Here is a 72089-nt window from a genome sequence, read left to right as displayed (position 1 = left end):
GATGATCTTTTGATTTTTATTTCGAATCTTGAGGAATCAATTCCTAATCTTTTGGAAACACTTAAAGATTTTGGAAAATTTTCAGGATATAAACTTGATTTAAATAAAAGTGAATTGTTTCCATTAAATGCTCATGTTAGTACATATAATCATATAACAATCACAGCACGGAAACAGGCCATCTCGGCCCTCCTAGTCTGTACCGAACTCTTAATCTCACCTAGTCCCAACTACCCGCACTCAGCCCATAACCCTCCACTCCTTTCCTGTCCATATACCTCTCCAATTTTACCTTAAATGACACAACTGAACTGGCCTCTACTACTTCTACAGGAAGCTCATTCCACACAGCTATCACTCTCTGAGTAAAGAAATACCCCCTCGTGTTTCCCTTAAACTTCTTCCTCTAACTCTCAAATCATGTCCTCTTGTTTGAATCTCCCCTACTCTCAATGGAAACAGCCTATTCACGTCAACTCTGTCTATCCCTCTCAAAATTTTAAATACCTCAATCAAATCCCCCCTCAACCTTCTACGCTCCAATGAATAGAGACCTAACTTGTTCAACCTTTCTCTGTAACTTAAGTGCTGAAACCCAGGTAACATCCTAGTAAATTGTCTCTGCACTCTCTCTAATTTATTGATATCTTTCCTATAATTCGGTGACCAGAACTGTACACAATATTCCAAATTTGGCCTTACCAATGCCTTGTACAATTTTAACATTACATCCCAACTTCTGTACTCAATGCTTTGATTTATAAAGGCCAGCATTCCAAAAGCCTTCTTCACCACCCTATCTACATGAGACTCCACCTTCAGGGAACTATGCACTGTCATTCCTAGATCTCTCTGTTCCTCTGCATTCCTCAATGCCCTGCCATTTACCCTGTATGTTCTATTTGGATTATTCCTGCCAAAATGTAGAACCTCACACTTCTCAGCATTAAACTCCATCTGCCAACGTTCAGCCATTAAGCTCTTTATTATTTAATCTTGTATTGTATTAATATCATATAATGATATTCCTTTTAGAATTGTTAATACATTTAGATATTTAGGTATTATAATTACTAAAAATATAAAGATCTTTATAAAGCTATTATAGTTCATCTAGTAGACTTCATGAAATTATTATTTTCTAGATGGAATCCACTTACTCTTTCTTTAATAGGTTGTATCCATGTTGTGAAAATGATGACATTACCTAGATTTTTATATATTTTCCAAAACATACCTATCTTTTTAACTAAAATTTTTTTTAATCAAATTGACTCTCTTATTTCTTCCTTTACTTGGAACAATAAGAGACCAAGAATTAACAAGTACCAGCTGTGAATATTAGACAATTATGTTTTTGGTTATACCACTTTGGGTTGATTTGGAATTAAAAGCTGTTAAACAATTTCATTTAATTTCAATATTAGGAGCTCCATTACCTTTACAGCTCTCTAAAATTCCAAATTTAAATTTTTACCTGGTTATTAAACAATTTTTACAAATTTGGATTCAGTTTCGTAATTTTTAAAATTTTAAACAATTTAAGTTGTCTCGTTTTTTATATTGAAACTTTTCATTTAAACCTTCAATAACCGACCCCATTTTTCTCCTATGGAAAAATAAAAGGATCCGTTTTTTTACAGATTTATTTTATAATGGTCGATTGATGACTTTTGAAGAGTTAATTAATAAATACTCTCTTGCTCATACACATTTTTGCAATATTTTCAGGTTAGACATTTTTTACAACAATATTTACCCAAGTTTCCATACTTACAAGAATCTGATTTGTTGGATACCATTTTGAAATTGAATCCCTTAGTGAAAGGTTCCATTAGCAGAATTTATAATCAGTCAGATTTCTGTCTCTGCCAGTCAGCCAAAGCACTTTTCATGAATGTCTTTTATACAATTTCTGATCCATGTCTTCTTAACTGACTGGCATCACACCTCATCACATTCATCCATCATCTCTTAACCATTATTCATTTGGACCTAATAACAATTCCCTGCTTCCATTCTTGTCCACCAGACTGGAGCAAGGGATTTCCTCCAGTGGTATCTCTCATTATGCTGATAATGCAGCCTAAAATCTGTTGAGGATCTGTGCGTGCGTGTGCACCCTTAACTCCTGGTGGAGTCATTAGGGCACCGCCATGACAAGCTTTTCGGCGATTGCTCATCGTACAGTGTGTCTTGGGCATCTGAAACCTGGCAGAGCCCACCCCTCTCCAGGTTTTTTTAATGCTAGCTCGACACTCAACCCAGGCACAGATGGAGAGTGTGCAAGGGAGTCGGCTGGATTCGAACTCCCGCCCTGAAGTCCAGCGCTGATGCCACTGTGCCACCATCCGGTAATCTGTGCTTGGTACCCTCCCAATTTCTCATCAACACATTCCCCTTTACAACCTAAAAATGGATTGCCAGTTCCCTTGTCTGCTGACGATACCCATTTCTTTCTCACACAGCTCTTGACTCTTCCACTCTCAGCAGATTGTCAGAGCTCTACTCACCACTGCATACATTTACATGGAGTGCTGTCACAAGAAAGTAACTCCCATTATCAAGGACTCCCACCTCCCAGGCCATGCTCTCTTCTCACTGCTACCACTGGGCCTTAAGGTCTTGACTTCTGATTAAGAAGATGCTACATAAAACACTCATTCAGTTGACATCTTTTGGATAGATATTTAAACAATATATTTATGTCTTTTACATTTGTTTTTCATCTTGAATGTGATTCTGGAACTATTCGAGCCTGTGATTTGCAGTTTGGAGATCGTTTGGGTGTTCCAGCGCTCTGTAGTATCTGAGGGGTTTCGGGAAGATAGAGGCAGCGTGCAGAAACCTTGGGTGAGAAGGCTGTGAGCTGATGTTTGACTCCATTTTGCCAATTAAAGCTCACATTGTTTGCTGATGAAAGTGACAAGGGAGATTGAAACTTCAGTTGCCTGCCTTTTATTGCTGGTGAGATCACTCTGATACGGAGAGAGGAGACCGCCTTTTATTGCTGGTGAGATCACTCCATTATGGAGAGAGAAGACCGCCTTTTATTGCTGGTGAGATCACTCTGATACGGAGAGAGGAGACCTCCTTTTATTGCTGGTGAGATCACTCTGATACGGAGAGAGGAGACCGCCTTTTATTGCTGGTGAGATCATTCTGATATGGAGAGAGGAGACCGGACCGCCTTTTATTGCTGGTGAGATCACTCTGATACGGAGAGAGGAGACCGCCTTTTATTGCTGGTGAGATCACTCTGATACGGAGAGAGGAGACCGCCTTTTATTGCTGGTGAGATCACTCTGATACGGAGAGAGGAGACCGGACCGCCTTTTATTGCTGGTGAGATCACTCTGATACGGAGAGAGGAGACCGCCTTTTATTGCTGGTGAGATCACTCTGATATGGAGAGAGGAGACCGCCTTTTATTGCTGGTGAGATCACTCTGATACGGAGAGAGGAGACCGCCTTTTATTGCTGGTGAGATCACTCTGATATGGAGAGAGGAGACCGCCTTTTATTGCTGGTGAGATCACTCTGATACGGAGAGAGGAGTCCGCCTTTTATTGCTGGTGAGATCACTCCATTATGGAGAGAGGAGACCGCCTTTTATTGCTGGTGAGATCACTCTGATACGGAGAGAGGAGACCGCCTTTTATTGCTGGTGAGATCACTCTGATACGGAGAGAGGAGACCGCCTTTTATTGCTGGTGAGATCACTCTGATACGGAGAGAGGAGACCGCCTTTTATTGCTGGTGAGATCACTCTGATACGGAGAGAGGAGACCGCCTTTTATTGCTGGTGAGATCACTCTGATATGGAGAGAGGAGACCGCCTTTTATTGCTAGTGAGATCACTCCATTATGGAGAGAGGAGACCGCCTTTTATTGCTGGCGAAATCACTCCATTACGGAGAGAGGAGACCGCCTTTTCCTGGTGAGACATTCTGATACGGAGAGGGAGAATGTTGCCCAGGTTTTCTGCGCTTTGGATGTGGACTTGGACTGTGAACTTTTTTTCAGTCTTATGGTTTTCTTGTATTCTGTGTTTTTCACCCGATCGTTCTCATGTTTTTAGTGTGCAGGGAGGGGGAATTTGGGGGTTGATGCCATTTGTGTTTTTGATGTGTTTTTCACCCGATGGTTCTCGTTTTTTTAGTGTGCAGGGAGGGGGAATTTGGGGGTTGATGCCATTTTTGTTCATTTTATTTGTGCAGGGAGGAGGGATTCGGGGTTGATCAGGCTGTCTTTGTTTTCTTTCTTGGTTTTGTGGATATGGAGAGAAGAAGAATTTCAAAGCTGTTTACTTCAATAATAAATGAATCTTTGAACCTTTAGGTTCCACACAGCAGGTGGTTGGGAAACAATTATTACACTACAACTATCAGGCTCCTCAACCAGCGTGGATAATGTCGTTCACCACTGTGCTGAGCTGATTCTACCATCTACATGCTTTTTTCAAGGACTACAGCTCCTGTGTTTATAGTTGGGAGTTTTATGTTTTCATGGAAATTAGTTTCACAGCATTATTGTGTTGACCATGAAGGAACTAAAATATGGAAGAAAACATCAAATGAGTCAGGGACAATGGATGTAGGTAAACCAATTGTCCTTGTTCTGTAACCTCCATTTTGTGAGCTGCCTTGTGAACTTGTTCTGCTCAGGAGTAGCTCTATCAAAGTGGACACAAAGATACTCCTGATAATCTACTGAACTAGAGATCAGTTCCAAATAAGAAATTATTTCAGAGTTGTTTTTTTTCGGCCACCATTATAGAACTTGCAGGCTTATTGATCGTGTTCTGTGCCTGACCTGAGTAATTCGGAACAATAGAATTCATATTTTAAGTTTTTCATTCTTAAGTTTTTTTGTGCAGAGACAATAAAATACAAGCTTTGACGAATTAAGAATTGTGTATTGAGGTGCCTAACCTAGACCAGTTGATGGTAGTCAACAGATTTCAGCTTGAAAAGAAAAATTGAGGTCTGGGACCCTAGTTTTGAATTGAATCATTCATGAGGTGAGGATATTAAAATAGGTAAAAGAAAGAAGGACAAGATTAACCCAGGGGGTTTGAAAGATGAGAGAGTTTACCTTCACAGTTATATATGAAGAAAATGCCCCAGTGATGAAGAGTTGCTAGCAAAGGTTGAGAGTGGAGGGTCAGAGACCCTGGGGGATGCATTGTCGAAAGAGGTTAGTGAAACTAAATCAAAGAAATTACAAGGATTTTTAAAAAGCTGTTGTAATGCGATGTGGACTGGAAGGTCTGATTGAAGAGATTGTGGAGGCAGATGTTGGAAAGACCTCAAAGTCAGAAATCAAAAGATTGAGCGTGGTGTGACTAGTGTCCTGAGCTGTGTACATTTCAATGCAAGAAATCTCATAGGAAAGGTGGATAATAGTGCTGAAGATGAGGTAGGCAGGTTTACAGCGGCAATGTGTAGTGAAGAGAAGCTGTGATAGGGAAAATTGCAGTCAACAGGATGAGTTACAACATAAAAGGTGGACATAATCAAAAAGGATGAATACAGGACTGAAGGTGTTGGTAGTTGAATGCACACAGTATACGGAATAAGGTCGATGAACTTGCAGCACAGTTACAGATCAGCAGGTATGATGTAGTCATCACGGAGTCACGGCTGAGAGAAGATATTAGCTGGGAGCTTAATGTCCAAGGGTACACATTGTATTGAAAGGATAGGCAGGATAGGCATTGTTCTGTTGGTAAAAAATGAAATTATATCAGTAGAAAGAGGTGACATAGAAGATGTTGACTCATTGTAGGAAGGTAGAGGGTAAGAAGACCTTGATGGGAGTTGTACTGCAGACTGCCAAACAGTCATAAGAGTGTGATCTACAAATTTCAACAGGACACAGAAAGACATGATATCAGGCAATGTTACAATAGTCATGGGGGATTTCAATATGCAGGTAGATGGGTAAGTCAGATTTCCAGGAGGGGGGAATTTCTGGAGTGTCTTTGAGATGGCTTTTTAGAGCAGCTCGTGGTTGAGCCCACTACAGGATCAGCTATTCTGGATGGGGTGCTATGCAATCAACCAGAATTGATTAGGGAGCTTAAGGTAAAAGAACCCTTAGGGGCAGTGTTCATATGAGATCAAATTCGCCCTGAAATTTGAGAAGAAGCTAAAGTCAGCTGTATCAGTATTACAGTGGAGTAAAGGGAATTACAGAGACATGAGAGAGGAGCTGGCCAGAATTGATTGGAAAAGAACACTGGCAGGGATGACAGTAGAGCAGTATTGGCTAGAATTTCTGGAGGAGTTTGGAAGGCACAGGATATGTACATCCCAAAGAGGAAGAAGTATTCTCAATTTGCGTAACTTCTTATGTTCAATCTTTGAAAGGTAAGTCTTTTGCCAAAAAATTGTATCTTGCTTTTCTCTCTTCATTTTAGCTGTAGCCTTACTCCTTTTGATTGGGTTCTGCAGCCCATTCACATCAAGGGTGATTACTCTGTATTCTTGATACGGCATTCCACACCAATAAAAGAGATCCCTAGTTGACCTAAACAAATGAACTTCTGTCTGTACAACAAGCTAACATTTAACATGCAAACAACACATATAACATCTGTGACTTCCATAGACAATAGACAATAGGTGCAGAAGTAGACCATTCAGCCCTTCGAGCCTGCACTGCCATTCTGAGATCATGGCTGATCATCTACTATCAATATCCGGTTCCTGCCTTGTCCCCATATCCCTTGATTCCCCTATCCATAAGATACCTATCTAGCTCCTTCTTGAAAGCATCCAGAGAATTGGCCTCCACCGTCTTCCGAGGCAGTGCATTCCACACCTCCACAACTCTCTGGGAGAAGAAGTTTTTCCCTAACTCTGTCCTAAATGACCTACCCCTTATTCTTAAACTATGCCCTCTGGTACTGAACTCTCCCAGCATCTGGAACATATTTCCTGCCTCTATCCTGTCCAATCCCTTAATAATCTTATATGTTGCAATCAGATCCCCTCTCGATCTTCTTAATTCCAGCATGTACAAGCCCAGTCTCTCTAACCTCTCTGCGTAAGACAGTCCAGACATCCCAGGAATTAACCTTGTGAATCTACGCTGCACTTCCTCTACAGCCAGGATGTCCTTCCTTAACCCTGGAGACCAAAACTGTACACAATACTCCAGGTGTGGTCTCACCAGGGCTCTGTACAAATGCAAAAGGATTTCCTTGCTCTTGTACTCAATTCCCTTTGTAATAAAGACCAACATTCCATTAGCCTTCTTCACTGCCTGCTGCACTTGCTCATTCACCTTCAGTGACTGATGGTAAAGTAAACTAAACTTCTTAGTGGGGTTTGTGGTCCATTATAGTAATAACAGCTTACAGAGGAAAAATTGTTTATGTCCTATTTTTAAGTTCTTAATACAAAGTCAATTATAGTTTGGTGTTAGGGTACGTGTGATTTTCCTGACCTAGCTGAAGGATATTTTATCACTATACTTTTGAGAACTTCGTGCAGTATCTTTGATGCATCAAAATTCCTTTAGCTTGTCCTGGATGCATTTCAGACGTGTTTCTCCCAGGAAAGCCGCCTGGGTTTTGCCGTGGCTGTGCCTTCCACGGGGGCCACGATTCCGGGAAAACTCCCCGGTTCTTCAGGTCTTCCGTCACCTCCAATGCATTACTGTAGATGACTTGTCCAGTGTCAAAAAACACTTGAAGTTTGGCTGGATAAAGAGTCTGGAACTGGAGCTCCTTTTCTTTAGGTGTTTTTCTGATGGTGGAGTACGCTTTTCTTTTCATAAGTATTTCGGTTGGGTAGTCTTGATCCAAAAATACTCTTTTCCCATCATAATAAATCTCTCGTTTTTTCCAAGCCGAGCGAAGCACCAACTCTTTAATTTTATACTCCTGGAAGTAGATGACCTTGGGTTGGAAGCTTGTGGTGGTTTGGATTCAAGAGATCGATGGCAACGTTGTATGCTGAGGGTGACATCGGGAAGGGATAACTCTAATAAATTTTTCCAGAAATTCCTGTACATTGTCTCCTTCTGCCCCCTTGGAAATTCCATGGATATGTATGTATTCCTGTGTGAACATGCCTCCAGGTTTGTTAGTTGAGCTTGAGTAATCTCCTGAAGTTCCAGTGTGTGGGAAAGAACCTCCCCGGCCTCGGCCTTCCATTCCTCCACTTCTGTCACCCTTTGCTCTGTCTCTTCAACTCTGCCCATTATTTCTTTTAAATCACCAACAATAGCATTCAACTTCTGGTTAATTTATTCTCTGAAATCCACCAGTTCCTTCTTTAGAAAACCCACGGAATCAGTCAGTTCTTTTTTCATGTCCGATTGAAGCGCCTGTATTTCGGCCATGACGTCCACATGAACAGCCTCCATATCCTCGTGTTCAGCTCGGTTGCTAGCACCAACATCTGTGTGCTCACCGTCAGTTGGTATTTTATCGCTTGTCTTCAGGTTTTGTTGTGGTTTTCCTCGTCTTTCTTTTGTTTCCCCCTTTCATGCTACAAGACCCACTTTTCTATTTAAATAACTGTTTCTTATTTAGGGGGAAATAAGACCATCTGGGAGCCCTTACTGATTATGGTGCTCACTGTATCTGTGCCATACTGGAAGTCCTATCGAGGAAGAAGTATTCTAAAACTGTGGCTAACAAGAATTGAATTTATTTTAAAAATCAAGTTACTTATCTTGGTATTAAAGTTACTAAGAATTTTCCAGACCTATATGAATGTAATTTTCTCCCATTAATTGATTTTACCCAACAAACACTTTCTAAATGGTCTCCTATGATGCTATCGTTAATTGGTCGAATTAATGCTATTAAAATGATGGTTCTACCGAAATTCTTATATATATTTCAAGCAATTCCTTTATTTCTTCCTAAATGTTTTTTTGACAGAATAGACTCTAGAATTTTATCCTATATTTGGAACAATAAAAATTCTAGATAGAGTAAACCCTTACTGCAGAAATTAAAAAAGGACAGTGGAATGGGTTTGCCAAACCTTAAACTGTACTACTGGGCAATTACTATTCAATATATTATTACCTGTTGGATTCATTATTCAGATTGATTATTCATTATTACCTGTTGGATTCATTATTACCTGTTGGATTCATTATTCAGACTGTCCTTTATGGGTGGAATTGGAGAAAAACTCGGTGAAGGGGTATTTTTTGGCCTCTTTACTGGGAGCTCCTCTTCCTTTTCTGCTCTCTAACTTTGGTCGACAAGACCTTAATCCTATTATTAAACACATTAAGAATTTGGTTTCAGTTTCCCAGATTTTTTGAATTAAATAATTTTGTCCCTTCTGGTAAAATATAACTATATTTTTAAAACATCAATTTTAGATCAGGCTTTTTAAATTTGTAAAACCAAAGGTATAATAACTTCGGATTTATTATAGGTGATTGTTTAATGTCTTTTACTCAGCAAATGGATAAATTTGATTTATCCAATGTACATTTTAAAAAATATTTTCAAATTAGGAATTTTGATGTAGTTTGCTTCCAAATTACCCCTCCACTTATCTGTCTAATATATTAGATATCCTCTTCCAGGTTAAACCACTCCAAAAAGGATCAATAGCTACAATTTATAAATGGTTATTGAATTTACGAATGATCTAATGATAAAATTAAAGCTGCCTGGGAATTGGAATTTCAAGAGTTACTTTCAGATAATCAATGGAGTAAAGTTTTTCGCCTGGTAAATACTTCATCTATTTGTGCCCGTCATTCCTTGGTACAGTTCAGGGTAGTGCATCGGGCACACATGTCAAAGGATAAGCAATACATAGAGGTACCAACGAGAGAAGGGGCAGTGTTGGATCTTCATTTAGGGAATGAGATAGGTCAGGCGATGGAGGTATGTGTTGGAGAGCACTTCGGGTCCAGTGATCACAATACCATTAGTTTCAATATAATTATGGAGAAGGATAGGACTGAACCCAGGGTTGAGATTTTTGACTGGAGAAAGGCTAACTTTGAGGAGATGCTAAAGGATTTAGAAGGAGTGGATTGGGACAATTTGTTTTATGGGAAGGATGTAATAGAGAAATGGAGGTCACTTAAAGGTGAAATTTTGAGGGTACAGAATCTTTATGTTCCTGTTAGGTTGAAAGGAAAGGTTAAAATTTTGAGAGAGCCATGGTTTTCAAGGGATATTGGAAACTTGGTTAGGAAAGAGAGATATCTACAATAAATATGGGCAGCATGGAGTAAATGAGGTGCTCGAGGAATATAAAGAATGTAAAAAGAATCTTATGGAAGAAATTAGAAAAGCTAAAAGGAGATACGAGGTTGCTTTGGCAAGTAAGGTGAAAATAAATCCGAAGGGTTTCTACAGTTATATTAATAGCAAAAGGATAGTGAGGGATAAAATTGGTCCCTTAGAGAATCAGAGTGGAGCCAAAAGAGATGGGGGAGATTTTGAACAATTTCTTTTCTTCAGTATTCACTAGGGAGAAGGATATTGAATTGTGTAAGTTAAGGGAAACAAGTAGGGACGTTATGGAAACTATGACTATTAAAGAGGAGGAAGTGCTGGCGCTTTTAAGGAATATAAAAGTGGATAAATCTCTGGGTCCTGACAAGATATTCCCTAGGACCTTGAGGGAGGTTAGTGTAGAAGTAGCAGGGGCTCTGACAGAAATATTTCAAATGTCGTTAGAAACGGGGATGGCGCCGGAGGATTGGTGTATTGCTCATGTTGTTCCATTGTTTAAAAAGGGTTCTAAGAGAAAACCTAGCAATTATGGGCCTGTAAGTTTGATGTTAGTGGTGAGTAAATTAATGGAAAGTATTCTTAGAGATAGTATATATAATTATCTGGATAGACAGGCTCTGATTAGGAACAGTCAACATGGATTTTTGCGTGGAAGCACGAGGAAATCTGCAGATGCTGGAAATTCAAACAACACACACAAAATGTTGGTGGAACACAGCAGGCCAGGCAGCATCTATAGGGAGAAGCGCTGTTGATGTTTCGGGCCGAGACCCTTCATCAGGACTAACCGAAAGGAAAGATAGTAAGAGATTTGAAAGTAGTGGAAGGAGGGGGAAATGCGAAATGATAGGAGAAGACCGGAGGGGGTGGGGTGAAGCTAAGAGCTGGAAAGGTGATTGGCGGAAGTGATATAGAGCTGGAGAAGGGAAAGGATCATGGGACGGGAGGCCTCGGGAGAAAGAAAGGAGGAGGGGGGAGCACCAGAGGGAGATGGAGAACAGGCAAACAACTAAATATGTCAGGGATGGGGTAAGAAGGGGAGGAGGGGCATTAACGGAAGTTAGAGAAGTCAATGTTCATGCCATCAGGTTGGAGGCTACCCAGCCTATAATGTATAGCCTATAATATAAGGTGTTGTTCCTCCAACCTAAGTTTGGATTCATTTTGACAATAGAGGCCATGGATAGACATATCAGAATGGGAATGGGACGTGGAATTAAAATGTGTGGCCACTGGGAGATCCTGCTTTTTCTGGCGGACTGAGTGTAGGTGTTCAGCGAAACGGTCTCCCAGTCTGCGTCGTGTCTCACCAATATATAAAAGGCCACACCGGGAGTACCGGACGCAGTATACCACACCAGCCGACTCACAGGAGAAGTGTCGCCTCACCTGGAAGGACTGTCTGGGGCCCTGAATGGTGGTGAAGGAGGAAGTGTAAGGGCAGGTGTAGCACTTGTTCCGTTTACAAGGATAAGTGCCAGGAGGGAGATCGGTGGGATGGGGGGGGGGGGCGATTGGACAAGGGAGTTGTGTAGGGAGCGATCCCTGCGAAAAGCAGGAAGGGGGGGGGAGGGAAAGATGTGCTTGGTAGTGGGATCCCGTTGGAGGTGGCGGAAGTTACGGAGGATTATATGTTGGACCTGGAGGCTGGTGGGGTGGTAGGTAAGGACAAGGGGAACCCTATCCTGAGTTTAATGCTGATTAGTGTGAGGTGCTACATTTTGGTAGGAATAATCAAAATAAGACATACATGGTAAATGGTAGGGCATTGAAGAATGCAGTAGAACAGAGTGATCTAGGAATAATGGTGCATAGTTCCCTGAAGGTGGAACCTCATGTGGATAGGGTGGTGAAGAAAGCTTTTGGTATGCTGGCCTTTATAAATCAGAGCATTGAGTATAGGATTTGGGATGTAATTTTAAAATTGTACAAGGCATTGGTGAGGACAAATTTGGAGTATTGTGTACAGTTCTGGTCACCGAATTATAGGAAAGATGTCAACAAAATAGAGAGAGTACAGAGGAGATTTACTAGAATGTTACCTGGGTTTCAGCACCTTAGTTACAAAGAAAGGTTGAACAAGTTAGGTCTTTATTCTTTCAAGTGTAGAAGGTTGAGGGGGGACTTGATAGAGGTATTTAAAATTATGAGGGGGATGGATAGAGTTGACGTGGATAGGCTTTTTCCATTGAGAGTAGGGGAGATTCAAACAAGAGGACATGAGTTGAGAGTTAAGGGGCAAAAGTTTAGGGGTAACATGAGGGTGAACTTCTTTACTCAGAGAGTAGTAGCTGTGTGGAATGAGCTTCCAGTAGAAGTGGTAGAGGCAGGTTCGGTATTGTCATTTAAAGTAAAATTGGATAGGTATATGGACAGGAAAGGAATGGAGGGTTATGGGCTGAGTGCAGGTTGGTGGGACTAAGTGAGAGTAAGCGTACGGCATGGACTAGAAGGGCCGAGATGGCCTGTTTCCGTGCTGTAATTGTTATATGGTTAAACTAGCCCATATTTTTCTCAATATTAATCCTATTTGTGACATGTAATACTCAGGTGGCCACTTTAATTCTTATGTTTTGGTCTTGCGTAAAGTTGGAGAATTTCTAGAAAGATGTTTTTATCTAAGATGCTGGATCTGGATTTACAACCAAACTTAATGACAGCTATTTTTAGGGTTATTCCATCGGAAGCAGGATATGCTTAGTGGATGATAGTTAGCCTTTCCAACCTCCTTGGCTAGGAAAGCTATTTTAACTGGAAGGTCCCCAACTCTCCTATCGGCTTTCCTCTATCATGTCTAGAGAAAATAAGAAGTTGGACATTGGATACGTCCTTTAAATTTGAAGATATCTGGCGACCTTTTATTCAATCTTTTCATATGGTCAGATTTTTGTACTGATTCTCTTCCAGATATTTTTTCAGAACCTTGGATTTGATCAGAGTCTCTCTTCTCTTGGCTTCTCTCTCAGGACGGACTTGCCCAGTCCTCTTTTTTTCTTTAGAATAGTGGGGTTTTTTCTCTTTTCTATAAAAATTTCTAGTAGTCCTTCTTTTCTTCATAAATTGATAAGAGAATTATACATTCCATATCAAATTTATACTTTGTAGATCAACTGTGTGATTCTGATATTGTTTATTTTACCTTCTGTATGTACTGCTATTGACATATACACCAGCGATACTCTCCTCCTGTTTGCATACAAATGAATACAGATTGAAAAAAGAAAGAAAATAATTTATTTTATTACTTAAATCGCTCATATTGTCATGTGTGAAGCCAAGCAGAGCTGTAGAACGGATGCTGCTAATGAGAGATAAAAGAGAGCCATCCAAAATGCTAATGAGAGAGAGAACAAGCGAGACACGTATTTTGGCGTCTGCGCCGATACCGCCACGGACATTCGCTTTGAACCTGAACTGCTCGTTAACACTCCTGCTGAGACAACACGAAGTGGCGGTTTGATGGACAGGTGATACCCCATCGGTGGGATAAAATAGCGGGTTTGCTAAGACACAGGAGACACGCCACGAGACCCTGGAGAGAGCATCGTGCCCCCACAAACCGGTGGGAGTTTAAAGGACTGATTCACGGGAATTGACCAGAGGCTCACAGGGTGTAAAGATACGACCGGTGGGGTCCTGTTGTGTGTCCCCCCCCCACCCCAGCTGGGTGACAGGTTCACCACAGAAGAACGGTCGCAGTCAGTGACCACAACGGGACAAGAAAACAGCGGAAGGTTTGCCTGAAATTTCAGCTATATCTCACTCTTTCCAACGGTACCACAACAACTACCTCGAACTACTCCAAACTGAACTCTGCTTCACTTGAAGACTGATCATTTACCCCTAGACTTCAATAGAGCTTGGCGGATTCCTATTTCCATATCTGTGTATATTATCATTGCTAACCTGTTACATTTGTATCCTTGCATTTCGTGTACTGTATTACTTAATTTACTAATAAACTTTGAGTTTCTAGTAATTACAGACTCCAACGAGTGTTCCATTTCTGCTGGTTTGATAACCCAGTTACGGGGTACGTAACAATACACATGAGTAAAAATCTTTACATTCTGTCTCCATCTGTATGTGCAATTTATAATAAACAGTATGTACAACAGGACACCTAATATAACATTGAAATACAATTGCGTCAGTGTGAGTTCATCAGTCTGATGGCCTGGTGGAAGATGCTGTCCTGGAGCCTGTTGGTCCTGGCTTTTATACTGCAGTACTGTTTCCCAGACAGTAGCAGCTGGTACAGTTTGTGGTTGGGTGATTTGGGTCCCCAATGATTCTTCAGGCCCTTTTTCCACACCTATCTTTGTAAATGTCCTGAATAGTGGGAAGTTCACATCTACAGATGTGCTGGGCTGTCCGCACCACTCTCTGCAGAGTCCTGTGATTAAGGGAGGTATAGTTCCCATACCAGGCAGTGATGCAGCCTGTCAGGATGCTCTCAGTTGTGCCCCTGTAGAAGGTTCTTAGGATTTGGGGTTCCACACGCTGTTGTGCCTCTTCCACCACACAGCCGGTGTGTACAGACCACACAAGCTCCTTGGGTGGTGTGAATGCTGAGGAACTTAAAGCTCAAAGCCAACATAAAAGTCTAAGAGAGGGCATACAGTAGAACAAGTGTCATTTGGAAGTTAGAAGATTGGGAAGCTATTAAAAGCAAACAGAAGGCAACTGAAAAAGTCTTTAGTTGGTAAAGATGGAATATGAAAGTAAGCTAGCCAATAATATTAAAGAGCACACCAGAAGTATTTTCAGATAGATAAAGTGTAAAAGAGGCAAGAGTGGATGTTAGACCGCTGGAAAACATCATTGGACAGGTAGCAATGAGGACAAGTCAATTACGGACAAACTGAATAGGTATTTTGCATCAGTCTTCACTGTGGAAGACACTAACAGTATAGTAGTTCTGGGTGTCAGGGGTCATGAAGTATGTGAAGTTGCCATAACTAGAGAGAAGGTTCTTGTGGAAATAGAAAGGTCTGAAGGTAGATAAGTCACCTGGACCAGATGGTGTACAGCCCAGGGTTCTAAAGAGCTGGCTGAAGAGATCATGGAGGCATTAGTGATAATCTTTCAAGAATCACTAATTCTGGAATGGTTCGAGAAGACTGGAAAATTGCAAAAGTCACTCCAGTCTCCAAGAAGGGAGAGAGGCAGAAGAAAGGAAACTATAGGGGAGTTAGTTTGATGTCAGCGGTTGGGAAGATGTTGTAGCCAATTATTAAGGATGAAGTCTCAGAGTACTTGGAGGCAGTAGACAGCATGGTTTCCATAAGGAAAAATCTTGCCTAACAAATCAGTTGGAATTCTTTGAAGAAATAACAAGCAGAATAGAGAAAAGAGAATCAGTATATGTTGTGTACCTGGATTTTCAGAAGGCCTTTGATAAGGTGCCACACATGAGGCTGCTTAATAAGTTATGAGCCCATGGCATTACAGGAAAGATTCTTGCAGGTTTAAAGCAGTAGCTGATTGGCAGGAAGCAAAGAACTGGAATAAAGGAAGCCATTCGTGGTTGGCTGCTGGGTACTAGTGGTTTTCCACAGGGGTCTGTGTTGGGACCAATTCTTTTTACATTACGTGCCAATGATTTGGAAGATGGAATTGATGGCTTGTTGAAAAGTTTGCAGATGATACGAAGATAGGTGGTAGTTCAGGTAGTTTTGAAGTAGAGAGGCTACAGAAGGACTTAAACAAATTAGGAGGATGGGCAAAGAAATGGCAGATGGAATAGTGTTGGGTAGTGTAGTCTCCTGCACTTTGGTAAAACTATCACTGAAGTGAGGGGACTGAGGTCATTTCTTGGTTTGGTGGAGTACTGTGGAGACCATAGATGGAACTTTGCCATCAAAGTTTACCCACTTATGGAACTCTTGAAGAAAGGCGTTTCATGGGAATGGACAGTGAGAACTTAAATCCTTTGAGCTATTCTCTTTAGTGGTCACTACCACCATTATCAGCTGTGTTTCTCCAGGGGAAAGCATGGCTGACTGGAGTCAGGGCCCTATGCATCCAAAAACTTACTCTAGTATAACATGAACTACAACACCTGAATGCCATTTGTTGGCAATGTTTTGGGCACTTAAACATTTCACTTATATTGTGGTTTTTAATCCACTAACCACATTAGCAGGGTTGTAATGTCACCCTCAAGAATGCCCAGTGTCAGTAGTACAATGGATTATTCATTCTCATCTTCAAATCTGGAGAGGGAAACAATGTTATGTGACCAGAAAGTTCCTCTTTCAGGATCTTTGCTGACAGGCTGTCATCAGTTCATGATAGCGGCAGCCTTACAGGATGTGGAAAGAGTAGAGATTGAAAGTTAACTACAACAGTAAGTGTACAAGCCAGAGTTTGCTATGGCTTTTGTCAGCCCAGCAGACGGATGATCTTCAGGAGCGATACTCCACACAAGACAGTATGCAAGTTTGTAATAGTTTGATGGAATATTTACCATTGTGGGAAGTGAGAGATTGTTTTTGCAGATGGCAAACCTTTACTATCAGAACTCTTGTTAAATTATATATTTGAGAAGACAAGAGGAAGCACTTGTGGATAAAAAGGTAAACAAGAGATTCTGCAGGTGCTGGAAATCCAGAGCAACACACAGAAAATGCTGGACCAACTCAGCAGGTCAAGCTGCTTCTAACGAAATGAATAAACAGTCGATGTTTTGGACTGAGACCCTTCTTCAGGAAATACTGTGGATAAAAAAGGTGAAGGCTCACTTAAGAACATCCCCAGAATGAACAGGGAGAGCAGAAGAGTTAGCCAAATTAGGAACAAGGTGTGGGGTGCCATGGAATCCAGACAGAGGGGAAGTGTTGATGCAGAAACCAGCGAACAGTATACCTATAGACTTAGACAGCGAGAGGAACAGACGTTAGTAAAGGTTCAGAGGACAGAATTAGAAACATAGAAAACCTACAGCACAATACAGGCCCTTTGGCCCACAAAGCTGTGCCGAACATGTCCCTACCTTAGAAATTACCTAGGCTTACCCATAGCCCTCTATTTTTCCAAGCTCCAAGTATCTTGAAAGACCCTATCGTATTCACCTCCACCACTGTCGCCTGCAGCCCATTCCATGCACTCACCATTCTGTGTAAAAAAAAACTTACCCCTGACATCTCCTCTGTACCTACTTCCAAGCACCTTAAAACTATGCCCTCTCATGCTAGCCATTTCAGCCCTGGGAAAAATCCACAATCAATGCCTCTCATCCTCCAAGGAGAAAAGGCCAAGTTCACTCAACCTATTCTCATAAGGCATGCTCCCCAATCCAGGCAACATCCTTGTAAATCTCCTCTGCACCCTTTCTATAGTTTCCACATCCTTCCTGTAGTGAGGTGCCAGAACTGAGCACAGTACTCCAAGTGGGGCCTGACCAGGGTCCTGTATAGTTGCAATATTACCTCTCAGCTCCTAAATTCAATCCCACAATTGATGAATTCAGTACCATATGCCTTCTTAACCACAGTCAACCTGCACAACAGCTTTTGAGTATCCTATGGACTTAGACCTCAAGAACCCTCTGATCCTCGACAATGCCAAGAGTTTTACCATTCTACCATTACATTTGACCTATCAATATGCTTATCTGGGTTGAACTCCACCTGCCACTTCTTAGCCCAGTTTTGCATCCTCTCAACGTCCCACTGTAACCTCTGACAGCCCTCCACACTATTCACAACACTCCCAACCTCTGTGTCATCAGCAAATTTACTAACCCTGGGTCACGAAGAGAAGAGGTCCCAGAACAGATCCTTGAGGCGCACCACTGCAACCTCCATGCAGAATATGACCGGTCTACAACCACTCTTTGCCTTCTGTGTTCTGGATCCATAAAGCAACGTCCCCTTGGATCCCATGCCTCCTTACTTTCTCAGTAAGTCCTGCATGGGGTACCTTATCAAATGCCTTCCTGAAATCCATATACACTACATCTACTGCTCTATCTCTATCAATATGTTTAATCAAATCCCTAAACAATGTTCAGTCAGGCTCCTAGGGCATGACCTGCCTTTGACAAAGCCATGCTGACTATTCCTAATCATATTATGTCTCTCCAAATGTTCGTAAATCCTGCTTCTCAGGATCTTTTCCATCAACTTACCAACCATTGAAGTAAGACTCACTGGTCTATAATTTCCTATCTCTACTCCCTTTCTTGAATAAAGGAACAACATCCACAATCCTCCAATCCTCCGGAACGTCTCCTGTCCCCATTGATGATGCAAAGATCATCGCCAGAGGCCCAGCAATCTCCTCCCTTGCCTCCCACAGTAGCCTGGGTACATCTCGTCTGGTCCCGGTGACTTAACCAGATGCTTTCCAAAAGCTCCAGCACATCCTCTTTCTTAATATCTACATGCTCAAGCTTTTCAGTCCACTGCAAGTCATCCCTACATAGTGAATTTTGGAGAATATGGGAGATATCCAGGACTACAGGTATGTAATGGGATTGCACTTAATAAAGGTGTAAAAAAGATGAGAGAAAAGATGAAATAGGAAGGTAAGCTAGCCAGTGATATAAAAGAGGATACAAAATGCCTTTTCTGATTTAAAATAGAGATGAGAGTGGATATCGGGCCACTGGAAAATGATGCTGGAGAGGTAGTCATGAGGGAGAAAGAAATGTCGGACGAACTCACTAAGCGTTTTGTGTCAGCCTTCACTGTGGAAGACACTAGAAGAAAGCCAGAAATGCAAGAATGTCAGGGGGCAGAAGTGCATCATTACTAAGGAAAAGGAGGTTGGGAAGCTGAAAGGTCTGAAGGAAGTTCAGTCACCTCGACCAGAGTTCTGAAACAGTAGCTGAAGAGATTATGGAGGCATTAGCCAGTACCCAAGAACCAAAAAAATTGCAAATGCCATACTATTTTTAAGGGAGAGACAAAAGAAAGGAAATTATATGCCAGTTAACCTGACTTCAGTGGTTGGAAAATGTTGGGATTCTATTATTAAGGGTTTTTGGGTACATTATAAAACAGGCCAACCAAACTCAATGGTTTTCTTAGGTGGAAACTTGCCTGCCAAATCTGTAATTCTTTGCAGCAATAACAGGCAGGATAGAGAAAGGAGGCAGAGGATGTTGCTTATTTGGATTTTCAGATGCCACACAAGGCTGCATACCAAGAGCCCATGGTACTGTGGGAAAGGTACTAGAAAGAATGGAAACTTGTTGACTGGCAGGTGGCAAAGAGTGGGAATAAAGGGGGCATTTTCTGGCTCATTGGTAGTGATTAGTGGTTTTCTGTTAGGGACTGCTCCTTCATGATTTGAATAAATGAATTGGTTTTGTGGCCAAGTTTGTGGATGATACTAAGATAGGTGGAAGGGTAGGTAGTGCTGAGGGAATCAGGGTGTCTGCGGGAAGATTTAGGACAGATTAGGAGAATGGGCAAGGAATATAGTGTAGGGAAGTGTATGGTCATGTACTTTAGCAGAAAGAATAAAGGCATGGGCTATATTGTAAATGGAGAGAAAATTCAAAACTCAAGAGGTGCAGAGGGACTCCTTGTGCAAGATTCCCTAAAGGTTAACTTGCAGGTTGAGTTAGTGGTAAGGAAGGCAACTGCATTGTTTGCATTCATTTCAAGAGCACTAGAATAAAAAAAGCAAGAATGTGACACTAAGACTTCCATCACTTGCAGTACTGAGAGTAGTTTTGGAATGTGCTGGCATTAGAGAGGATCCAGAGAAGCTATACGACAATGACCCAGGAAGGAAAGGGTTAACATACGAGGAGTGTTTGAAACCTCATTGAAATCTGCCAAATATTGGAAGATCTGGATTGAGTGGATGTTCCCTGTAGTGGCAGAGTCTAGGACCAGAGGGCACAGCCTCAATATTGAGCATCATCAATTTAGATCAGAGATGAGGCAAATATTTTTAGCCAGAGGGTGGTGAACCTGAGGAATTCCTTGCCACAGCCAGCTGTGCAAGCTGTGTCTTTGAGTGTATTTAAGGCGGAAGTTTATAGGTTCTTGAATAATCAGGGGGTCGAAGGTTGTGAGGAGAAGGCAGGAGTACAGGATTGAGAGCAATAATAAATCAGCCGATGGAATAACAAAGCAGACTCGATGGGCCAAGAGGCCAAACTCTGCTCCTGGGTCTTATGGAATGGAGCTTGTTCTGACCCCATTATCATTTCCTCTGGATTCAAATTGTTTAATGTCCTGACTTGTACTGCAAAAGAATTAATCAGCAGCTATGGGTAGTCAGTTCAAACTAATTCAGCAGAATGCTAGACACACATAGTTTAATTGCTTTATTGAGCCTCTGAATACAGGTCTATAAGACTTTTTAAAAATCAGATTACCAGCTGACAGCAAGCTTACAACTTGCTTCCACAGCCTTGTACCATCTACATAGAGCAGCTCCGAATTACTTGTACTGTCAATAACAGCACTGCCCCTTGGCAAATCTGAGCCAAATACTTTTAAAAGCAACTCAGCCAAACGTAACACACAATTAACCATTCTACCATGACAGGAAGCTATTGGTAAGGGGCATTCCAAACAACTACCCACATAGCATGATTATAAGGATCGCTGGAACAATTACTGACCAGAAGAAATGTTCAATTCATTTTCTACAGGCATATCATGCCGACAAGTATGAAACTAAGCAATTACGCTTACGAACATACTGCTGACCCTGTACCTGCTTACAGTATATCTAATATTGAAAAAGCAATATTGAAAGCAGCTACCAGCAACGTGCAAAATATTTGTTAACAGTGCTAAAGCAGATCAAAAGGAAACAAACGGCTGAGTATTTCTCTGATGGCTGAAGCAAAAAAAGAGAGAAAATAAAAACAGGGCAGCAGTTTGAAAAATACCCAGAGCACAAGGGGCTGACTGTAGAAAAACAGCACAGGGAACAGGATGGTTTCTGCTGTTCAAACCCATGCTTTCAGACAAGGGTGAGGAGACAAAACCTCACTCAGTCTCCATTAGTTTACAAGGTAGACTTCAGGCGATTTACCACACCTCCCAACCCTGCTCTTTGTCAGCCAAGATGATTCAATAATTAATATCCACAAGATAACAATTCACAATATCATACTGTACAAACTGACTGTCTGGCTGTGGCTGAAAGATGAGTTTCTCCACCCCCTCCCACTTCATGTTTTCACTCTTTTTTGGACGCATTATTTGGAGACTTGATGGATGCCATGTGCTAGGTACCCTACATTGGAAGAGGTGACTCCAGCAATGGAGATCCGGCCATCCTTTGTCATGTAAATGGAGAATTCCTTTGTCAGACGCTCTACCTGCAGGTAAAATACCAGGTATGATTGAGTTCCAGTGTATGTCTGGCAGCAACAAATAACTACAATTATTTCATTTCTGATGACCAAGTGTATACTACACAAGCAAACTGGGAGCCCCAACAAATCATCCTTACTCTCCTAACAACTAATTTTTAATGTAAAATTTGGAAATACACTTTCCCATACTTCATCTTCAGCCTTCATAACCAGTTGACCATTAAAGTATTTTAAAAGCACAAGCGATTTAAATGATTCAACAATTAAAACGGTACAATGGATTTCTATTATATTTATTGACATTTAAAAATGACAAAATCCTGGCATATGGTGCAAGGACAGAAAGGGTGAAGCATGAACTGAATTCTTCTAAACTGAAACATTTAATACTCTTTTAAAGAATGCAATGTTAAGGTGTTGAATTTTTTTTTTAAATCTCAGCTCCACTCATTTACCTGCCCCAATCTCCAGCAGTTAGGTTTCTGGATACCTTTGCTATTCCATCAGATTTTTCAGTCCCTTTATTGGCTGGTCCAATTTGGTCTGTATGGACTGACTGCATTCCTGTTCAAATGGTCATTCCTCCACCTTAGCACATTTTGCAGTGACAGATTACTCCTCTGAATGAATCATTGTCCATAAGACCAAGATATTGGAGCAGAATTAGGTTATTAAGCCCATCAAGTCTGCTCTGCCATTTCAACGTGACTGATCCAATTTTCCTCTCAGCCCTAATCTCCTGCATTATCCCCATATCCCTTCACGCCCTAACCAATCTATTAACCTCTGCCTTAAATAGGCATAAATACTTGACCTCCACAGCTGCCTGTGGCAAAGAATTCCAGATTCACCATTCTCAGGCTAAAGAAATTCATCTCCACTCTAAAAGGATGCCCTTCTGTCCTGAGGCTGTGCCCACCATAAGAAATATCTTCTCCACATTCACTCTATCAAGGTCTTCCACCATTCACAAACAAGAGAAAACCTGCAGATGTTGGAAATCAAGCAACATGCACAAAATACTGGAGACCGGAGGAAAAAAGCTGAGGAGTAGATTTGAAAGGTGGGGGGGGGGGGGGAGGGAGAGAGAAGCAGCAGGCGATAGGTTAAACGGAGGGAGGGATGAAGCAAAGAGCTAGAAAGTAGATTGGTGAAAGAGATAGAAGGAAGGCCATGGAAGAAAGAAGAAGTGGGGAGAAGGGAGGCGATGGGCGGGCAAGCTGCTCCTCCCCCCCACTTCTTTCTTTTATGTTGGTTTTGACTTCTCTTGTTAGCCATGGTGAGAATACTTATCTTGGGGATGTATATATTGTGTCTTTTGAATTGCTTCCAGAAATTCCAGCCATTGCTGCTCTGCCATCATCCCTGCAGTGTTCTCTCTCTCTCGTGCCTCTGTAATTCCCTTTACTCCACTGTAATACTGATGCACCTGACTTCAGCTTCTCCTCAAATTCTAGGGTGAATCTGATCATATTATGACCACTTGCCCCTAAGGGTTCATTTACCTTAAGCTCTCCAATCAATTCTGGTTCATTGGACAACACCCAATCCAGAATGGCAGATCTTCTAGTGGGCTCAACCACAAGCTGCTCTAAAAAGCCGTAGGCACTCTAAAAATTCCACCTCCTGTAATCCAGCACCAACCCAATTTTACCAATCTACCTGCATATTGAATCCCTCCCCCATGACTATTGTAACATTGTCCTTCTGGCATACATTTTCTATGTTCATAGGTCACATGCCTATTACTGTTCAGGGATCTGAATACAACACCTTTTAATGAGGTGATTTCACTTTCACCAACAGAGCAAAGCCACCATCTCTGCCTTCCTGCCTGTCCTTTCGATACACTGTGTATCCTTGGACATTAAACTCCCAGCTATAATCTTTCAGCCATGATTCCGTGATGGCTACAACATCATACCTGCCGATCTGTAACTGTGCTGCAAGTTCATCGACCTTATTCTGTATACTGCACACATTCAGATACAACATTTTCAGTCCTGTATTCACCCTTTTTGATTGTTGCATCATGCTCAACCTTCTGATTCCTAACTTTGTCTGAACTCTTACAAACATCTGCCTCCACAGCCTCTCCACTTGGAATTACCTGTTCTGGTTTGAGTCCCGTGAAGCAAAACATTCCAATCTGGTTTGTAATGTGTTGCCAGTTGTGGATCGAGCCTTCCTTCTTCAGGTTTGATACCAGCTGCTCTCTCATGCTGATGATACGATTCGCCATTCCTTTCACCTCATCTAGCCTAGTCAGGGACAGAGTGAAACAGAAGGATTACTGTCAGAAGTCTTATCTCTACCACAGAGCAAGTACATTCATAACAACATGCTGGAGAATAAAGCACTTTCCATTTCAGGGAAAACATCAAAACCAAACAAAAGCATGGTTTTAATGTGCAGGGTCTTAACTCTGCACTAATGAAAGATCTCGGCCAAAATATTGGCTGTTTATTTCCCTTCATAGGTGCTGTCTGACATGCTGAGTTCCTCGAACACTGTGTCACTCTGTATTAACGCTGTGTCATAGCTCTCCCCCAGTCCCACAGCTACGACACTTACTGGGAGAAAATTCTTTTCCAAATAAATCGTACAGGACCATTCAACACCACAGCTTTGATACAAGCATAGAAAGTAGATGAAATCCAGAGGGGAGAGGAGAGCAGAGATACTCATCTTCTCATCAATGTGACATCTGTGTGCGCCACCAAAGCCCCAGTGAAACTGAAATTAGTGGGAATCAGGATAAACATACATATGGCTGGACTCATAAAACATTTATGGTAATGAACTCAGCAGGCTAGGCGTATCTATGAAAAACAGTCATCGTTTCTGGCTGAGACCCTTCATCAGGACTGGGAAAAAGTGATGAGAAGGTGGGGGTGGGAAGAGGTACAAGGTAGTAGGTTAAAGGTGAAACCAAGAGAGGGGGATGAAGTAAAAAACTGGGGTTGATTGGTGAAAGAGGTATAGGGCTGGAGAAGGGGGATTCTGATGGGAGATAACATAAGACTATGGAAGAGGGAGGAGCACCAGCAGGAGGTGATGGGCAGGTAAGGAGATAAGGTGAGAGAGGGAAATAGGAATGGGGAACAGTTGTGGGGGAGGCAATCATCAGGTTGGAATACGAGGTGTTGCTCCTTCAACCCAAGTGTGGCATCATTGCAGCAGTCGACGAGCCAAGGACTGACATGTTACAATGGGAACGTTAAGCAGAATTGAAATAAAATCCCACATTTATTGGTGAACTGGTCTGTCAATTTATGCCGGAATCTCACTGATATACAGGAAGCCAACTGGGAGCACCGGATGCAGTAGATGATCCCAACAGATTCACAGGTGAAGTGTCTCCACACCGGGAAGGACGGTTTGGGGCCCTGAATGGTAGTGAGTGAGGAGGAGTAGGGGCAGGTGTGGCACTTGTTCCGCCTGCAGGGGTCAGTACCTAGAGGGAGATCAGTGGGATGGAATGAATGGACAAGAGAGTCATGTAGGAAGCAATCCCTGTGGAAAGCGGGGCGGGAAAGGGGGAGAGAAAAGAGGGAAAGATGTACTGGGAGGTGGAACCCATTGGAGATGGCAGTGGAGAATTATGTGCTAGACACAGAGGCTAGTAGGGTGATAGGTAAGACAAGAGGAATCCTTTCCCTGGTGGGGTGATTCTAGCCATGACCAACCTCTCGAAGAACTTTATCACAGTAGACATGAGTGCCACTGGGTGATAGTTCACCTTGCTCTTCTTGGTCATGGTATGATTGCCGTCATTTTGTAGCAGGTGGGGACCTCCAACTGCAGCAGTGAGAGATTGAAGGTGTCCTTGAACACTCCCGTCAGTTGGTTGGCACAGGTTTTCAGAGCCCTACCAGGCACACCACCAGGCCCTGATGTCTTGGAAGGGTCCATCCTCTGGAAGGCGAGATGGAGATCGCAGGGTCCCCAGTTGCTGCAGGGATTGGCACAGCTGAAGTTTCATTCTTGTTTTCAAAGTGTTGAGCTCACTTGGAAGCATCACAGCTGTCCAGCTTTCTGGGAAGAAGTGGCTTGCAGACCCTGCCAGATCTGATATGCATCCAATTCTGTCAATTACCTCAATCAGAATTTTTTTTGCTCTTAAAATAGCCTTCCATATGTCATACCGAAACTGCTTGTATAGTTCTGGATCAGCGGTCTTAACTGCCACAGACCTGGTGTTCAGCAGCTACGAGTCTCCTTGATCGCTCATGGCTTCATCGAAGGCAAACACTCATCCACACTGGTCTTGAATTGAATTGAAAATACATGTGGACTAAGATGTTAACTGTCCTGTGCTATCATCAGTTGATCTGCCACCTTTCTTCAGGAGTTTCAGCCCGCTTATGATCAAGTCTCCCTCGAGGTGGTAGGCCAGCAGTGCTAAAGCACCACCTCCCACTGATGAGCTTAACAACTTGGCATCTGCCTCTGTCAGAGTTGCTGGTTGCTTCCATCCAACAGATAGTCTACTCTTCAGGTATCTATGCAACTACTGAAAAGATGGAGACACTGTCCGAATATCTGCCCCTCTGGACATACTTGGCCCACACCCATGATGATCTTGTCTCTGCTGCCTCAGTGACAGCCCTGCTGGTTGTCTTGATCTCTCTTCTAGTGAAGCCAAGGTCACGCAGCCACTTCTGGAAAGTGAATGCAATAAAGCCACGGCACCCTACTTCGAATGGATAGCTGAGACCTTCCACCCTCTGTCCCTGTACTCTGATCTTAATTCTGCATACTTGGTTAATTTGCGCTCGTGGGCTTTATAGATGTTGTCTTCCCAGGGGACTGTGCGTTCACTAACCAATTCTCTACTGGTGTCAGACCAGACGATTATACCTGGATGCAACGTGGTGAAAGCTATTTGCTCCAGGAAACTGCCTTTCCCGCCCAGGTCGGCCTTGACACACCAATCATTGGCTGAAGAAAGTATGCTTGATCGTGGGCCTGCGCTGTACACCCTTGACTTGGAGCCTTCTTTCACAAATGATATGCGATGTTCTGTGCAGCATGGGGCATGAGATAAGTTGTGCTGCAGTACTCTCCGCTCAAACGCTTCCATTACAACTTTGAGAATGTTGTTATGTCTCCAAGTGTACATGCTGCTGGAAAGATTGACTCTGCATGCACTCAAAATATCCACACTGGTCTTGATGAAGTTAGTAAGAACTGTGGCATACTCATTCAGATTCAAAGATGTATCTCAGAATATTGTCCAGACCATCAATTCAAAGCAGTCCTGTAAGTGCTCCTTGCCCAACTCGACCGTACCCTTTTGGTCCTCACTACTGGAGCTGCAGGCTTCAGTCTCTGTCTATATGCTGGAAGAAGAAGTACAGCCAAGAGCTCGGGCTTTCCAAAGTGTAGGTGTGGGACGGCACGGTAAGCGTTCTTCATGGTGGTGTTACAGTGGTCAAGCGTGTACCATAGTGACATGTTGGTGGTAGTTTTTCAGCGATTTCTTCAAGTTGGCCTGGTTGAAATTTCCTCCAATGATAGGGAAGGCATTGGGTTGCCTGTTGACTATGGAGCTCAGCTCTACACCTCTACCAGGATGGTGGAAAGCTCCCTCAGCAGACAAAAAGGAAGAGTTAATGATATAACATACTTCGCCTCCTACCTTTAAAAATCTGAGCGGACCTGTCTTTACGGAGAAAGCTGAAGCCATCTGGCTCTAGCGCTGTGTTCAAAATGGCAGGCGATAGCCATGTTTCCGTGAAGCAAAGTACACAGCAGTCCAGGTGTCCCTCTGGTACAGCATCTTGCTCTGAGCTCTTCAATTTTATTCCCAGAGACTACATCCGCCATCATAATTAGCATGGGCGGAGGCGGGGATAGTTGGTTGGTGTCCAAGGCCTTGGTATTTCATTCTTTCTTGTCAACCGATGGTCTTGTAAGGGGAATTGCACTTGTGATCAACGCCTTCCAAGGTTTATTGATCTTGAGTATCGACATATTTTTTTTAAACTTTAAAATTATGCTGCTGACTGAAGTACCTATGTCTGTGACTGTGGATTTCAGCTGTACTAGTCTCCAAAGTAGAATATTTAATCATTTCCATTGTAGCTGCAAGTAGAGTCGGCACTTATCAGTGCCAATTTACAGTCTGAAATAAGAAAGAACGCTAGAAGCACACAGCAAGTGGAGAGAGAAACTGAATTAACATTTCAGGTTTTCTGATCTTTTACGGCTGCTGCCTGATCTGCCAAGTGTTTGATTTCCAATTCTCCAGTGATCCTGGGTGGTGACATTGACCGAGTCGACAGCAGGAATCTTTCTTCCTCACAACACAGATCACCCTCTCCACGTCAGACAACCACTCCTGCACATCAGCTCCGAGTGCAAATTCCTCCACCTCCGTTAGTCTAAAGATAAGGAACTAAAACGGGTGTTTTATGCCATCAGAAGATGCAATCACTGTTTAAAGCCTTATCCAAATTACAATGATCCTTCAGCAGCAGGATTTCTGCCCTGAATTCTCGTGTCTTCTCTGACACTGCATTGTCAGGCTACAGATGTCGCTGGAACAGTGCTTGAACCCCACTTATCCAGCAACATGGACAGATGGCAAAGGACGCCCGCAGTCCAGGCCTCCACTCTGCACGGAGGCCAGTGACCAGGAGGCACAAAGAGGCACGTCCAGAGCTTGGGATCCCATCCCCGACTATCCGGGAGTTGATACCGAAGAGTCTGAAGGTCGGTCGGTAGATAGTCCTGAAGTTGAAGGCTGGAGGCCTAACTTGGAGTTGGAGGATTGTTGTGTGCGTGGGTGAGTGGAGAGGGAGGAACAGGGCTTGTTTAGCTGTTGTTCTGCTGAGCAATGTGGGCTGCCCAGCACATTCCAAGCTGTGTTGGCTATGAAGGCAAACGACACATTTCACTGTATGTTTCGATGTACTGTACACATGAGAACTGAATCCAAGTGAGGAAGAAGAGTACTACTCATTCTGCACATCTGAGTCTGTGTCCCAAACTCTGCATTTGTCAGACCTTCAGAGTGTCGGCCTTTAACTGCACTCACCATTCTTTCCTGAGTTCTGCTGTGTTCATGATGGTGGCAGCAATGCGAGCTCCATTTAAGGGTGGGTTGGAATACATGGGACGGATCAAGATCTTTAGCTGGGATTCCACACGCTTTGCCTCATCGGGATCACTGCAGATTACTGTGAATCCACCCACACGTTCGCCTGCAAGATTAAAGAAAGCCCATTAAGTTAAGTGGTTGAGCAGCAAGACCCAGAAGGCAACAGTGCAAATGAACTTCAAGGATTGCATTTAGCAGTTTAGGATTAAGATTAGAGCAGTTTAAGCATCTTGCCAGTTAATGATATTGACCAAATGCTTCAGAAACAATTTCTTGCTAGTTGAATTCCCAAGTGGCATAACTTTGGACAGTACAAGGAACATGGGAATGCTAGTGCAGGTTAGAGTCAGCAGTGAGGAAGGCAAATGCAATGTTAGCATTCATTTGAAGAGGGCTACAATATAACAGCAAGGATGTGATGCCAAGGCTTTATAAGGCACTGGTCAAACTGTATTTGGAGTATTTGGAGTCGTCATAGGCCCCACATCTAAGAAAGGATATGCTGGTATTGGAGAGGGTCCAGAAGGTTTACAACAAATAATGCTGGGAATGAAAGGGTTAATGTACGAGCATTTGACAACTCTGAGTCTGTACTCGCTGAAGTTTAACAGAATGGGGTGGGGTGGGGGAAATCTCATGCCAAATATTGAAAGGCTAGATAGAGGAAGATTTTGGTAGTGGCGAAGTCTAGGTCGGGGTACAGCCTCAGAATACAAGGATTTAAAAGAGGAGCAATTTCCTCAGCCAGAGGGTGGTGAATGTGCAGAATTCATTGCCACAGACAGCTGTGGACGCCCAGTCATTGGGTATATCTAAAGCAGAGGTTGATATAGTCAGGGCTTCAAAGGGTATGGGGAAGGCAGGAGAAGGAAAATAGATCAGCAATGACAGAAAGGTGATGGACTGAATGGGCTAGTTCTGCTATGTCATAGTCACATTAGAGGGTTTTTGAGACAGTAAGGGTTAAAGCTGTGCAGAAAGTAATCTTTCACACGGTGAGCAGTGGCTAATGATCCCAGGTAGGGATGATTAGCTGATATCTAGATGTTCAAACTTCTAATGCCGATATTCTCCACATAGATTTTCCTCTTTAGTTTCTCGAGTTACCATTCTCAGGAGCCGAGGAACAACACTAATCTTCTCCAGGCCACAGTTTTATCATCAGTGCCAACACAACTGCAAGCAAGGCTCCGCTGCCACACAACAGTAGTTTGATATTCAGGAAACAGAACAGTACACCTCCTTCAGCCCGCAATGTTCCCAGAACAATCTAATATTTTCCTCCTCATAGTTCTCCATTTTTCTATCACGCATGGGTCTATCTAAATGGCCTTAATGTATCTGTCTCTACACCATCCCGGCAGGGTGTTCAACTCATTTTTTTTTTAAAATTACCTCTGACAACCCCTTTATCCTTTTCTCTAATCACCTTAAAATTATGCCCCTCATATTTTCGAAAGAAAAGCCCCAGCTCAAAGCTGACTGGGAGTGGGAGCCCTGAGTAGTCTCACGATTCTCAAACCCAGACCACCTCAGTGGGTGTTGTGTTATTTAAATGCTGTTTTCTATCACAGTGATTACATTTAAAAAAAAACACACTGTGGGCTTTGACATGCCATGGAAAGGATGGGGAAAACACTGCACAATTGAGATCAGCTAATGTCTTCACTGCACAATTGAGATCAGCTAATGTCTTCACAAAACATCAATTCATCTTCTTTAGAAGATGACATGCAAGTTGAGATGACATGGAATTGGGATGAGGTGTAACCAAAGCAACAGGAACAGTTGACACTGTCAATGAAAGTTAACAGCCTATCAATCACAGATGGGACATGTGCAGGAAAGAACAGTTGAGGCAGAAATTTACCAGAATCATTCTGAATGATTAAACAGGCTAAATGGACTAGACTTTATTTCTTTGCATTCCTGATTTTAATTATGAAGTAAATAGCAGGCATAGTCACACAATGAAGCAGCTATTCCAGAATAACATTAACCAACCTCACTTGCACCTATACTTCTCAGTGTTCAGATTTTTAATGCTGCAAAGGTAGAGGAACAGGAACATGAGCTTTCAACTCAGACTCCTCATCTGGCAAACTTCGAAAATGAGATCCTGTAGGTGGCCCATTTTGGGGAGTGCACAAACCAGAGTTTTGACTACCAAAATAAACTGCTGAGTAACTGAAAAAGCATCCAGGTCATTTACTTACCGTACAGTCCCATGTTCTTTGCAAAGGACTGTGACAGAACCAAATTCATGCCCTGCTCAATGAAATAGCGCATTGCCCAGGCATCTCTGTCAGCATCTCCACTGGCAAAACCCTGATAAGCCATGTCAAAGAATGGGAAGAGATTTCTTTGCTGAAAAGAAAAAGAAATCTTAGCTTCATGCACAAAAGTCTAACTTAATTTAACAAAGTACAAGTTACACCTTTGTCTAAGAGAACTCAACCCAATTATATACCAGGTACAATGGACTGTGACAGGCTTAGGTTCAGATTTGTTACACATACAGTGACATGTATCTTCTCTGGAAGAACTCACTCACCTAGGGATGTGCAAGTTCCACCATAGATTCCGGTGCCAATATAGCATGCCCACAATCATCAGAACACAAGCAACAAACAGCAAAACAAGCCCATTTGCTCCCTCCCTCCCTCCCACTCACACACCCTCAAAGGCAATCCTCTAACTCCAGGATAGGCCTCCAGCCTCAACAATTGGACTTCCATGCACCAATATTCATTGGTGATTTTTGTTCACAATACACTATTAGACTCTGTACTGTAGACCTCTACATCACAGTAGAAAAGTGGGCTATGCTTCAAAATGTACCACTTGAAGACACCATAGATCCTGGTGCTCACCTTAACAACGGCAGCCAGCTCCTTCCATTGTTCTGGTTTTGGGTCTACCCCTGTGGGGTTGTGAGCACAGGCATGGAACACAATGATGGCCCTCTCTGGGAGTTTCTGCAGGGAAACAAAGGAAAATAAAAATCTAAATGTACCCTCCCATAACTGAAAAGATGTTAAATCTGTGATCATTTGATAAATTATCAATGTATGTATGTCACCATCCTCTACATCGACATTCATTTTTGCGACTTGACAAGCTGATTGCTCTCAGTATTCTGTTTTTATTTCCTGTTTCCAGCCACAAAAACAGGTGCTTCAGTGCTGAAGCTGTTTCACAGGGAATGCCTTTATAGGTACCCTTTCCTTGATGCTGTATTGGGAACAGTGATTCAAAATTTGCTAGAACTAGAAATCAATGCTTTAAATTTTCATTGCAGAATATTGAAAATGAATCAAATGGATGCTGAATTCCTCTGGTTACATTATAATTCGTCAATCTGCTCACCTGGCATTTTTGGAGTGGCTCAAGAAAAATTGCTGTGATTGTAAATATACTGTCACATCAAATCAGTGGGCAGCCTGCAAATGTCACCATGATTCCAACACCAGCATAGCATGCCCACAACACACTAAACTAACATCTTCGGAAACCAGAGCACTTAGGGGCCCACATGTTCATGCGGAGACCTTACAAACGTACTTTTTCTCCCCCAGACAGCGGTGGAAATTGAACCCCGATCTTTAATAGCTTTACGCTAACCACCCTGTCACCCCATCTCAACCAATTGCCCGCCATAGATAATTAACATCAAGTACACTCTTCATTCTGAGGGTGTTGCATTAAAAAGGTTACTGGGTTGTGGCTTACACCAATCTATAATCACAAGCCTTGTCCGATTTGTACTCATGAATGAGCTTCACTACACACTCACTGAAATATCTTCTAGGGCTCCAGCAAAATCGAAACCACAAGTCTTAGGGTCATAATAGCGGTAACTTTTGACCTCAAAGCCGGCATCCCTGAAGATAGGTGTGTGGTTGCCCCAGGATGGTTTAGGCAGATAGACCTCTTGACTGTTCTTGTAGAAACGATGCTGTAGGGTAGAAAAAATACCATTACTGAGGCTCCTTGGATCAGGCTGTTACTCTGCACTCTTGGCCTTTATTTATTCACCAGAGTCTTCTATTTTGTTGTGCCATACGCTTCACTATTATGCTGGCATAATCAATATTCTACCTGATGCATTTGGAGTCAGTCCTATTGCACAGAAACAGGCCCTCAGCCATCTCGTATGTGCAGAACTATTCTGCTTCATTCTGTTGACCCGCACCTAGACCATAGCCCTCAAATCTTTCTCGTGTGTGTACTTATCCAAATTTCTGTTGAATGTTGCAATCAAACCGCATTCACCACCTCCCGTGCACTAGCCTTCTCAGAACCCCCTCAGGTTCCCCTCAAATCTTCCACTTTTCACTTTTAAACTTTGACCTGGAAATAAAAGCACCTTACAGTTACACCATCTACACCCCTCAATACCACTGTCAAACCCCACTTAATTTTCCTATGCTCCAGGGAATAAAATCCTAACCTATTCAATCTTTCCCTATAAGCCAGCTCTTCAAGTTCCAGCAACAGCCTTGTAAAATTTCTGCATACTATTTCAATCTTATTGATTTCTTTCCTATTGGTACATGACTAGAAATGCATACAGTACTCCAAATTTGGATTCATCATCTTATACAACTTCAACACACCATCCCAATTCCCATACCCAGTACTTTGATTTATAAAGGCCAATGTCTACCTACCAGTCTATCAACCCTATCTTCCTGTGATGCCACATTCAAGGTAGTGCCCTGTTGTTCAACTTTTACCCTGGTTTGTCTTCTTAAGTGCAATGCCTTTCACTTGCCTGCATTAAATTCTATCTGCCACTTTGCATCTCATTTGTTCAGCTGGTCTGCATCCCGCTGCAAGCTCTGATAGCCTTTCTTGCTATCCATTACACCCCCAACCTTGGTGTCATCCACAAATTTGGTGATGCAGTTTACCATTTGTGGTTAACTTAGAAAGTTACAGCAAGAAAAGGGAAAGTAGAGTAAAAAGTCTTCACTGAAGAAAGCTGAAGTGATGTGCTGCATTCTGTAGATGCTTACCTTTTGACCAAGACCTTGCAGTTTTCACGTGATGCTGAAAGCACCCTACTAGCAAATGTGAGGTTTTCAAATACTCAAATCATTAATCCAGATAGAAAGAAAAATAATTTTCTTAAAAATAAGGCTTCACTGTGCTTTAATTTATAAACATTGTGTAGAATACCACAACAATTCTGCCAAAGAATTAATAAACCCAAAACAAAGTTAGGAAACTATCTTGAAGATGTGACTCTGAGGCTGTAGGAGGAGGAAAGCATTTTCACTGGTAAAGGCTGCCAGTTTTGAGATCCTGAGGAAACCTGTTGAAGAAACTATACAAGAAACCTTGATGTTTAATGATGATAAGCAAGACCACCGTGGTCTCGGAAGTGGGAGCCTATTTCCAAGAAGCAGAACATTGTGTCTGGAGTTTAGGTGGAGGGAATCAGACAAGTTCGGGCGATAAAACTGAGATTTACTCAAATAGTGTTGCTACTTACCAAAAAATTAGCACCAACTCTCAGAGATCCAGTTCCAGAAATAGTTTGCACGGTGATGTACTGAAATCAAAAGAAGCTCTAGTTAATGACTGTGCATTTGCAAAATATTCAATACTCATATAGAGGGAGGGAGAGAAAAGTGAATTAGACTGGAGTAATGAGACCACAGGTAGTAGAACTGGGTAACGCAGTTCAATCCATGTGAAATATAACGCAGACTGGCAAGTAAAGGGGCCAGGACTATAAATCCAGGGCACCTTGGCCTAAAACACATAACGCATAACAGTGTTGATTTAGGACAAATTGGGATATTTATTCTAAACGGCCATGGATTTTAATTTGGGAGACAATTCCATGGAGTTTGATGTTCACATTAATACAAACAACAAAAGGAGCTTTACTCTTCATCCTTTCACCTCCCAACTCATCTTTAAAACACTTTTTGTGGCTCTACCCCTCTTAATCAGTAGGCTGAACATTTGCTTATGAACGTAAAAGTTCTCCCTTCCTTGGACAGTAGCACCTTGCACTTCTTATGTTGTGCCAATGGCGATTGTAGTTTCAGCTGCCCTACCATTCCCCACCATAAACTCCATTCATTTCATCTACCACATTTTCCTTCCAGAACACTTAAAATCTACTGCCCTGACCAAATGTTTGAACAACATCTGCAGAACCTCCTGTGTTTCTAACTAACATTTCTTCCTTGGGCATAGTGTCACAGTTGTTTCCAACCGTTTCTGAATTGCTGTGTGATGGGTAACATTTTGATCGATGGTATACTGCTCCGAACACGGAGGACTCTTTCTGGATGCGATGGTCTTTATCAGAATCATGGGACCAACCATCCCATTGTGGAGAGGGCAGTTCTTCCCCAGGCTAGTGTTGCAAACCAAGCCAGACACACAGATGAGTACCAGTAACAGAAAGCGACAGCAGCCCTGTTAACTTGCTCTGTCATTCCAGTGAGATTGTGGCTCATCAGATCTTGGTCTCAACAACACTTTCTTGCTTAATCCCTGAAGCTACAAAAATACATGCAACTTGGCAATGAATACGTTTAGATTCATGACTCCACCACACTTCAGACAGGAAAATTTCAGAACTGGTTTACAATCAATTACCCCGACCTTTGTTCTGGTTTTAGATTCACCCACCGGGGAAACATCCCGTCATCGATCTTGACAATAACACAGAACAGTCCCTTCAGCCCACAATGTTATGCCAAACTACTTAAATTAGTAATCAAATAGTCAACTAAACGAATCCTCTCAGCCTACACGGTGTGCAAATCCTTCCATCTTCCTCACACTCATGTGCTTATCTGAATGTCGTTTAAAAGTCTCTAAAGCCTCTGCCGCCACCCCAGGCAATGCCATCTGGGCACCACCATTGTGTAAAAAAACTTGCTCCTTACATCCCCTCTGGTATTAGGACATTTCAACCCAGGAAAAAGATACTTCCTGTCTACTCTATGCTTCTCAAAATCTTATAAACCTCCATCACATCCTCCCTCTGTCTCAGCTGTTCCAGAGAAAACCACCCGTTTGTCCAGCCTCTCATGCCCTCTAATCCAGACAACATCCTTCTGCATCCTCTCCAGAGCCTTGCCTTGATATCCTTCCTATAAAGGGGCAACGTGTGGATAGTCAGAGGCTTTTCCCAGGGCTGAAATGGCTAGCACGAGGGGGCACAGTTCTAAGGTGCTTGGAAGTAGGTACAAAGGAGATGTCAGGGGTAAGTTGTTGTTGTTGTTTTTTTTTAATAAACGCAGAGAGTGGTGAGTGCATGGAATGGGCTGCCGGTGGTGGAGGCAGATACGATAGGGTCTTTTAAGAGACACCTGGATGGCTACATGGAGCTTAGAAAAATAGAGAGCTATGGGTAAGGTAAGGACATGTTCGGCAGATCTTTGTGGGCCAAAGGGCCTGCATTGTGCTGTAGGTTTTCTATGTTTCTAGAATGGTACACAACACTCCAGATGCGGCTAACTAGTTTTATGAAGCTGCAACTTCCTGACTTTTGAAATCAATGCCTCAACTAATAAAGGAAAGCATGCCGTACATCCTCATACGCGCCTGTGTAGTCACTTTTAGGGAGCTGTGAACTTGGACTGCAAGATCCCTCTACTCATCCACATTGTTCAAGGCCTTGCCCTGAACAGTGTACTGTCTCTTCATATTTGGCCTACCAAGGAGCAACCCTTGTCGTTTGGCCAAGTGACCCCGTCTGCCATTTCCACATCCATCTATGCAACTTATCTACATTCCACTGTAGTTTTAGCTATCTACTCATAATTTTGAAGTTTCAGCTCGACTCTAGCGCGTATCTAGTTATCTGAGTGGTTTTAGAAAGGGAAGGAATTCCATGGACTCAATGATAAGGTTAGAGACTGAAATAACAAAGGCCCAGGCGAATAAAGAGTCAGTAGTTGCAGTGTTTTTTGACATAGAAAAAGCCTATGACATGATGTGGAAGGAAGGATTGTTAATTAAACTGCACAAGATGGGGGTTGGTGGGTGAGTTTTTAATTGGATAAAAGATTTTTTGTTTGGTAGGAAAATTCAAGTTTGGATTAGGTCAGAGTTATCAAATCAGTACATAGTGGGAAATGGCACACCTCAGGGTAGTGTGATTAGCCCGTTACTTTTCATCATTATGATCAATGATGTCTTCACAAAGGTACCATAGTAGGTCACTGTTTACAGATGATGGGGCCTTGTGGAAAAGAGGCAGGAACATGGAGCATACAATCAGGAAGCTACAAGGAGCAATTGATGAAGTGGTGGAGTGGGATTTTGATTGGGGATGTAGATTTTCAGTAGAAACTCAAGACTGTATGTTTCACCAGGAAAAGAATTGAGGTAGGGAAGAAGTTAAGGATGTGTGGGATAGAATTAGAAAGGGTTGGATCATTTAAATTTCTGGGAGTTATATTTGATTCACGATTAACATGGGCAGACCATATCAGGAAAGTTGAGGAGAAATGTAAAAAAGTAATAAACGTGATGAGATGTTTGACTGGTGGGGAATGGGGAGCAAGTTGTTCAGCATTGAAGAGAATGTATGTGGCTTTAGTAAGATCTGTGTTGGATTATGGAAGTGTAGCATATGGATCAGCAGCCAGGTCTCTTATAAGGAAACTGGATGTGATTCAGGCTCAGGTTTTGAGAGTGTGCAGTGGGGCTTTTAAAACTTCACCAGTATCAGCCCTGCAGGTAGAAATTGGGAGTAATGCCTTTGGAACTAAGGAGGATGCAACTGATGGCAAACTACTGGGCTATTTGCAGGGGCACAATGATTTTCACCCCGCAAAAGGAGTGTTGCAGGAGTACTGGGAGAATGGGAGGTTTCAGAGGGATAACTTTAGTCGGGTAGGGAATGATATTGCTAGAGAATGTGGAGTGTTTGATCTAAGGATAAGTCCTTCAGTAGTTTATCCGGTTGTAGCTCCATGGAAGATTGGATGGCCTGACATGGACTGGCATTTGTTAGAGGTAAAGAGGAAAGAAAAATATAAAACTGATTTGGTAAATGCATTTAACTATCATGTGACAGAAAAGTATAGTGATTATACTTAAACTTATATGGATGGTGCTAAGGAACGAACCTGAAACAGGAGTGACAGGGTTTAGGATGGCTATACCAGCAAAAGAAATTGGAATCAGCAGAAGAACATCTAATAAGTTAGTGGTGTATACAGTGGAGATGTTGGCAGTGTTGGTTGCGTTGCGTTGGGTGGAGAAAGCTAGACTGGTCACAGTGTTGATATGCTCAGATTCATCCTCAATTCTAGCAAGTTTACGGTCTTCTCACTCAAACAGTCGGCAAGATGTACTTCATGAAGTCCTTCAGTCAGTCACAAGAGCTGCAAATCAGGTAAAATTTCTATGGGTTCCAGCTCATGTAGGGGTGAAGGGGAATGAGGGGGTACATGAGTTGGCAAAGAGGGTGTTAAAGATAGAAAATACAGAAATGCACATTAGTATCAGCAAAGGCTAAGTGTGTAATCTGGGAGAAAAAATCATCCAAATGTGGCAAGAGAGATGGGACAGAGAGGGGAAAGGGAGGCATTTATATCTAATACATAAAAGAGTGTTACAGGTACTAGGGTAGGCAGTGGATACAGAAGAGGGGAAACTATGTGGACTAGGTTAAGGCTGGGGCATTGTGCACTAAACATTGAAAATGATAGGGAAACACCAGACAGGACTGAGGAATGTCAGGAAGAGGAATCAGTAGAACATGCAATTCCGAGTTGCAGGAAGTATGGGTTAGAGAGAGAGAGATGAGAATTAATCTAAGGGAATTGGAGGTGCAGGAATTCACATTAAAAGGGTTACAGGGCATGGGTGAGAGAACACAGGTCAGGGTACTTTTAGCTTTAAGGGATACAGGGTTTTATTTTAATAGGAAATGATGGATAAGCAGGAATAGGGTACTAGGATGGCCAAAGGAGGAAGGATAAAGTGTAGATTAGGGGTGGGGGTGTGTGTGCGCGTGTGTGAGACAGAGAGAGAATGGGTGAAGGGATTTAGAATGCAAGTCTACTGTCCAATCCACACCCCGGTGCAGAAGGTGACAGTAATTCACCATTAAGCTGGGGGTGGGGAGAGACGAGGAGGAGGAGGAGGAGAAGATTATAAGCAATCTATTAAGTCATCAGCACATCTTCTCAAGGTAAGCATACCCTTTCTTCAATAAGACCAAAACTGTACCCAGCACACCAGGTACAATAATTTAGCGAAGCTCACCTACACTTACTTACTCAATCTCCCTTTCAACAAACACTAAAATCTCATTTACCTTTCTAATTACTTGCTGTATCTGCAAACTGACTTATTCATAAAAGAGACCCAAATCTCCTTGAACACAATTTTTAAATAGCCCCATACCATTTAGAGAACATAAAACACGCGGCACAAATAATACTCTACTTTTCTATACTTCTAAAGTGGACAGCTTATATTAATGCGCACAATGCTGTGTCGTGTTTTTGCCCACCCAGTTAACCTACCAATGTTACAAATTTTCATTCATCATATCCAGCAACTTCCTTTCCCACATGTAGAGTATCTTCAGCAACTTCCCCTAGTCCATTTGGCTGTCTATTAGGAAAGATTAGAAATAGCTGATGCCTTCACACTGATTCCTAATACATTACAGTAGGTACAGCCTGAATATCTTGAAAAATCACTCATTTGAACTGACTCTCATACTTTCTCTCAGTTAACCAATTCTCCATTTCTCACTATCAATATACCACAAGTACTAATTTCATGCAGCAATTTATTAACTGGCTCCTGGAAATCCAAATTCTAGCTGGTCTCCACGGTTCAGCCTACTAGTAAAACAACTTGCAGTTTGATGTGAAATTTTAAGAAAATGCTACAACGCTGTTCTGTCCGATTTTCCTCTTCCATAACCAACACACAGATTAAATTCGCTAGTGCTCTGATTGTGGGACATTGCCATGCACCCATGTGAATGCTGATGCTTTTAAAAGTAATTTTGTGATTTACCAGCTCTTGGTACACTAATAATACAATACTTGGCTATATCTTTTCTTCAGTTTTCTTGAATTCATAATATTTATTATGAGAGGGTGAATACACATAATACATAGAAGCTGCACAGTAGCTAGTGTATTACAGCAGGTTCAATTTCCAAGGAGTTGGTACATTCTCCCTGTGACTGCGTGGGCTTTCTCTGGGTGCTTCAGTTTCCTCTCTCATTTCAAGGGTATATGGGTTAGCAGCTTAAATGGCCACATGGGTATAACTGGGCAGCACAAGCTCATTGGTCCAGTTATAGTTCTGTATCTCTAAATAATGCTCAAGATCAATTAATATTAACAGCATGGAACCAGGCATTTATAATAATCCTATTAAATTCTCCCCACATTCCCGACAACCCACACCCGATTATAGCACTCATCAACAGTGCTAAAGGGTTAATGAGAAAGCTCTCTGCTTACTTGCTATTCCATAGGAAAAATATCAGGTTTACCACCAAGTAACTTTGAACGGTTTATTAGCCCTCGCAACTCTTCAGATTATCAGCTTCTATGTTGCTTTTGGCCTTCTTTAAAACCTAGATCATGTTACCTCTCTGCAATGACAATAACTTCATTTTGGGATCCCCAAGTCCAGTTAAAATTCCCAAAATCTGCTCAGACTTTTGAATGATATCCCCATGTGCACATAATCTTGACCATTCCTGTGTTCTGGTCAAATCAAGATTTAATTTTTCCCACTAATTGTCAGCAAATACATCCAGGTTAAACAGATGAGCAAAGGTTTCATTGTAATTGTATTAATTTATCAGACCTATATACTGGTGAATCTGTGGAATTCATTGCCACAGACATTTGTAAAGGCCAAGTCATTGGGTATACATTGATAGGTTCTTGATGAGCAAAAGTATCAAAGGATATGGGAAGAAGGCAGGAGAATGGGGTTAAGAACAAATATAGATCAGCCATAACGAAATTGTAGAGAGTTTGATGGGCAGACTGGCCTAATTCTGCTCCTATGTCTTAAGGTCTTACAGGCTATATTCCTCTCCAGCTTCAATACAGCGCTATCTCCTGCTTTAATAAATTGCTCCTCCTCATTTCCCCATCCAATCAGACCACTTATCCTTCTATCCTGATTGACTACTCCATATATTTGGTCATGAAACCCAGGAACATTGGCCTTCTGCTTGCGTGGCCCAGAGCTTTAGAAAACCATAGTTCTTTACCCGTCCACTCTTGATGACTTCACTGTTGTTTCCCAGAGCCAGCTCTGCGCAGGCCTTGTTGAAGTCTGCCAGGCCTCCTATTGGAAGGTACTCTTTGTCCATCTTCTTTGCCGCAATTTGACTCTCAGCCTGTCAAGAATATTGAAATGACAAGGTACTCGTCAGAAGTAGTAATGTCTAGAGGCACCGATTGTGCTGACAAAGCAGTAAGGAGGCAAGGTTTCTTTTCCATAACAGCTCTTTCCCTGAAAATTTTGGATGAACTCAGCAGGTCAGGCAGCAACAGATGCTGCCTGACCTGCTGAGTTCATCAAACTTGTTTGTATGTGTTGATTTAACCACAGTATCTGCAGTGTACTTTGTGTTCCCTGTAATTTTTTTCTCTTGTAGGCCATTCCTGCACAGGATCATGTACAACAAAGAAGCTAAATTAAAATAAAGCACCAGAATACAAGTTTGGTATTACCAGCTGCACTTTGACATTGTCCTTCAACAGTACCACAACCCCGAGCCTTCTCCACTATCTCATGATACATATTTTCAACAGATGCATGGTGAATAAAATAAAATTCTGGAGTAGTAGTCTACAAAGTTAAATCAATAAAAATTGGTGTTTCACTTCCATCAGTAAATTTGTGAATTGAATGTATATGAACTTTTTTTTTAACAAGGTAATTACTGGCGTAGTTGTGAGATTGTCATACAGCTCTGGTGCTCAGTTGCTTTTATGGTGCACACAGTATCAGTGCAACTGGGATTACGCTCCAAATCCTAATGACTTCTAATTCCAAGATTAACAGTAATTCCCTCTGAAGGTCTTTGTACTTCTCTCAATTAAGTAGCAGCCATTTCATAAAGAGACACCAGTTCTGAATTGCAGTAATGGACCATTGGTCACATTTCTAGCATTGGGTTACTCAGCAATCTTAGCAAGTGGTTAGTTCAATCTGCCCGACATGAAGGAAACATCAGGTACGACGTTAGAGGGCCTGAAACCATGCGACTGCACTGTTGCTTTTTGTGGATGTGCTTAAAGTGCAAACTTAATGAAAGATCTACACTGGAAAATTGGCTATTTATGTCCTTATCACAACGACGGTTGGTCAAGAGGCTCATTTGGCATTCAAGAGGAGGTAGTAAATTGGACTGGACATTGGCTTTGTGGGAGAGGTCAGAGTGGTAGCAGATGGACGCCTCTCTGACTGGAGACCAGTGACTAGTGGTGTGCACAGGAATTGTTGCTGGAACTGATTGGTTGAGGACCTGAGTTTTAGTGAAAGGTTGAATAGATTAGGAATTTATTCTGTAGAACATAGAAGATTAAGGGGAAATTGGCTAGAGGTTGTACAAAATTATGAGCTTGGGTGAATTCAAGCAGGCTTTTTCCACTGAAGTTAAGGGAGACTACAACTAGAGGTCATGGGTTAAAGGTGAAATGAGGGGGAACTTCTTCACTTCAAGGGTGGTGAGAGTGTGGAACAAGCTGCCAGCGCAAGTAGTGATGTTTGTGATCAATTTCAACATTTAAGAGAAATTTGGATGGGTACATGGATGGGAGGGGTATGGAGGGTTATGGGCCAGGTGCAGATTGATGGGTCTAGGAAGCGTAATGGTTTGACGTAGGCTAAATGGGTCAAAATGCCTGTTTCTGTGCTGTAGCATTCTACAACTTTGATTTGAAAGGCCAATAATAATAAGCATGAAGAATTTCAACAGACTATTAGGTAGGCTCTTTTCCAAAATGAAGGTTCCTGTTGAGAAAGCTCCCCTCCCCTTATCTAAATAGATGAACTTTCAGTAAATACAAGATTATGAACCCAAAGCACTGACTCTTCAGAAATGCTGCCTGAAATAATTTATTTTTCTTACATTTTTCCCTTTCTCTTTCCCATGCATGTACTAACCTCCGTCATTGTGCAGGCATCTCGCAGCATTGTTCAGTGAACAGATCCTGAGTCTACAGGACTTAGTATTTCTTCACCATAACCCACTTCACAAATAAAAGGAACACCATATTCTACTCACCTTTCGGACAGAGCTCAATACAAATGGCTTCCCATTGTCATCACGGTATGCGCCGACACCCAAGTTCATTTTCTTGGGATTGTTGTCACGCTTGAAAGCTTCAGTGACCCCAAGAATTGGATCAGGAGGACCCATTTCCACATGGGACCACACCGAGCTGGAATATTATTGGAAAGGATATTTCAGCGATGGCTTCTATTCAAAATGTTATTTATTTGAATACATTTAAAAACAGCATAAATGAGAAAAGAAGCTGTATTATAGTGGATTATAATTGCACAATAAGGAGTTGGCTTGTTTTATAATTAGCAGTCATAACCCCCAGGTAAACACAATACACACTGCCCCACCAGCTGGATTGCTATGGATGTACCACAGTGTAAGTATAAAGTGCCCAATTAATGTAGAGTATCATATGAATTTTCACACCCATTGTGAACGATGGCAAAGGAGGACCCAATCATGGTCTGCATCCTTGCATGTTAAACCATGTAAACTGCCCATCCAGTTGAATCACAAACATGAGACAATCCGCAGGTGCTGGAAATCCAAAGCAATACATGCAAAATGCTGGAGGAACTCAGCAGGTTTGGGCTGAAGTAAAGAGCCGGGAAATTTATTGGTGAAAGAGGTAAAGGACTGGAGGAGGGGAAAATTGATAGGAAAGGATAGAAGACCATGGAAGGAAAGGAAGGAGAGGAGCACAAGAGGAAGGTGATGGGCAGGCAAGGAGATAAGGAGAGAGGGGGAAACAGGAATAGCGAATGGTGGGGGGTTGTGGCAGCAATTAGTTTGAGAATTCGATATTCATGCCATCAGGTCAGAGGCTATCTAGACGGAACACAAAGTGTTGCTCCTCCAAATCGAGCGTGGCCTCATTGTGGCGATAGAAGCGGCCACAGACTGACATATTGGAATGGGAATAGGAAATGGAATTGAAATGGGTGGCTACAGGGAGATCCCACCTTTTTCTGGTGGATAGAGTGTAGGTGCTTGGCGAAGTGGTTTCTCAATCTCACAATTTGTGTGTGTTGCCCATCTAGTTACTCATTTATGATCATTTCAGTTTGAAATCTCATCAACCATTGGTAAAAATCTTCTCCCCTGCTTCTGTTTAAACTTATTACAGTACCCTCAAATAACAATTATTATTCTTAAGATAAATGTTGATGGCACACTAGCACAAATCCCCTTCTATTCTGAAGAACAAACCTGTATCAATAGCATGTCCTAACAGTTTGATGTATACACTGTAGTTGCATCTAAAAGACATCTCCAACAATACAGACTTCTCCAATACCACACCAATATGTTACTTTGCACCCATGTACTTGTAAAATTCCTATAAGTGGCTGACCTAGTAACATGGGAGAATCAGAAATAGGGAAATTCAGAGTCAGACAAGTCACTGGAAGACAAAATGGAATCCCACGTCCATGTTCCTAACACAGATCACCACTCCACTAACTGAACCCAGTTACATTGCTGTCTGCTCAACCCGCAATTTTAAAACATCCTCAGTAACGTTTCCAGCCTAACTTTAAACAAAGCAGAAAAAACCATACTTTCAAGGACTCTACAACTCATGCTCTCAGTATTATTTATTTTTTATTTGCTAAATTGTCTCCTTTTGCACAGTCCTGGTTGCCTCAAGTATATAGTTTCTCATAAATAATATTGAATGTCTTCATTTTCCTGTAAATGCCAGGAAGAAAAGGAATCTCAAGTTAGTATATGGTGACATACACATACTTCGATAATAAATTTCCTTTGGGCGAGACCACAGAAAGGAATGACATGCCTGCATTATTCTGAGGTTCGATATAGTCAAGGTTGGAAAACCAGCGCTGGCATAGTGATGGCAGTGTTTAGAAGCTAAACCAAACAGCAAGTTGTTTTATATATACACATACACACTTTAAATGTACTCTTCTGTGTACGTGAGAAAGTAAGAAATAGAAAGATGTGGGATGTGATGGAGAAAAGAAAATTGTGCCAGAGAAGAGAAAGAACAAACAAGAAAGACAAAAGAGAAGCAGAAGACCGTGAAAGGAGATGGAGAGGGAGAGAGTGGGGAAGAGAGGGGTGCAGAGGAGAGAGCTCATTCTAACGAAGCCACAGCCTGAATGACTTGAAAAGGCAAACTTCACAACACCAGGTTAAGCCCTGATCTAGAAAAAAGACAACTTTTTTGAAGGAGAAATGAACAGAGAAACTGAAACTCACATTAAACACAAGTGAGCCCCATTTCATTTAGGCCAGCTGGAAAACTGGACATAAGCCATGATTTCAAAGAAAAGATTTTGTTTATGCCAAAATGCATCTGCACAATCACAAATTTAAAATCTTCATGAATTAGCACAAGACAGCACTGAATATAGGATCTAGTGCTTTCCTGGCATATATGACGAGTTCATCATCGAAATGTCGGTTAAAAATCAATGCTTGTACGCAGCTGGAAGCCCAGGAAGAGCTTATTCAGCATTGAATATAATTATTTTCTTAATTGCATTAAGATACTGTCATCATAAGTGCCTTTGAGAAAATTGCTGTACTTACTATACACACTGTATAGCTAAAATTAATTTATTACAATATCTTAATACTATTAAGTTTTCATAGTGGAAGTAACGTGACTAAAAAGAACACTGAAACTTTAACTAGTTTAATCAATGTACACCTTTAGATCCCAAGTTACCTTGCAGTATGCACGAACTTTAAAAATGATGCTTAAGAACAAGAACCTAATTTGAGAAGCTCTGTCAACCTGAAATTAAAATAGTTTTGATTTTCAGACAGAAAGATTGGTTTGACAACTTCTGTTTAATTTCCCAGTTTCCTTCACTGGTCCAGCATTTGTGATCGCCTTTTCTAAGTGCCTGAGTTTACTCAGCTCTGGGGATGTAGTGTACCTCGATTTTCAGAAGGCACTTGATAAGGTCCCACATAGGAGATCGGTGGGTAAAATCAAAGCTCAGGGGGGGGGTGGGGGAAGGCACTGACATGGATAGAAAACTGGTTGGCAGATAGAAAGCAAAAGGTAGCGGTGAATGGGTGTTTCTCAGAATGGCAGGTGGTGACTAGTGGGGTGCCACAGGGCTCAGTATTGGGACCACAGCTGTTTACCATTTATGTCAACGATTTGGATGAAGGCATTGAGAATAACAACAGCAAATTTGCTGATGATACTAAGCTGGGTGGCAGTGTGACATGTGATGAGGATGTTAGGAGAATTCAGGGTGACTTGGATAGGCTGGGTGAGTGGGCAGATACTTGGCAGATGGCATTTAATGTGAATAAGTGTGAGGTTATCCACTTTGGGAGTAAGAACAGGAAGGCAGATTATTATCTGAATGGTATAGAGTTAGGTAAGGGAGAAATACAAAGAGATCTAGGAGTCCTTGTTTATCAGTCACTGAAGGTGAATGAGCAAGTGCAGCAGGCAGTGAAGAAGGCGAATGGAATGTTGGCCTTTATTACAAAGGAAATTGAGTACAAGAGCAAGGAAATCCTCTTGCATTTGTACAGAGCCCTGGTGAGACCACACCTGGAGTATTGTGTACAGTTTTGGTCTCCAGGGTTAAGGACATCCTGGTTGCAGAGGAAATACAGTGTAGATTCACGAGGTTAATTCCTGGGATGTCTGGACTGTCTTACGCAGAGAAGTTAGAGAGACTGGGCTTGTACACACTGGAATTGAAATTGAGAGGGCATCTCATTGAAACATATAAGTTTATTAAGGGATTGGACAAGATAGAGGCAGGAAATATGTTCCAGATGCTGGGAGAGTCCAGTACCAGAGGGCATGGTTTAAGAATAAGGGGTAGGTCATTTAGGACAGAGTAAAGGAAAAACTTCTTCTCCCAGAGAGTTGTGGGGGTCTGGAATGCACTGCCTCAGAAGATAGTGGAGGCCAATTCTCTGGATGTTTTCAAGGAGGAGTTAGATAGGTATCTTATGGATAGGGGAATCAAGGGATATGGGGACAAGGCAGGAACTGGGTATTGATAGTAATTGATCAGCCATGATCTCAAAATGGCGGTGCAGACTCAAGGGGCCAAATGGTCTACTTCTGCACCTATTGTCTATTGACATGCTCCTGCATCATCTTCCGTTATATAAAAAAAGCACCATTCACACTGCAAAGCAAAACTGAGTTGGCATCTGTTCCCAAGATGTCATGTTCCAGTTCTTTCAGGTGTAGGACTTTGTAAAGCTAAGTTTTATCTGCAAGGAGTCGAAGAGGATTCAAATGAGAAGAGTATAGATTATAAATTGTCAACTTCAGTTAAAAAGTAGACAAAACACATCAACAGATAGAGATTGCCAAAAGGTCCATATGCAGTTCAATAGCACTTCCTTCTGGGTCACTCATATTGGATTACAACAGAAGTGTAATTAATTCTGCTTTGTACTACAAGTTGCAAAATGTCACAATAGAAAAAACAGCTGTTTCGAACACAACTTCTGCCAACTCTCTTCCATCCACAGAAATGGCAACTCATACAAAGTAGTTGAGGGGATGAAAGATTTTTAAAAATGCTGAAAATATTTTCTGTTGCAACATTCCTGTATGAAATCTTAGAGAATTTCAAATTAATTGTTAACTCAGGGAGATTTACAGCATCAAATGATCTGACTGCTGCAATAATTGGAAATATCAATTCAGAAATGCTGCAAGGACAAAGAGCTTTACAAATGTTAGAGGGCATTGATGAACGTGCCAACAGATAAAGCAGAGGTAATACTAACAGCACTCTAAGTAAACACACAGATCAAGTACAGCCAAACAGATATAGAGGAAAGAAAGAAATGCATTTGATCTAGCTAGTGGTAGTGTGGAGAGAGCAGGTTAGCAGTGACCTAGACTCAATCATCCAAAGGGACTTGGAGTCCTTGTGCAGAACACCCTGAAGGTTAACTTTCAGCTTGAGTCTGCATTGAAGAAGGCAAACACAATGTTACTATTCAATCTGAGAGAACTGAAATATAAAATCAAGGAAGTAATATTGAAGCTTTATAAGGCCCTGGTGAGACCTCAGTTCTGAGCGCCTTATCTGAAGAAAAGTATGTGCTGACATAGGAGAGGTTGAAAGGAGGTTCACAAAAACGATTCTGGAATGGAAAGGCTTATCATATGAGGAGCCTTTGAGGGCTCTGTACCTGTACTCACTGGAATTTAGAAGAATCAAGGAGAATCTAATTGAAACCTATTGAATATTGAAAGGACTTGATAGAGTGGATGTGGAGATGTTTCCTATTGGGGGGGGGGGGGGAAGAGAGAGATGTCCAAGACCCGAGGACAGCCTCAGAACAGAGAGACATCCATGTAGAGCTGAGATTAGGATGAATTTCTTTATCCAGAGGGTGGTGAATCTGTGGAATTTGTTGCCGTAGGTGGCCATGGAAGCCAAGTCATTGGGTTTAAGGCAGAGGTTGATAGATTCTTGATTAGTCAGGGCAGGAAGGGATACAGGGAGAAGGCAGATGGATCAGCCATGATAAAACGGTGGAGCAGACCCAACTGGCCAAATGCTCCTATATCTTCTGACCCCTCGGTTAGCAGTGGGGCTCTATGGTATGAACGAGGTTGGAAACCCCAGATCTGGTGTAACTACCGTAACAATCTGAAAAGGAGAGTAGATAAGTATTTATAGATTGCTTTTGTCTGTATACTGCATTGGAGTATCCATGCACATTTTAGGCTTCCAGGACTGTTGTTTTGACTGGACGTCTCCAGTTACAAGGAAAAATTGGGACTATTTTCCTGGAGTGCAGGGAAGTCGAGGGGGGTGACCCAAAGGAAATTTATTAAATTGAGGGGCACAGGTTTTTGGGTCCACAACCAGAAGGCGCGAGTTTAAAGTGAATCAAGTCGAGTTTACCGTCATGGCACAATTAAGACAGTACAATGAAAAACTTGCTGCAGCATCAGCTACATTAATACCGACCACACCAGATACAATAAAATTATACCATTAATAGAAGACTGCCAAAGCAAAACATTATTGCAAAACAAAACCCCAGTGTAAGACAAGCCGATGGAAATGCAAGGGGTGGTATTTAGTGTTCCATGAGACAGTCCAGGTTAGCTCAAGAACTGATGGTTGAAGGCGATGCATTTAACCTGGGCCTCTGTATCACCGCCCGAAGGCAGCTACGAGACAGGAGGGACGCGGGGTTGAGATCAGCACTTGGACAGGTACCCGGGTGGAAAAGCCCATCTCCGTGAGACCGGAGTGGGGTGGGGAACCGAGCCAGGCCACCACGGAGAATGGAGGCTCCACTCGGCCCGTCCCGGCCCGGCCCGTCCCGTCCCCCGTGCCCTTTAACACCTCGCGTCAAGGGCACGGCCGCCACGCGGGAGGGCGGAGCCTCGCCAGACCCACCCACCAATCGCCAGGCAGCTGTCGGCGGTCGCGCTTGACTGACAGGAGGCGGCCCCCCCTTCCGTCAATCAGCGGCTAGGACGGTGAGCAACGGCCAGTGTGATGACGCAAGGAAGGCGGGGCCTGGAGCGTTTCTCGGCCAATCAACGGACAAAGAAAGACAGATTGCAGCAAGCATGTCTCCCGAGGCCCAGTCCCCCTCCCCATACAACAGAAATCGGAGTAAAGTCAATCTGAGCCCAGAACACGCGGCCTAATGCGGGGCCCACACAGACACCGTCCCGTTTCCACGGTGACCTGACTGAAGCGCGCGTGGAGGCGCCAGCGCTGGTCTTCCTACGGCTGCCGGTTACCTAGCTCGTGCGGAAAGGGCGGCCAGAGCCGGGTGGTGGGCCGCCGTGGCCAGGAGTCTGTACGAACACAACATCGCTGCAGTTAGAGACGCTCAGATGGCGGCGGCAGCGCCTTTATATAACCGCAGGCAAACCAAGGAGGGTCGCGTGTGGAGGCAAGAGGTAACCTGGATCTGAAAGGTCCACCGTGCTCAGTCTCATCAGCGCCACCTGTAGGCTGAATGACTCACCCTTCAGGAGAGATGGCAACCCCACCTCTACAATCTCTGTACCACCTCTACAATCACTGTACTATCTGTACAATCAGTGTACCATCTGTACAATCACTGTATCATCCGTACAATCACTGGACCATCTGTACAATCACTGCATCATCCGTACAATCACTGGACCATCTGTACAATCACTGTACCATCTGTACAATAACTGTACCATCTGTACAATCTCTGTACCACCTCTACAATCACTGTACCATCTGTACAATCACTGTACCATCTCTACAATCTCTGTACCACCTCTACAATCACTGTACTATCTGTACAATCAGTGTACCATCTGTACAATCACTGTATCATCCGTACAATCACTGGACCATCTGTACAATCACTGTACCACCTGTACAATAACTGTACCATCTGTACAATCTCTGTACCACCTCTACAATCACTGTACCATCTGTACAATCACTGTACCACCTCTACAATCACTGTACCATCTGTACAATCAGTGTACCATCTGTACAATCACTGTATCATCCGTACAATCACTGGACCATCTGTACAATCACTGTATCATCCGTACAATCACTGGACCATCTGTACAATCACTGTACCATCTGTACAATAACTGTACCATCTCTACAATCTCTGTACCACCTCTACAATCACTGTACCATCTGTACAATCAGTGTACCATCTGTACAATCACTGTATCATCCGTACAATCACTGGACCATCTGTACAATCACTGTACCATCTGTACAATAACTGTACCATCTGTACAATCTCTGTACCACCTTTACAATCACTGTACCATCTGTACAATCACTGTACCACCTCTACAATCACTGTATCATCTGTACAATCACTGTACCATCTGTACAATCAGTGTACCATCTCTACAATCACTGTACCATCTGTACAATCAGTGTACCATCTGTACAATCACTGTATCATCTGTACAATCTCTGTACCACCTCTACAATCACTGTACCATCTGTACAATCACTGTACCACCTCTACAATCACTGTACCATCTGTACAATCACTGTACCATCCGTACAATCACTGTACCATCTGTACAATCAGTGTACCATCTCTACAATCACTGTACCATCTGTACAATCAGTGTATCATCTCTACAATCTCTGTACCACCTCTACAATCTCTGTACCATCTCTACAATCTCTGTACCACCTCTACAATCACTGTACTATCTGTACAATCAGTGTACCATCTGTACAATCACTGTATCATCCGTACAATCACTGGACCATCTGTACAATCACTGGACCATCTGTACAATAACTGTACCATCTGTACAATCTCTGTACCACCTCTACAATCACTGTACCATCTGTACAATCACTGTACCACCTCTACAATCACTGTATCATCTGTACAATCACTGTACCATCTGTACAATCAGTGTACCATCTCTACAATCACTGTACCATCTGTACAATCAGTGTACCATCTGTACAATCACTGTATCATCTGTACAATCTCTGTACCACCTCTACAATCACTGTACCATCTGTACAATCACTGTACCACCTCTACAATCACTGTACCATCTGTACAATCACTGTACCATCTGTACAATCACTGTACCATCTGTACAATCAGTGTACCATCTCTACAATCACTGTACCATCTGTACAATCAGTGTATCATCTCTACAATCTCTGTACCACCTCTACAATCTCTGTACCATCTGTACAATCAGTGTATCATCTCTACAATCTCTGTACCATCTCTACAATCACTGTACCATCTGTACAATCACTGTACCATCTGTACAATCACTGTACCACCTCTACAATCTCTGTACCACCTCTACAATCACTGTACCATCTGTACAATCACTGTACCATCTGTACAATCAGTGTATCATCTCTACAATCACTGTACCATCTGTACAATCACTGTATCATCTGTACAATCACTGTATCATCTATACTATCACTGTACCACCTCTACGATCTCTGTACCATCTGTACAATCACTGTACCACCTCTACAATCACTGTACCATCTGTACAATCACTGTACCATCTCTACAATCTCTGTACCACCTCTACAATCACTGTACCATCTGTACAATCACTGTACCATCTGTACAATCACTGTACCATCTCTACAATCTCTGTACCACCTCTACAATCACTGTACCATCTGTACAATCACTGTACCATCTGTACAATCAGTGTATCATCTCTACAATCACTGTACCATCTGTACAATCACTGTACCATCTGTACAATCAGTGTATCATCTCTACAATCTCTGTACCACCTCTACAATCTCTGTACCACCTCTACAATCACTGTACCACCTCTACAATCAGTGTATCATCTCTACAATCTCTGTACCATCTCTACAATCTCTGTATCATCTGTACAATCACTGTATCATCTGTACAATCACTGTATCATCTGTACAATCACTGTACCACCTCTGCAATCACTGTACCACCTCTGCAATCACTGTACCATCTGTGCAATCACTGTACCACCTCTACAATCACTGTATCATCTGTACAATCACTGTACCACCTCTACAATCTCTGTACCACCTCTACAATCACTGTACCATCTCTACGATCACTGTACCATCTGTACGATCACTGTATCACCTGTACAATCGCTGTACCACCTCCACAATCTCTGTACCATCTCTACAATCACTGTACCATCTCTACAATCACTGTATCATCTCTACAATCTCTGTATCATCTGTACAATCTCTGTACCACATCTACAATCGCTGTACCATCTCTACAATCACTGTACCACCTCTACAATCACTGTATCATCTGTACAATCACTGTACCATCTGTACAATCAGTGTATCATCTCTACAATCTCTGTACCACCTCTACAATCTCTGTACCACCTCTATAATCGCTGTACCACCTGTACAATCGTTGTACTACCTGTACAATCACTGCATCAGCTCTGCAATCACTATGCCACCTCTACAATCACTGTGCCACATGTACAATCGCTGTATCATCTCTACAATCGCTGTATTTTCTATAATTGCTGTACCACCTTTATGATCGCTGTACCACCTCTGCGATCGCTGAGCCACCTCTGTGATCACTGTACCACCTCTACAATCGCTGTATCATCTCTACAATCACTGTACCACTTCTACAATTGTTGTAGCATCTCTACAATCGCTGTAGCACCTCTACAATCTCTGTACCATCTGTACAATCACTGTATCATCTCTACAATCACTGTATCATCTCTACAATCTCTGTATCATCTGTACGATCACTGTATCATCTGTACAATCACTGTACCATCTCTACAATCACTGTACCATCTCTACAATCACTGTATCATCTCTACAATCTCTGTATCATCTGTACGATCACTGTATCACCTGTACAATCACTGTATCATCTCTACAACCTCTGTACCATCTCTACAATCACTGTACCATCTCTACAATCACTGTATCATCTCTACAATCTCTGTATCATCTGTACGATCACTGTATCATCTGTACAATCACTGTACCATCTCTACAATCACTGTACCATCTCTACAATCACTGTATCATCTCTACAATCTCTGTATCATCTGTACGATCACTGTATCATCTGTACAATCACTATCATCTCTACAATCACTGTATCATCTGTACAATCACTGTACCATCTCTACAAACACTGTATCATCTCTACAATCACTGTATCATCTCTACAATCACTGTATCATCTCTACAATCACTGTACCATCTGTACGATCACTGTATCATCTCTACAAACACTGTATCATCTCTACAATCACTGTACCATCTCTACAATCACTGTATCATCTCTACAATCACTGTACCATCTGTACGATCACTGTATCATCTCTACAAACACTGTATCATCTCTACAATCACTGTACCATCTCTACAAACACTGTATCATCTCTACAATCACTGTACCATCTCTACAATCACTGTACCATCTCTACAATCTCTGTACCATCTGTACGATCACTGTATCATCTCTACAACCTCTGTACCATCTCTACAATCTCTGTACCACCTCTACAATCACTGTACCATCTCTACAAACACTGTACCATCTGTACAATCACTGCATCAGCTCTACAATCGCTGTACCATCTCTACAATCTCTGTACCATCTGTACGATCACTGTATCATCTCTACAATCACTGTACCATCTCTACAATCTCTGTACCATCTCTACAATCACTGTACCATCTCTACAATCTCTGTACCATCTCTACAATCTCTGTACCATCTGTACAATCTCTGTACCACCTCTACAATCGCTGTACCATCTCTACAATCTCTGTACCATCTCTACAATCACTGTATCATCTGTACGATCACTGTACCACCTCTACAATCGCTGTACCACCTCTACAATCACTGTACCATCTCTACAATCACTGTATCATCTCTAAAATCTCTGTATCATCTGTACGATCACTGTATCATCTGTACGATCACTATCATCTCTACAAACACTGTATCATCTCTACAATCACTGTACCATCTCTACAATCGCTGTACCACCTCTATAATCACTGTACCACCTGTACAATCGTTGTACTACCTGTACAATCACTGCATCAGCTCTGCAATCACTGTGCCACCTCTACAATCACTGTGCCACATGTACAATCGCTGTATCATCTCTACAATCGCTGTATTTTCTATAATTGCTGTACCACCTTTACGATCGCTGTACCACCTCTGCGATCGCTGAGCCACCTCTGTGATCACTGTACCACCTCTACAATCGCTGTATCATCTCTACAATCACTGTACCACTTCTACAATTGTTGTAGCATCTCTACAATCGCTGTAGCACCTCTACAATCTCTGTACCATCTGTACAATCACTGTATCATCTCTACAACCTCTGTACCATCTCTACAATCACTGTACCATCTCTACAATCACTGTATCATCTCTACAATCTCTGTATCATCTGTACGATCACTGTACCACCTCTGCGATCGCTGAGCCACCTCTGTGATCACTGTACCACCTCTACAATCGCTGTATCATCTCTACAATCACTGTACCACTTCTACAATTGTTGTAGCATCTCTACAATCGCTGTAGCACCTCTACAATCTCTGTACCATCTGTACAATCACTGTATCATCTCTACAACCTCTGTACCATCTCTACAATCACTGTACCATCTGTACAATCGCTGTACCACCTCTACAATCGCTGTACCGCCTCTACAATCACTGTATCACCTCTACAATCGCTGTATCATCTCTACAATCACTGTATCATCTCTACAACCTCTGTACCATCTCTACAATCACTGTACCATCTGTACGATCACTGTACCACCTCTACGATCACTGTATCACCTCTACAATCGCTGTATCATCTCTACAATCACTGTATCATCTCTACAACCTCTGTACCATCTCTACAATCACTGTACCACCTCTACAATCACTGTATCATCTGTACAATCGCTGTAGCACCTCTACAATCTCTGTACCATCTGTACAATCACTGTATCATCTCTACAACCTCTGTACCATCTCTACAATCACTGTACCATCTGTACAATCGCTGTACCACCTCTACAATCGCTGTACCGCCTCTACAATCACTGTATCATCTGTACAATCGCTGTACCACCTCTACAATCGCTGTACCACCTCTACAATCACTGTATCATCTGTACAATCGCTGTACCACCTCTACAATCGCTGTACCATCTGTACGATCACTGCATCAGCTCTGCAATCACTGTGCCACCTCTACAATCGCTGTGCCACATGTACAATCGCTGTATCATCTCTACAATCGCTGTATTTTCTATAATTGCTGTACCACCTTTACGATCACTGTACCACCTCTGCGATCGCTGTGCCACCTCTGTGATCACTGTACCACCTCTACAATCAGTGTATCATCTCTACAATCTCTGTACCATCTCTACAATCTCTGTATCATCTGTACAATCACTGTATCATCTGTACAATCACTGTATCATCTGTACAATCACTGTACCACCTCTGCAATCACTGTACCATCTGTGCAATCACTGTACCATCTGTGCAATCACTGTACCATCTGTACGATCACTGTATCATCTCTACAACCTCTGTACCATCTCTACAATCACTGTATCATCTCTACAATCTCTGTACCATCTCTACAATCTCTGTACCATCTGTACAATCTCTGTACCATCTGTACAATCTCTGTATCATCTGTACAATCACTGTATCATCTGTACAATCACTGTATCATCTGTACAATCACTGTACCACCTCTGCAATCACTGTACCATCTGTACGATCACTGTATCATCTCTACAACCTCTGTACCATCTCTACAATCACTGTATCATCTGTACAATCAGTGTATCATCTCTACAACCTCTGTACCATCTCTACAATCACTGTATCATCTCTACAATCTCTGTACCATCTCTACAATCTCTGTACCATCTGTACAATCTCTGTACCATCTGTACAATCACTGTACCATCTGTACAATCAGTGTATCATCTCTACAATCTCTGTACCATCTCTACAATCTCTGTACCATCTCTACAATCTCTGTATCATCTGTACAATCACTGTATCATCTGTACAATCACTGTATCATCTGTACAATCACTGTACCACCTCTGCAATCACTGTACCACCTCTGCAATCACTGTACCATCTGTGCAATCACTGTACCATCTGTGCAATCACTGTACCACCTCTACAATCACTGTATCATCTGTACAATCACTGTACCACCTCTACAATCTCTGTACCACCTCTACAATCACTGTACCATCTCTACGATCACTGTACCATCTGTACGATCACTGTAACATCTGTACGATCACTGTACCACCTTTACGATCTCTGTACCACCTCTACAATCGCTGTACCATCTCTACGATCACTGTATCACCTGTACAATCGCTGTACCACCTCCACAATCTCTGTACCATCTCTACAATCACTGTACCATCTCTACAATCACTGTATCATCTCTACAATCTCTGTATCATCTGTACAATCTCTGTACCACCTCTACAATCGCTGTACCATCTCTACAATCACTGTACCACCTCTACAATCACTGTATCATCTGTACAATCACTGTACCATCTGTACAATCACTGTACCATCTCTACAATCTCTGTACCACCTCTACAATCTCTGTACCACCTCTATAATCGCTGTACCACCTGTACAATCGTTGTACTACCTGTACAATCACTGCATCAGCTCTGCAATCACTGTGCCACCTCTACAATCACTGTGCCACATGTACAATCGCTGTATCATCTCTACAATCGCTGTATTTTCTATAATTGCTGTACCACCTTTATGATCGCTGTACCACCTCTGCGATCGCTGAGCCACCTCTGTGATCACTGTACCACCTCTACAATCGCTGTATCATCTCTACAATCACTGTACCACTTCTACAATTGTTGTAGCATCTCTACAATCGCTGTAGCACCTCTACAATCTCTGTACCATCTGTACAATCACTGTATCATCTCTACAACCTCTGTACCATCTCTACAATCACTGTATCATCTCTACAATCACTGTACCATCTCTACAATCACTGTACCATCTCTACAATCTCTGTACCATCTGTACGATCACTGTATCATCTGTACAATCACTATCATCTCTACAATCACTGTATCATCTGTACAATCACTGTACCATCTCTACAAACACTGTAACATCTCTACAATCACTGTACCATCTCTACAATCGCTGTACCACCTCTATAATCACTGTACCACCTGTACAATCGTTGTACTACCTGTACAATCACTGCATCAGCTCTGCAATCACTGTGCCACCTCTACAATCACTGTGCCACATGTACAATCGCTGTATCATCTCTACAATCGCTGTATTTTCTATAATTGCTGTACCACCTTTACGATCGCTGTACCACCTCTGCGATCGCTGAGCCACCTCTGTGATCACTGTACCACCTCTACAATCGCTGTATCATCTCTACAATCACTGTACCACTTCTACAATTGTTGTAGCATCTCTACAATCGCTGTAGCACCTCTACAATCTCTGTACCATCTGTACAATCACTGTATCATCTCTACAACCTCTGTACCATCTCTACAATCACTGTACCATCTCTACAATCACTGTATCATCTCTACAATCTCTGTATCATCTGTACGATCACTGTACCACCTCTGCGATCGCTGAGCCACCTCTGTGATCACTGTACCACCTCTACAATCGCTGTATCATCTCTACAATCACTGTACCACTTCTACAATTGTTGTAGCATCTCTACAATCGCTGTAGCACCTCTACAATCTCTGTACCATCTGTACGATCACTGTACCACCTCTACAATCACTGTATCACCTCTACAATCGCTGTATCACCTCTACAATCTCTGTACCACCTCTACAATCACTGTATCATCTGTACAATCGCTGTACCACCTCTACAATCGCTGTACCATCTGTACAATCGCTGTACCACCTCTACAATCGCTGTACCACCTCTACAATCACTGTATCATCTGTACATTCGCTGTACCACCTCTACAATCGCTGTACCACCTCTACAATCGCTGTATCATCTGTACAATCGCTGTACCACCTCTACAATCGCTGTACCATCTGTACGATCACTGCATCAGCTCTGCAATCACTGTGCCACCTCTACAATCGCTGTGCCACATGTACAATCGCTGTATCATCTCTACAATCGCTGTATTTTCTATAATTGCTGTACCACCTTTACGATCACTGTACCACCTCTGCGATCGCTGTGCCACCTCTGTGATCACTGTAACACCTCTACAATCGCTGTATCATCTCTCCAATCGCTGTACCACTTCTACAATCGCTGTATCATCTCTCCAATCGCTGTTCCACTTCTACAATCACTGTACTATCTGTACAATCAGTGTACCATCCGTACAATCACTGTATCATCCGTACAATCACTGGACCATCTGTACAATCACTGTATCATCCGTACAATCACTGGACCATCTGTACAATCACTGGACCATCTGTACAATAACTGTACCATCTGTACAATCTCTGTACCACCTCTACAATCACTGTACCATCTGTACAATCACTGTACCATCTCTACAATCTCTGTACCACCTCTACAATCACTGTACTATCCGTACAATCAGTGTACCATCCGTACAATCACTGGATCATCCGTACAATCACTGGACCATCTGTACAATCACTGGACCATCTGTACAATCTCTGTACCACCTCTACAATCACTGTATCATCTGTACAATCACTGTACCATCTCTACAATCACTGTACCATCCGTACAATCACTGTATCATCCGTACAATCACTGTCCCATCTGTACAATCTCTGTACCACCTCTACAATCACTGTATCATCTCTACAATCACTGTACCATCTGTACAATCACTGTACCACCTCTACAATCACTGTATCATCCGTACAATCGCTGTACCATCTCTACAATCTCTGTACCATCTCTACAATCACTGTACCACCTCTACAATCACTGTACCATCTGTACAATCACTGTACCATCTGTACTATCACTGTACCACCTCTACAATCACTGTACCATCTGTACGATCACTGTACCACCTTTACAATCTCTGTACCACCTCTACAATCTCTGTACCATCTCTACGATCACTGTATCACCTGTACAATCGCTGTACCACCTCCACAATCTCTGTACCATCTCTACAATCACTGTACCATCTCTACAATCACTGTATCATCTCTACAATCTCTGTATCATCTGTACAATCTCTGTACCACCTCTACAATCACTGTACCATCTCTACAATCACTGTACCATCTGTACAATCACTGTACCATCTATACAATCACTGTACCATCTCTACAATCTCTGTACCACCTCTACAATCTCTGTACCACCTCTATAATCGCTGTACCACCTCTATAATCACTGTACCACCTGTACAATCGTTGTACTACCTGTACAATCACTGCATCAGCTCTGCAATCACTGTGCCACCTCTACAATCACTGTGCCACATGTACAATCGCTGTATCATCTCTACAATCGCTGTATTTTCTATAATTGCTGTACCACCTTTACGATCGCTGTACCACCTCTGCGATCGCTGAGCCACCTCTGTGATCACTGTAACACCTCTACAATCGCTGTATCATCTCTACAATCACTGTACCACTTCTACAATTGTTGTAGCATCTCTACAATCGCTGTAGCACCTCTACAATCTCTGTACCATCTGTACAATCACTGTATCATCTCTACAACCTCTGTACCATCTCTACAATCACTGTACCATCTCTACAATCACTGTATCATCTGTACAATCGCTGTACCATCTCTACAATCACTGTACCATCTGTACAATCAGTGTATCATCTCTACAATCTCTGTATCATCTGTACGATCTCTGTATCATCTGTACGATCACTGTATCATCTGTACAATCACTATCATCTCTACAATCACTGTATCATCTGTACAATCACTGTACCATCTCTACAAACACTGTATCATCTCTACAATCACTGTACCATCTCTACAATCTCTGTACCATCTGTACAATCACTGTATCACCTCTACAATCGCTGTATCACCTCTACAATCTCTGTACCACCTCTACAATCACTGTATCATCTGTACAATCACTGTGCCACCTCTACAATCGCTGTACTACCTGTACAATCACTGCATCAGCTCTGCAATCACTGTGCCACCTCTACAATCGCTGTACCACCTCTACAATCGCTGTACCATCTGTACGATCACTGTACCACCTCTACAATCGCTGTACCACCTCTATAATCGCTGTACTACCTGTACAATCACTGCATCAGCTCTGCAATCACTGTGCCACCTCTACAATCGCTGTGCCACATGTACAATCGCTGTATCATCTCTACAATCGCTGTATTTTCTATAATTGCTGTACCACCTTTACAATCACTGTACCACCTCTGCGATCGCTGTGCCACCTCTGTGATCACTGTAACACCTCTACAATCGCTGTATCATCTCTCCAATCGCTGTACCACTTCTACAATCACTGTACCATCTCTACAATCACTGTACCACCTCTACAATTGCTGTACCACCTCTACAATCACTGTAGCATCTCTACAATCACTGTACCACCTGTACAATCGCTGTATCATCTCTACAATCGCTGTATTTTCTATAATTGCTGTACCACCTTTACAATCACTGTACCACCTCTGCGATCGCTGTGCCACCTCTGTGATCTCTGTACCACCTGTACAATCGCTGTATCATCTCTACAATCGCTGTATTTTCTATAATTGCTATACCACCTTTACGATCGCTGTACCACCTCTGCGATCGCTGTACCACCTCTGCGATCGCTGTGCCACCTCTGTGATCTCTGTACCACCTCAACAATCACTGTACCACTTCTACAATCGCTGTAGCATCTCTACAATCGCTGTAGCACCTCTACAATCGCTGTATCACCTCTACAATCGCTGTACCATCTCTACGATCACTGTATCACCTGTACAATCGCTGTACCACCTCCACAATCTCTGTACCATCTCTACAATCACTGTACCATCTCTACAATCACTGTATCACCTCTACAATCGCTGTACCATCTCTACAATCACTGTACCATCTGTACAATCACTGTACCACCTCTACAATCACTGTATCATCTGTACAATCACTGTACCATCTGTACAATCAGTGTATCATCTCTACAATCACTGTACCATCTATACAATCACTGTACCATCTCTACAATCTCTGTACCACCTCTACAATCTCTGTACCACCTCTATAATCGCTGTACCACCTCTATAATCACTGTACCACCTGTACAATCGTTGTACTACCTGTACAATCACTGCATCAGCTCTGCAATCACTGTGCCACCTCTACAATCACTGTGCCACATGTACAATCGCTGTATCATCTCTACAATCGCTGTATTTTCTATAATTGCTGTACCACCTTTACGATCGCTGTACCACCTCTGCGATCGCTGAGCCACCTCTGTGATCACTGTACCACCTCTACAATCGCTGTATCATCTCTACAATCACTGTACCACTTCTACAATTGTTGTAGCATCTCTACAATCGCTGTAGCACCTCTACAATCTCTGTACCATCTGTACAATCACTGTATCATCTCTACAACCTCTGTACCATCTCTACAATCACTGTACCATCTCTACAATCACTGTATCATCTCTACAATCACTGTATCATCTCTACAATCTCTGTATCATCTGTACGATCACTGTATCATCTGTACAATCACTATCATCTCTACAATCACTGTATCATCTGTACAATCACTGTACCATCTCTACAAACACTGTATCATCTCTACAATCACTGTACCATCTCTACAATCTCTGTATCATCTGTACAATCACTGTACCATCTGTACGATCACTGTATCACCTCTACAATCACTGTATCACCTCTACAATCTCTGTACCACCTCTACAATCACTGTATCATCTGTACAATCACTGTGCCACCTCTACAATCGCTGTACCATCTGTACGATCACTGTACCACTTCTACAATCACTGTATCATCCGTACAATCACTGTATCACCTCTACAATCGCTGTACCACCTCTATAATCGCTGTACTACCTGTACAATCACTGCATCAGCTCTGCAATCACTGTGCCACCTCTACAATCGCTGTGCCACATGTACAATCGCTGTATCATCTCTACAATCGCTGTATTTTCTATAATTGCTGTACCACCTTTACAATCACTGTACCACCTCTGCGATCGCTGTGCCACCTCTGTGATCACTGTAACACCTCTACAATCGCTGTATCATCTCTCCAATCGCTGTACCACTTCTACAATCACTGTACCATCTCTACAATCACTGTACCACCTCTACAATTGCTGTACCACCTCTACAATCACTGTAGCATCTCTACAATCACTGTACCACCTGTACAATCGCTGTATCATCTCTACAATCGCTGTATTTTCTATAATTGCTATACCACCTTTACGATCGCTGTACCACCTCTGCGATCGCTGTACCACCTCTGCGATCGCTGTGCCACCTCTGTGATCTCTGTACCACCTCAACAATCACTGTACCACTTCTACAATCGCTGTAGCATCTCTACAATCGCTGTAGCACCTCTACAATCGCTGTATCACCTCTATAATCGCTGTACCACCTCTACAATCGCTGTACCATCTGTACAATTGCTGTACCATCTCTACAATCGCTGTACCACCTCTACAATCACTGTACCATCTGTACAATCACTGTATCATCTGTACGATCACTGTACCACCTTTACAATCTCTGTACCACCTCTACAATTGCTGTACCATCTCTACGATCACTGTATCACCTGTACAATCGCTGTACCACCTCTATGATCTCTGTACCATCTCTACAATCACTGTACCATCTCTACAATCACTGTACCATCTCTACAATCACTGTACCATCTGTACAATCAGTGTACCACCTCTACAATCTCTGTATAACCATATAACAAGCACAGCACGGAAACAGGGCATCTTGGTCCTCCTAGTCCGTGCCAAACTCTTAATCTCACCTAGTCCCACCTACCCGCACTCAGCCCATAACCCTCCACTCCTTTCCTGTCCATATACCTATCCAATTTTACCTTAAATGACACAACTTAACTGGCCTCTACTACTTCTACAGGAAGCTCATTCCACACAGCTATCACTCTCTGAGTAAAGAAATACCCCCTCGTGTTTCCCTTAAACTTCTTCCTCTGACTCTCAAATCATGTCCTCTAGTTTGAATCTCCCCTACTCTCAATGGAAACAGCCTATTCACGTCAACTCTGTCTATCCCTCTCAAAATTTTAAATACCTTGATCAAATCCCCCCTCAACCTTCTACGCTCCAATGAATAGAGACCTAGCTTGTTCAACCTTTCTCTGTAACTTAAGTGCTGAAACCCAGGTAACATCCTAGTAAATCGTCTCTGCACTCTCTCTAATTTATTGATATCTTTCCTATAATTTGGTGACCAGAACTGTACACAATATTCCAAATTTGGCCTTACCAATGCCTTGTACAATTTTAACATTACATCCCAACTTCTGTACTCAATGCTCTGATTTATAAAGGCCAGCGTTCCAAAAGCCTTCTTCACCACCCTATCTACATGAGCACCTTCAGGGAACTATGCACTGTTATTCCTAGATCTCTCTGTTCCACTGCATTCCTCAATGCCCTACCATTTACCCTGTATGTTCTATTTGGATTATTCCTGCCAATCATCTCTACAATCACTGTACCATCTATACAATCACTGTACCACCTCCACAATCACTGTATCATCTGTACAATTACTGTACCATCTCTACAATCGCTGTACCATCTGTACAATCAGTGTATCATCTGTACAATCAGTGTATCATCTCTACAATCTCTGTACCACCTCCACAATCTCTGTACCATCTCTACAATCACTGTACCATCTGTACAATCACTGTACCATCTGTACAATCACTGTATCATCTCTACAATCACTGTACCATCTGTACAATCACTGTATCATCTCTACAATCACTGTACCATCTGTACAATCACTGTATCAGCTCTACAATCAGTGTATCATCTGTACAATCGCTGTATCATCTGTACGATCACTGTATCATCTGTACAATCACTATCATCTCTACAATCACTGTACCATCTGTACAATCACTGTATCAGCTCTACAATCAGTGTATCATCTGTACAATCGCTGTATCATCTGTACGATCACTGTATCATCTGTACAATCACTATCATCTCTACAATCACTGTATCATCTGTACAATCACTGTACCACCTCTACAATCACTTTATCATCTGTACAATCGCTGTATCATCTGTACGATCACTGTATCATCTGTACAATCACTATCATCTCTACAATCACTGTATCATCTGTACAATTACTGTATCATCTGTACAATTACTGTACCACCTGTGCAATCACTGTACCATCTATACAATCACTACCATCTGTACAATCACTGTATCATCTGTACAATCGCTGTACAATCTGTATAATCACTGTACCATCTCTACAATCACTGTATCATCTGTACAATCACTGTACCAACTCTACAATCGCCGTATCATCTGTACAATCGCTGTACCACCTCTACGATCACTGTATCATCTGTATAATCGCTGTACTACCTCTACAATCGCTGTACCACCTGTACAATCGCTGTACCACCTGTACGATCACTGTACCACCTCTACGATCACTGTACCACCTGTACAATCATTGTACTACCTGTACAATCACTGCATCAGCTCTGCAATGCCACGTCTACAGTCGCTGTGCCACATGTACAATAGCTGTATCATCTCTACAATCTATAATTGCTGTACCACCTCTGCGATCGCTGTGCCACCTCTCTGATCACTGTACCACCTCTACAATCGCTGTATCATCTCTACAATCGCTGTACCACTTCTACAATTGTTGTAGCATCTCTACAATCGCTGTAGCACCTCTACAATCTCTGTACCATCTGTACAATCACTGTATCATCTCTACAACCTCTGTACCATCTCTACAATCACTGTACCATCTCTACAATCACTGTATCATCTCTACAATCTCTGTATCATCTATACGATCACTGTACCACCTCTGCGATCGCTGAGCCACCTCTGTGATCACTGTACCACCTCTACAATCGCTGTAGCATCTCTACAATCTCTGTACCATCTGTACAATCACTGTATCATCTCTACAACCTCTGTACCATCTCTACAATCACTGTACCATCTCTACAATCACTGTATCATCTCTACAATCTCTGTATCATCTATACGATCACTGTATCATCTGTACGATCACTATCATCTCTACAATCACTGTATCATCTGTACAATCACTGTATCATCTCCACAATCACTGTATCATCTCTACAATCGCTGTACCATCTCTACAATCGCTGTACCATCTCTACAACCTCTGTACCATCTGTACGATCACTGTACCACCTCTACAATCGCTGTACCACCTCTACAATCGCTGTACCACCTCTACAATCTCTGTACCACCTCTACAATCACTGTATCATCTGTACAATTGCTGTACCACCTGTACAATCGCTGTACCACCTGTACGATCACTGTACCACCTCTACAATCACTGTACCACCTCTACGATCGCTGTACCACCTCTATAATCGCTGTACTACCTGTACAATCACTGCATCAGCTCTGCAATCACTGTGCCACCTCTACAATCGCTGTGCCACATGTACAATCGCTGTATCATCTCTACAATCGCTGTATTTTCTATAATTGCTGTACCACCTTTACGATCGCTGTACCACCTCTGTGATCGGTGTGTCACCTCTGTGATCACTGTACCACCTCTACAATCGCTGTACCACTTCTACAATTGCTGTAGCATCTCTACAATCGCTGTAGCACCTCTACAATCGCTGTATCACCTCTATAATTGCTGTACCACCTCTACAATCACTGTACCACCTGTACGATCGCTGTACCATCTCTACAATCGCTGTTCCACCTGTACAATTGCTGTACCATCTCTACAATCACTGTACCACCTGTACAATCGCTGTACCATCTCTACAATCACTGTACCATCTCTACAATCACTGTACCATCATCACAGGTCTCCACAAGGCTCTGCTTTGCCCAGCTTTGTACCTGTGACCATGAGGCTTTGTTTAAGTTTGCTGACAACATCACTGTTCTTGGCAGTAACAAACGTGGTGATGAATCAGCATCTAGAAGGGAAATTGAAAATCTGGTTAAAGTATGGGTCAAATCGAGATGGTGGGGCTAGGGTCTGAGATCGTATCAAAGTGGCAGGATCCAGATCTGAGAGTGAGAAACAAGTTGAGGCTTTAGGTGCTGGGCCAGGTTGAAAAGCTCAGCGTGTCGGGGCCGGAGCTGAGGAACGAGCTGGTGTTTGGGCAATTTGTCCAGGTTGAAAAGCTCAGCATGTCGGGGCCAGAGACGGAGCCGAGGAACGAGCTGGTGTTTGGGCAATTGGTCCAGGTTGAAAAGCTCAGCGTGTCGGGGCCGGAGACGGAGCCGAGGAACGAGCTGGTGTTTGGGCAATTGGTCCAGGTTGAAAAGCTCAGCGTGTCGGGGCCGGAGCTGAGGAACGAGCTGGTGTTTGGGCAATTGGTCTAGGTTGGAAAGCTCAGCGTGTCGGGGCCGGAGCTGAGGAACGAGCTGGTGTTTGGGCAATTGGTCCAGGTTGAAAAGCTCAGCGTGTCGGGGCCGGAGATGGAGCCGAGGAACGAGCTGGTGTTTGGGCAATTGGTCCAGGTTGAAAAGCTCAGCGTGTCGGGGCTGGAGCCGAGGAACGAGCTGGTGTTTGGGCAATTGGTCCAGGTTGAAAAGCTCAGCGTGTCGGGGCCGGAGCCGAGGAACGAGCTGGTGTTTGGGCAATTGGTCCAGGTTGAAAAGCTCAGCGTGTCGGGGCCGGAGCTGAGGAACGAGCTGGTGTTTGGGCAATTGGTCCAGGTTGAAAAGCTCAGCGTGTCGGGGCTGGAGCCGAGGAACGAGCTGGTGTTTGGGCAATTGGTCCAGGTTGAAAAGCTCAGCGTGTCGGGGCCGGAGACGGAGCCGAGGAACGAGCTGGTGTTTGGGCAATTGGTCCAGGTTGAAAAGCTCAGCGTGTCGGGGCCGGAGACGGAGCCGAGGAACGAGCTGGTGTTTGGGCAATTGGTCCAGGTTGAAAAGCTCAGCATGTTGGGGCCAGAGACGGAGCCGAGGAACGAGCTGGTGTTTGGGTAATTGGTCCAGGTTGAAAAGCTTAGCGTGTCGGGGCCGGAGACGGAACCGAGGAACGAGCTGGTGTTTGGGCAATTGGTCCAGGTTGAAAAGCTCAGCGTGTCGGGGCCGGAGACGGAGCCAAAGGACGGGCTGGTGTTCAGCTTGCTGCTCAGTGAGGGTTCAGTTTCTGCATTGATCTGAGGCTGTGACCTACAACTTCAGCCTGCAGCGATGACCAGTCATGGCTGCAAACTCACTTTTGTGAACTTCAGTTGTGAATGTTATTTGCTGTTTGCACGATTGGTTCTTTATTATTATTGGATATCTTTGTTTTGTGGCTGTCTGTAAGGAGATGAATCTCAAGGTTGTATAATGTATATCTACTTTGATAATAAATGTACTTTAAACCTTCAACTTTGTGTCACAACAATCTTTCATTCAACAACAGTAAATCCATTTCATTTTTAGAATCTTCTTATTGGTACATAATCTTCTACAGGTATAAAATTATACAAAACTTCAACAAGTTAATATGTATACAATTAATAAAGCTGAAGAAAAGAAAGTTGATCGTAATATATGAAGATGATAAAAAAAATTTATATAAGGAAAAAAAAGAGCCCCAACTAACTAAGAAAAAAACCTCACTGACTACACAAAAAGGAAAAAAACCCATTAGGAATCAACCCCCGGAGCAACACGTCTTACCGTCATCCATATATATATATAAAGAAAAAGAATCATCAACTGCCAATTCATGTTTATATAGAATAAGATTGGAAGGAATCCATATAAAATAATTCAAATTAAATGATAATATTTGGCAAAAGAGCCCCATCTCTCTCAAAATTTAATTGGGGATCAAAAGTTCTACTTCTAATTTTTTCCAAATTGAGGCATAACATTACTTGAGAAAACCATTCAATTAATGTAGGGGCAATGGTATCTTTCCATTTTAATAAAATAGCCCTTCTTGCCAATAATGTAACAAATGCAGTTACACATTGATGTGAAGATGAAATACCCTGAATATTGGGTGGAACTATTCCAAATAGAACAGTCAATCTGTCAGGTTGTAAATTAATTTTCAGCGCTTTAGAAATTGTAGAAAATAAAGATTTCCAAAATGATTTTAATGAAGAACATGACCAGAACATATGTGACAAAGTGGCTACTTCAGTTTTACACCTATCGCAGTAGTTGTCTATACTGACAGCAAAACCTCAGAGCTGGCTATTGCTCACAGGAGGAAGAAACTGGAGGTTAGTGAGCCAGGCCTCTTTAGGGGATCAGAGGTAGAGAGGGTCAGTAACTTTCAATTCCTTGGCGTTACCATATCAGAGGATCTGTCCTGGGACCAGCATGTGAGTAGCATTACAAGGAAAGCACAATAGCGCTTCTGTTTTCTTAGAAATTTGCACAGTTTCACCATGTCATCTAAAACTGGCAAACACCAGATGCACAATGGAGTGTACCCTGACTGGTTGCATCTTGGCCTGCTTTGCAAAGGTGGTGGATACATCCCAGACAAACTCCTGCCCCGTCATAGTGTGCATCTACGAGGAAAGCTGCCACAATACAGCAGCATCCATCAGTGAGGACCCGCTGCCCCCCACCATCCAGGCCATGGTCTCACTACTACCGTCAGTGAGGACCCGCTGCCCCCCACCATCCAGGCCATGGTCTCACTACTACCGTCAGTGAGGACCCCCTGCCCCGCACCATCCAGGCCATGGTCTCACTGCTACCATCAGTGAGGACCCCCTGTCCCCCACCATCCAGGCCATGGTCTCACAACTACCATCACTGAGGACCCCCTGCCCCCCACCATCCAGGCCATGGTCTCACTACTACTGTCAGTGAGGACCCGCTGCCCCCCACCATCCAGGCCATGGTCTCACTACTACCATCCGTGAGGACCCCCTGCCCCCCACCATCCAGGCCATGGTCTCACTACTACCGTCAGTGAGGACCCCCTGCCCCCCACCATCCAGGCCATGGTCTCACTACTACCGTCAGTGAGGACCCTCTGCCCCCCACCATCCAGGCCATGGTCTCACTACTACCGTCAGTGAGGACCCCCTACCCCCCACCTTCCAGACCATGGTCTCACTACTACCATCAGTAAGAACCCCCTGCCCACCACCGTCCTGGCCATGGTCTCACTGCTACCATCAGGCAGGAGGACCCCCTGCCCCCCACCACCCTGGCCATGGTCTCACTGCTACCATCAGGCAGGAGGACCCCCTGCCCCCCACCATCCAGACCATGGTCTCACTACTACCATCAGTGAGGACCCCGAGCCCCCCACCATCCAGGCCATGGTCTCACTGCTACAGTCAGTGAGGACCCCCTGACCCCCACCATCCAGGCCATGTTCTCACTACTACCGTCATTCAGGGCCCCCTGCCCCCCACCATCCAGGCCATGGTCTCACTACTACCGTCAGTGAGGACCCCCTGACCCCACCATCCAGGCCATGGTCTCAATGCTACCATCAGTGAGGACCCCCTGCCCCCCACCATCCTAGCCATGGTCTCACTGCTACCATCAGTGAGGACCCCCTGCCCCACACCATCCAGGCCATGGTCTCAATACTACCGTCAGTGAGGACCCCCTGCCCCCCACCATCCTGGCCATGGTCTCACTGCTACCATCAGTGAGGACCCCCTGCCCCCCATCATCCAGGCCATGGTCTCACTGCTACCATCAGTGAGGACCCCCTGCCCCCCACCATCCAGGCTATGGTCTCACTACTACCGTCAGTGAGGACCCCCTGCCCCCCACCATCCAGGCCATGGTCTCAATACTACCGTCAGTGAGGACCCCCTGCCCCCCAACATCCAGGCCATGGTCTCACTACTACCATCAGTGAGGACCCCCTGCCCCCCACCATCCTGGCCATGGTCTCACTGCTACCATCAGTGTGGACCCCCTGCCCCCCACCATCCAGGACATGGTCTCACTGCTACTGTCAGTGAGGAACCCCTGCCCCCCCACCATCCAGGCCATGGTCTCACTACTACAGTCAGTGAGGACCCCCTGCCCCCCACCATCCAGGCCAGAGTCTCACTACTACCGTCAGTGAGGACCCCCTGCCCCCCACCATCCAGGCCATGGTCTCACTGCTACGATCAGTGAGGACCCCCTGCCCCCCACCATCCAGGCCATGGTCTCACTACTACCATCAGTGAGGACCCCCTGCCCCCCACCATCCTGGCCATGGTCTCACTGCTACCATCAGTGAGGACCCCCAGCCCCCCACCATCCAGGCCATGGTCTCACTGCTACCATCAGTGAGGACCCCCTGCCCCCCACCATCCTGGCCATGGTCTCACTGCTACCATCAGTGAGGACCTCCTGCCCCCCACCATCCAGGCCATTGTCTCAATACTACCGTCAGTGAGGACCCCCTGCCCCCCACCATCCTGGCCATGGTCTCACTGCTACCATCAGTGAGGACCAACTGCCCCCCACCATCCAGGCCATGGTCTCACTGCTACCATCAGTGAGGACCCCCTGCCCCCCACCATCCAGGCCATGGTCTCACTGCTACCATCAGTGAGGACCCCCTGCCCCCCAACATCCAGGCCATGGTCTCACTACTACCGTCAGTGAGGACCCCCGGCCCCCCACCATCCAGGCCATGGTCTCACTACTAACGTCAGTGAGGACCCCCTGCCCCCCACCATCCAGGCCATGGTCTCACTGCTACCATCAGTGAGGACCCCCTGCCCCCCAACATCCAGGCCATGGTCTCACTACTACCATCAGTGAGGACCCCCTGCCCCCCACCATCCTGGCCATCGTCTCACTGCTGCCATCAGTGAGGACCCCCTGCCCACCACCATCCAGGCCATGGTCTCACTACTACCGTAAGTAAGGACCCCCTGCCCCCCACCATCCAGCCCATGGTCTCACAGCCACCATCAGTGAGGACCCCCTGCCGCCCTCCATCCAGGCCATGGTCTCACAGCCACCATCAGTGAGGACCCCCTGCCCCCCACCATCCAGGCCATGGTCTCACTACTACCGTCATTCAGGGCCCCCGGCCCCCCACCATCCAGGCCATGGTCTCACTACTACCGTCAGTGAGGACCCCCTGCCCCCCAACATCCAGCCCATGGTCTCATGGCTACCATCAGTGAGGACCCCCTGCCCCCCACCAACCAGACCATGGTCTCACTGCTACCATCAGTGAGGACCCCCTGCCCCCCACCATCCAGGCCATGGTCTCACTACTACCGTCATTCAGGGCCCCCGGCCCCCCACCATCCAGGCCATGGTCTCACTACTACCGTCAGTGAGGACCCCCTGCCCCCCAACATCCAGCCCATGGTCTCATGGCTACCATCAGTGAGGACCCCCTGCCCCCCACCAACCAGACCATGGTCTCACTGCTACCATCAGTGAGGACCCCCTGCCCCCCACCATCCAGG

The 72089-nt window shown here is 43.3% G+C and overlaps 1 protein-coding gene across 1 annotated transcript; it reads right to left on the bottom strand.

The window, feature by feature from the left end:
* Positions 1 to 20510: 20510 nt before the first annotated feature.
* On the bottom strand, positions 20511 to 49806 carry LOC132406664 (aspartate aminotransferase, mitochondrial-like). Its single transcript, XM_059992484.1, has 10 exons — positions 49650 to 49806; positions 42908 to 43064; positions 40883 to 41011; positions 34139 to 34198; positions 32435 to 32596; positions 31512 to 31616; positions 30855 to 31005; positions 28576 to 28741; positions 23641 to 23791; positions 20511 to 21533 (listed from the first exon to the last, which is right to left on the bottom strand). The coding sequence occupies exons 1-10, from the start codon at positions 49721 to 49723 to the stop codon at positions 21411 to 21413; spliced, it is 1278 nt and encodes a 425-aa protein (XP_059848467.1). The 5' UTR covers positions 49724 to 49806; the 3' UTR covers positions 20511 to 21410.
* Between the last annotated feature and the right edge of the window lie 22283 nt (positions 49807 to 72089).

Source organism: Hypanus sabinus, chromosome 17, assembly GCF_030144855.1.
Source record: "Hypanus sabinus isolate sHypSab1 chromosome 17, sHypSab1.hap1, whole genome shotgun sequence".
In the NCBI taxonomy this organism is placed as follows: domain Eukaryota; kingdom Metazoa; phylum Chordata; class Chondrichthyes; order Myliobatiformes; family Dasyatidae; genus Hypanus; species Hypanus sabinus.
This window is presented reverse-complemented; position numbering and strand designations above follow the sequence as displayed.

Coding starts and splice junctions, on each gene's coding strand:
- LOC132406664 (XM_059992484.1), bottom strand. CDS start 49,723: ATGTTGTGTTCGTACAGACTCCTGGCCACGGCGGCCCACCACCCGGCT. Junction 34,199..40,882: donor AAGTCATCAAGAGTGGACGG/GTAAAGAACTAT, acceptor TTTTGATTTCAG/TACATCACCGTGCAAACTAT. Junction 32,597..34,138: donor GAGTTGGTGCTAATTTTTTG/GTAAGTAGCAAC, acceptor TCTACCCTACAG/CATCGTTTCTACAAGAACAG.